The sequence below is a fragment of the Mus musculus genome, chromosome 13, assembly GCF_000001635.26.
Source record: "Mus musculus strain C57BL/6J chromosome 13, GRCm38.p6 C57BL/6J".
Classification (NCBI taxonomy): domain Eukaryota; kingdom Metazoa; phylum Chordata; class Mammalia; order Rodentia; family Muridae; genus Mus; species Mus musculus.
Genome location: NC_000079.6, coordinates 7,426,054 through 7,498,142, shown reverse-complemented (window position 1 = coordinate 7,498,142; position 72,089 = coordinate 7,426,054). Strand labels below are relative to the sequence as shown.

Genomic DNA, 72,089 nt, shown 5'->3' with positions numbered 1-72,089 from the left:
AATGACTACCACAAAGTAGCTAGCCTTTAAATATGTAAGAAATAACTGTGACACCTCTGATCATATTGTACAAGTAAGAGGCATTACCAAAGCAGCAGGGGCAGAACCTGGAAATAATGTTGTGGCATTCAAAATTTATTGCTTTTAAATCTATTTACGAGTGAAGACCATTTGAGGGATTATTTAGACTGCCCTTTGGTAATAGTTCCTGTCTGTTTCTGTCATTTTTGAGGCCATCTTAAATCCCACTAATTTCAGCTTCCTCTGGTCATAAGGAGCTGCAGGTATGTGACATTATTGTTCTGTGGCTTAATCTGGTATTTTGTGATAAATCTGTGCGAAGAATACAAGAATCCAGGCAGAAGAGAACAACACAGGATGCTTTTAGTAGGTAACCAGTTAAGGGGCCATGCTTCAGAGGAACTTTGTCACCTCGGGTCCTGCTAGCCCATTTTCAATAATAGTTTCAATAATAGATTTTTTTTCTCTTTAACCAGGTGCAGTAGCGAATGCTTGTAATCTCAGAGTTTGGAAATCTATGGCAGGAGGATCACCTCAAAGTCTAGGTCAAATGAAACCCTCACTCATTTATATGAGCAAGCAAGAGAGGAAGACAGGCAGCAAGAGAGGGGGACAAGAAGAAAGTGGATCTGATCCCATCTTTGCGTTCCTCCGTAGTAAGTGTGAAAGTCTGCTTTAGCATCTGAAGTTCTGCCACTGTTGAGGTTGTCCACCTCCACAATTTCATTTTGACAAGGTCAAGTGTCTCCTACCCATTAGTTCAGCTAGATTAGAGCTTTTGAACAGTCTGTAAGGAAAAGAGGCTAATGGATATGAAGTAGGGCAGCTGTGTGAAGATTTGGAGGGAGGAAAGAGAAGGGAGCAATGTAATTAAATTATAATCACAAAAATAAACACCTAGAATAGAAAAGGAGCAGGATCCAGGATGAATAACAAGAGAATCCGACTTCAGATCAACTGGGATGTGCTGGCGGGACAGAGAGAGTGCGCAATGGTCAAGGGTACTTGCTACGCTTACATAAGCTCAGGACTTGGTTCTCAATATCTACAAGATGGCTTACAACTGTCTCTACCTCTAATTACATGGAGTGGATCCCTCATTTCTTATCCCATGGATGTAGTGTGCTTACACGTACACAAAACAATTATATATATATATATATAAATATATATATATATATATACACATATATATAAAATAAAAAAAATGAATATTTTTCTAAAATAATTGACTGTGGTAATTGTTTTGCACAATCATTATTTTAGAAAATGTGTTAATTTTAATCTGTTCTTTGATCTAAGATGATTCTGAGGGGAAAATGGAATGTTCATTTGGTCTTCTAATTATTTGACTTTCACCCCAGGCTGTGGGGTCTCTCTCTTTAACTTGAATGTGCTTTTAAGTTCATAGTATTGATTATAAATGACACTGATAAGAGTCTCACAGAAATGTGAATGTAAGCCATATGGATTTTGGCCATATTAATAAACTTCTTTATTAGATATCGTCGACAAGATCGTTTACACAAACCCTCAGTGGTGAAATCTCATCTATCACATGAGGGAGCAAATTGATTACTGTTCCCCATACGGCATTGACAGTATTATTAATTTTCTTATTGAGAGAGAGAGAGAGAGAGAGAGAGAGAGAGAGAGAGAGAGAGAGAGTGAGTCTGTACCTGTGGGGTATGCAGAGGGACAGCCCCTTATTTGGCTTTCACTTTCATTCAATCTCTGTCCTTTTCTGCTCCCTTGCTCTTTGCCTTTCCCCAGGTTGACCTAAAGGTTCAAGGCTGAATAAGTTCTCCAGGTGGTATTAAATCTCCTCCTCTTTCCTTTATTTTTATAGTGAGACTGTCAAATCCTTTGTTACTGTGAGCTCTTTGGATAAGTTCTTATTTGTAACTTGATGAATGATTAGTCCTTTCCACAGAGGCAATCAATAAATGACATTTTCATTGCTCAGAGGAAAAGGAAAAATTGCAAAGGAAGCCATGCTAGGGTTAATATCTGCCTGTTTGGAAAGAGGAATGAAAAGAAGAGTCCCCGAGGGCTAGGGCTTCACCTCACTGTGTATTGAAATGTGAGGCACAACCAACGGTCTGGTTAATAACAATTCATGGATCTGCCAATCTTTTTGACCAATGTCATCAATATTTTACACTGCAAAATAACAACAATTAAGAATCAGGACCTGGAGAGGCACTTTGGGCAAAAGTGTTTCTAACATGATAATGAAATCGACGATATAGAGCCCGTATTTCCAATAGGTGTTCTGGGAAAGAAGCAAGTGGGATTTGCTTTTCTAAAGCATCCTTTGTAACAAGGGAACACAAACACACCAGACTTGTACTAGGATTTCTTTCCATAAAACTCAGACAGCAGTGATTTAGGACTGAGCAATAGGCTCACAGTCCTGTTTACTCCTGATTTACCATGGTCTAGATAACACTGGGGATATTGGATAAGTAAAAAACTAAACAACAACCTGGATTAAATCTTGGCAATACTATACTTGATATGCAATGTCAAAGCATACAAAAACACCCATTTCCCCTAATTCAATTTGTACAAGCTTTAAGAAAAGTAAAATTCACCTGAGTTTTATTTATCATAGTTATTAGTGAGAGTGAAAATCAGTAGGGCATTAAATTTAATTTTTAAATTTTTATATTTCTTCTTTTTATTTAATCTTTTTTTTTCACACCAGATTTTGTTCCTTTTTTGGTCCATTGTTCCACATCCCATATCTCTTCTCCGATTCCCTCTCTCCATGAGAATTTCCCTACCCCTCCACATACCTCTCCACCAGACCTCTAAACACACTGGGGCCTCCAGTCTCTTGAGGGTTACTGTATCTTCTCTGACTGAACCCAGACCTGGAAGTCCTCTGCTGTATGTGTGTTGGGAGCCTCATATCAGCTGGTGTATGCTGCCTGGTTGGTGATTCAATGTCTGAGAGATCTCAAGGGTTCAGGCTAATTGAGACTTCTGGTCCTCCTACAGGGTCAACCTCCTCCTTAGCTTCTTTCAGCTTTTTCCTCATTCAACCACAGGGGTCAGCTGCTTCTTTCCATTGGTTGGGTATTAATATCTGCATCTGACTCTTTCACCTTCTTGTTGGGTCTTTCAGAGTGCGGTCATGATAGGTCCCTTTTAGTGAGCACCCCATAGCCTCAGTAATAGTGTCAGGCCTTGAGTCCTCCCCTTGAGCTGCATCCCACTTTGGGCCTGTCACTGGACCTTTTTTTTCCTCAGGGTCCTATCCATTCCATCCCTACAGGTCTTTCAGACAGGAAAAATTATGGGTCAGAGTTTTAACTGTGGGATGGCAATCCCATCCCTTGCTCGATGCCCTGTCTTTCTGCTGGAGGTGGGCCCTACAAGTTCCCTCTCTCCACTGTAGGGCATTTCATCTAAGGTCCCTCCCTTTGAGTTCTGAGAGTTTCTTACCTCCCATGTCAAATTTATTTAGGATGTAAACTTGAGTTGAATTTTTGCCTATTATCAGATTATTTTAGATTCATACTTTAAGTATACATTTGCATTTACATTTGGCAACCTAGGATAGCTAAAAACATATCCTCATGTGTATTCCACACCTGTATAGGCTGTGATTGGAAGTCACAGATGAAGTACATGCATCTGCTGAGGAACACTGCTATCATAGATATTAGTGAACATAATCATTCCCACCCTGGGCTATTCATTATGATAAAGATATCGCTTATATTCTAAGAGGCTGAAACTTATCCTGGACTTTACAGACAAAGAATACCATACCTTGAGGTCACTTCAGACTTAAGACTGCTATTGTACTGGGTACTTACTCTGTTAAACCTACATTTAGGAAAACAATGTAACAATCAACCTTACTTGGCTTGTATTCCTCTCATAATCAACTCTCAGAACCTAAAATAAAGCATAGCTGTAATCTTAAATTATCCACTCTTTCATGCCTCTGACACATAATAATCGCATATGTTTTTATAATCATTTTCTGGGAATAGCAAGTATACTGAAAGCACTGTTATAAAATGAATGTCCACCATACATCTTGTACACAGCATTCAAATATTGTTTGATAAACAGTGTTGATATTTGTAATACTGTTTGTTATCTGGATTAGTTAGGGGTCAGTTAAAGTCAGTGACTTAATCCTTTGTAAAACGCTGTTTAAGATTTCTATACATTTCTTCCCCATGTGATACTTTCTCTTCTATGCAATAATAGGGAGAGAAAAAGCCCTTTGTTAGGGACACACTCACACAGACAGACACGGACACAGACACAGACACGGATTTTATTTAGGATGTAAACTTGAGTTGATTTTTTGCTTATGATCAGATTATTTTAGATTCATACTTTAAGTATACATTTGATTTTGCATTTGGCAACCTAGGATAACTAAAAACATATCCTCATGTATATTCCATACCTGTATAGGCTGTGATACAGACACAGTCACAGACATAGCCGTCAGGCAGGCACAGATCCATACAACAGACAGACAGGATGGAAGGAAGACCCAGGAAGAGTGAAGTAGAGAACTGAAATCTGAACCTACTCTCGGATAAATGACATCAAGGGGAATGCTTTGATTTCTTTCCTTACTGTGGACACCAGCACATCACTGATGACTGGGACCTTATTATTAATGTTTCAAACTGGCCATATCCCACATTGAGAAGTACAGTCAGCAATAGCTCTGTGACACATAGCCCTCAACTTGTTTCACTATATAGTTTACAATGTTTATTGGGGAAAAATGGCTGACCAGTTCTCCTGGTCTGATGCCTCATACTGATTCTGCAAGCTACAGCTTTAGCTTCCGTGATTCACTGAAGTAAAAGAATGCCTTTCCAGATTCTGCTACTGATAGTTGTGGCAGCTAAACAATTAAAAATTGGCCAATAAAATAGAAGAGAAAATGCTTTTTGGAATGTTCAGAAACTATTCTTTAAGTGAGGAAAGCAGAAGCACACGGTGTGCCTTTCTAACATCCTTAAGCCTACATAGGAATGTGGTCTGAGCCAGGCATGGAAGGCGGGGTGGAAAGTGGGCATTGTGGCTTTGTAAGGACTGCAGCCTTGTGTTCTGAGAAGTCCGACAGAGTGTCGAAGGTGTCATTGATATAGCAGTTACTGGTTTTAGCAGCCATAGCAGGAACTCTCTTAAACTGCTTATTTGAGAAAAGTAAAAGCCTGATACTTGGAGTTTTCTATAACAGCTAACTGAATGCATAATGCATGTTCTGAGAAATTCCTCTTTTGTTTTATATTCTATAAATATACATCTTTTATACTCTCTTTCTTTCTATTTGTGTGTGTGTGTGTGTGTGTGTGTGTGTGTGTGTGTGTGTGCTGGTTACTATATGAAAATTCTTAAGATGGGCAGTTTTCATTATCAAGGTATCAACCTAGTATAGATCTTCTCTTTACCCTTCTCAATAGGAAAAAATGGAAATGTCAAATATATTTCTCCATTCTTTGAAAAGTAGATGTTCATTTTCTATGGAAATCTGTTGAAGGTAATAAGAAAGGCCAAGTAAAACGTTTTATTGAATTTTGAAAGATATCTCAGGTAGAACTATTTCAAATTTTCCGATGACCATCATACTGAGCATGGGGACCCCATGGAAGAGTTAGAGAAAGGACTGAAGGAGCTGAAGGGGATTATAACCCCATACGAAGAACAATATCAACTAACCTGAGACACCCCCCCCCCGAGCTCCCAAGGACTAAACCACCAACAAAAGAGTACACATGGAGGGACCCATGGCTCCAGATACATATGTAGCAGAGAATAGCCTTATCTGGCATCAGTGGGAGGGGAGACCCTTGGTCTTGTGGAGGTTTGTAGAGGGAAACTCTGGAAGCGGAACAACCTTTGAAATATAAACAAACAACAAAAAATAACCAATAAAGAAAAGAAAGAAAGAAAGGAAGGAAGGAAGGAAGGAAGGAAGGAAGGAAGAAAGAAAGAGACAGAGAGAGAGAGATCTCATTTATCTATAGAAATCTGACGTGCACAAATTTTTTCTTCACCAATCCTTTTAAGCACAACCAATCCCAATAGATTCTCACAAACATTCGTTAAGGTTAAAGCTATTATTTCTATTAAAAATAAATGAACATGGTAGACAGCTGGTCATGGTGCAGTGAATAAGGGACTGTAGATTGCTGACTATTAAATGGTTTATTTATATTGTAACTCCTTTTCTAGTCTCTGCAATCATTGCAGAAGAGTGCACATAGGGAGTATAAGAGCCTGAGGTGGGTGATGACTGCAAAGAAACAGTGATTTCCCAAAGCAGAGGGCAGGTGCATACATGCACTCAGAGCCGTTGGGACAGTATGCACAAGTCCTGTACAAGCCCAAGCTAGACTAAATCTCATTGTCAAGAGTACCAGTGAGCATGAAGACCCATCCCTAGTAAAGGAGCTGTTAGCAACTGATTGCTGACAAGAGAATTATATTTGTTTTCTTTTCTTTTTCTTTTTGCTCTATCATTTATCTCTTTTTTTAACTGTTATTGAAAATATATTTTTCCTTTACATAATACATCCTGATTATGGTTTACTTTTTTTCTGCTTCTCCAAGTTCCTTCTCTCTTCCTCTCTCATCTAGATCTACACCTGTTCTGTCTCTTATTAGAAAACAAATGGGTTTCTAAGGGATAATAATAAAATATAGTAAGATAAAACAAAAGTGAACACATTGGAATTGGACAAAACAAACAGAAGGAAAATAGCTCAAGAATAGGTACAAGAATAGACTCACTCATCTATGCACTCAGAAATCCCACAAAAACACCAAATTAGAAGTTATAACATTGGTACAGAGGATCTGGTGTAGACATATCCAGGCCTGTGTATGCTACCTCAGTCCCTGTGAGTTCATATGAGGGTTGCTCATGTTGATTTACAAGGTCTTGTTTTCTTGTGTTCTCCATCTCCTCCATTGAGGGCTGAGTGTTCCAAGGTCTCCCACTCTCTGCAAAATGTATGGCAGTGAATCACTGTATTGGTTCCCTTCTGCTGCAGGAGGAAGCTTCTTACTTGCTGGCTGAGCAAGGCACTGATCCGAGTATAGTAAAACATCATCAGGAGTCATTTTATCACCGTGGGAAGCCATTCCGGACTCCCTGGCCAGCCCGGACGGAAATCTGTGCCAGGCAGTAAACAAGCCCATATTTGGTGGATGGCCCGCCCTTAATCCCTGATTGGGTGAGCAAGCCTGCCTGGTGAGGTGATGTGACCTGTGGTGATTGGTTGAGGCGTGGTTGTGGTTTGAGTGCATAAAAATGCTTGTACCCTGAGGCTCGGGGGAGTGGAAGAGAGAAGCTGCCTGAGTAAACTGCATTAAGAAGAACTGGTGGTTGCATTTTCCTTGCTGGTCGAGTTGGACGCAACATATCACTACATTTTTAAAAGAACAGTATATATGGTTTAACCCTAAGTCCTTGAGCTATCTATTCTTAGACTATAGATCACTAGTGCAGTAACAAGTATGGGGTTCCATCTCATGGAATCGGCCTTAAATAAAATCAGACATTGGTTAGTCCAACAAGCATTGTGCCACCACTGTCCTAGTGTAGGCAAGACAGCTTTGTAAATCAAAGAATTTTTGGGTATGTTGGCATATACATTTCTCTTTTGGTCACATGCAGTATACCTCCCTATACCAAAGACTACAGATAGCATGAAGGAGTGAAGGATTTATATAGGCACCATCTCAAATTCTCCATGTTCAATGATCTATGTAGCTGTTGTCCTCAGCAATAGTGCCTTGCGGTCAGTTTATGAAAAGCAACATATATTATCTGCAACAGAGAACTAGTCATACCTTATTACCAAATGAAGATGACAGTACTGGGATTGCCTTATATCTAATTGAGTTGCTGTCCAATAGAGTCCCATTGGAATTCCCAAACCATCCAGGCTGTTGCCCACTCATTTTTCCTCAAAAGAGTAGCTGTGGTTGATATCCTTGGGAAATTTGGTTTTGCTGAGGAGAAATGGAGGAAAAGTGGATGGGGGGGGGGCGTGGGAGAAGGGAGGTGGGGTGGAAGAACTAGGAATAGAGAAGAAATGGTACACTGCAGTCAGGATATGTATGTATGTGTGGGGAGAGGGTGTGGCAGTAGTCCCAAGATAGCACCCGGGACTGCAGCCAAGACTTATGACTTGCACCAGACTTCCTCATACACCCAAAAATAAGCCACGTCCATCATGAGAGCTGCGCAGGCACACCATGATGCAAGATCAGGCCATTTGATGAAGTCCAATGAACTGAGATTACGCGGACTGGGCTGATGGGGCATGGCTGAGGGGTTATATAAGGAATTGCGATTGGGGGTTAGAGAGATTCCTGCTTGCATGTTGAAAGGTTCCTGAATAAACTGCTTTGAGAAGAACGCTGTGTTGTCACTATTTTCTGCTGGTCAGAGACAGAAGCGACAAGTGGTGGCCCATACGGGGAACCTTCTCTTCATTCAGAACTCAGCGCAGTCAGGGCAGCTAGCTGGTAAGGTTCCCAGTTTTGTGATGAGTTAAGTTCTCAGATTGAGACTATAAGGTTCCTGGTTTTGGGACAAGTTGCACCAAGCACTGTGGGAAGCCAATAAACGCCATTACAAGATGGCGCTGGTTTCAATAAGCCGACGCCCATGAATATGGGTAAACAACCAATGTGCACATGTGCAGTAGAGTTTTTTGCTGAGTCACTGCCTGGCCTGAGGCATGTAAATGAGGTACTAAAAGCATAACCAATTGGGTGTAGACACGCCTATCCTAGGCCTATATAAGCAGCACTGGTTTTTGGGCTCCGGGTCCTTTGCTTTCGCTATCAAGATCTCCCAATAAACGTGTGCAGATGATACCTGTTGTGGCATCCTTCTTGCTGGCGAGTCGGGCATCTACAAAGCACCATGGGAACTTGAGGTTTGCAGAGGAACAGGGGGTTTTACCAAAAGAGGTTTTGCTGGTTTGGAAGTTAGTGAGAAATTGCATAGAAGATAGAGAAAGATGTGGCACAGAACTCCAGAGAGGTAATGAGGTGCTGAATCAGGTAAGAGAGGGGCGCTCTCAATTGGTTTGGGCAAAAGGGTCTGTTTGTGTGTTTCCTCAGGATCATCAACAACCACTGTGGGTCCCGGAGCGGTTGGCCAGAGCAGTCCAAAAGGAGAGGAGTGGGGACAGCGTGGATGTTCCTGGTGTTGAGGATACTTCCCGTGGTGATGATTGAAGATTCACGTTGGAGAATCTTATCTGTGTTTCCCAAAGCCATGCCGTTGACGCATTCGGCACAAGTGTCCCCTCGATTTTTCACATCTAATGCTTTGCTGCAGTTACCCTTTTTACCATGCGATGGGGAAATAGCGCCTGTGCAGGAACTGATGCAGCTTCAGTTGAGGGGATTGCTGTGCTTTCAAATGATTCAAAATATTTTTCAGAAATGTGTGGTTGTTGTGTGGTGTGAATAGTAGTTGCACAGATCTTTCTCCTCTGAGTGTGCTAGTGGGAGGGGCATGGGGTAATGCAAGTTTTTATTGGAATGGGTCTAGTGTGTTTGAAACCTCTGTATCTCAACTTGCTGGATGGCTCAATGCTTCCTTTAAGGCTATGCCTGTTTGTTTGTGGCCTCCTTTTGTGTTTATTGTTTATAGTGGTAGTTATGAGAATAATGTTGTTAATTGTAGTAGTGATATTTGTTATTATAGTATGTGCTGGAATGCATCTAAATATCATTTAGCTATTGTGGCTAGGATGCCTCACTTTGTACCTTGGCCTGTTCAAGCTCCTTCTGTTATGACTTTGTTTAGACCTAAGAGGGATTTTTGGCATTACTGCAGCCATTGTCACTGCTATAGCAATTTCTGCCACCGCAGCCACGGCTGTGACTATATCCCTTACCTCTGTGGTACAAACTGCCATGGCTGTGAGTAATTTATCCACGGGTGTTGCAGATATCTCAGTACCTTAAGGACTGGCCAGCTGGATCTACAGCTGTCTCCCGCTTGAAAGAGTGGGCTGGAATTGGTGGATTTGCCCTGTGTCTGATATTAATCAGCATTCTGGCCTTTTGGTGCATTTGCCATATACAGTTTCATCAGCGCAGAAACCAAGCCTTGATGATACAGGCTTTTGCAGTGGTGGAGACAGGGCAGTCTCCTCAAGTGTTGCTTGGCATGCTAGAGAAGTAGTCAATGATGAGTAAGACTCCCTGGGCATGCCACCAACCTAAGTCAGGGATCAAACCAAAGCTGTTTGTCTCCCAATGACGGGTAAGGGGCATTGCCGCAGGGGGCAACCTAAGACATGCATTCTCTCTGCCAAAAAAGAAAAAAGGGGGAGATGTGGGGAGTGGGTGTGGCGGTAGTCCCAAGATAGCACCTGGGACTGCAGCCAAGTCTTATGACTTGCACCTGACTTCCTCATACACCTGAAAATAAGCCACGTCCATCGTGAGAGCTGCGCAGGCCCACCATGATGCAAGATCAGGCCATTTGACAAAGGCCATTGAACTGAGATTATGTGGACTGGGCTGATGGGGCGTGGTTGAGGGGTTATATAAGGGATTGCGATTGGGGGCTAGAGAGATTCCTGCTTGCATGTTGAAAGGTTCCTGAATAAACTGCTTTGAGAAGAACGCTGTGTTGTAGCTCTTTTCTGCTGGTTGGAGACAGAAGCGACATGTATGTATGTGTGTGTCTGTATATATATTGTGTGTGTATATATATATATATAGTGTTATATATAGATAAAATATATTATATCTATATACTGTAGCCAGTATTAACTCAACCATTATCCAGTGGAAACCACACATTGAATAATACAATGCAGCAAAAAAGTTGACTATATAGAGAAAAAAATGACACAAAGTTGGGCACCTTAGAAGGGGTAAAGGTATGGACAAATCTGAGAGTAAACATGGTCATAATATGTTGTATGAAATTCTGACAGAACTAAAAATTTTTTCTCAAAAAAGAAACAAGGAAGAAGTAAAGCTCTGTTTCTTGTGCATTCTTTTGGACTGCCTTCCTTCTGTTTGTCTTGTCCAGTCCCAATGTGTTGATTTTTGTTTTATATTATTATTCTATATTACTGAGGCCATAACAATAGAACCAAATGTGTTTTGTGCCAACAACAACAATAACAGAAGAGAAACATGGAAAAATCTGAACATACTCTAGCAGAGGTCTCAAAAAGATGGCCTAACGTCAAAGACTCTTAATCTGAAATTTCTATACAAATTAGCACATATTTATGTTCAAACTCATAGAAGAGTGTGTCAAATGTAATGTGATATTTGAATTCTAAATTTTGACTCTTACCTAGAATCAGTGTGATTTCCAACTATGCTTTAAGACCTTTGTTAGCACATTAAAATTTATATGAGACACAATTTCCTAAGAAATGAATCACCTCTGCTTGTTCATGGGCAGAATTGACAGCTATATAATAATGACATCCACTGGACATCCGCACTTTGTCATACTGTAGCAGAGCAAGTAAAATTCAATTCTAACGCTTTGTGTTACTTACCCACTGTTCTGAATATCCTGACTTACTGGATCCCTTAGGCAAAATCTACAATATCCTGCAAGAATGAAATATTTTTCCCCCTATATCAAGCAGAATAATGCTAATAGGGATGAAAATTGAATACATCAGAATTCCTACTTTTCATGATTGAGGCTAAGGAAAAGCGAAGGACCAAATCAATTCCTTGACCTGGTAAAATGGCCTCATATCATCCCAGAAATTGAAGGCATTATAAATGTAATATATTTTAAACTTCTTTTTTACAGTAGCTATAAAGTCAATGATATAATTCCTTCATTGGTTGCTCTTTAAAAAGTACCATGTTTTTACTTGTTAACAAAAATTGCTTCATTTAAAGTGAAAGTATTATTTTAAAGTCTACTGGTTATGATATTTTTTCTTGCCTAGTCATAATATCAAGTTAGCTTTAATGTTTACATTTATGATGCTTTTTCATAGAAAATAAGGATGAAGTGTAGTTAGAAAAAAATAAAGACTTGAATTTAGAATGGATATAACTGAGAAATGGGAAACGTTTCCTATTATGTTAAAACTTTTTTTAACATAATATTTGGGAATTTCACATAATGTACCCAAATCACACTAATTTCTCATCCTGCCCACCCACCCCCCAAGAAAGAGAACAAAATCAAATTTGTTTTGTCTATATACTTGCTGGAGCTTGGTCACACTTTCCAACCCCTGCCAGAAACCATCAGTTATGGAGAGATACACTTCAGTATCTTTATCAAAGATTTTAAAGAGATCTTTTCAATGGCTTCTTGTCAAGGCTGTTTCCTTTGGTGGGAATTTTGCAGGAGGAGGGAGAGATTATTACAAACGCCTTTCATGTCTCTCTGTCTCAATAGTAAAACTAGTCATTGATAACACTGCAAAAGAAGCTTCCTTGACCTTACAGTCAATGGGAGCATGGATCACGGTGACAGTATGGACCACAGATATCCATATGGCTGCTGGCATTAGCATGCCCTTCAGACCTCAGCATGCCAGTATGGAGCATGGTCACTAGCATGGCCCCTGGTGCAGTCAAGACCTTAGACTGACTGGACCCCAGTGGACCTCTGGTGGTAGCACAAGCCACACACAACATGTCCCAGGCAGCAACAAATACAATAAATATGCATGGGCCATGGACATCATTTTGGCCGCCAGCTGCAGCAGAACCATAGACCCCAACATATTCCCGGACAGCAGGACAGACCAGGGGCTCTAACATGGCCTCCACTGGTAGCATATGCTAGGGACATCCATTTGGCTACTGGTGGTAACACAGGTCTTAGATATTGACATGGTTTCCATTGGTGGCCCAGACCATGGACAACCACATGAACCTAGAGATTCAACACATCCTGGGACAGCAGCATGGACCATGGATTCCAATTTTGTTTGTACACTTTTTATAAGCATCTTCTCATAGGTCCTGCATTTGTTATTATTGTTATTGTTCCAGGGATACTATGGGCTCTGCATATTCTCCTTCACCACTGATTCATCTCTACAACCTTCCATAGGTTACTCAGGCTTCTCAGAGTTGCTGCCATTTAGTGTCTGGCTCTGAGTAAACCTTTTTTTCTTTTTACTTTTTAGAGAATTCAATATATGAGCACACTACTGTATTCACATGATTCCCAGTCCTCCCTCTCCTACCTCCAACTTCTACCATGTACTACTCCAAATTGTTTAAAATTCATGATATCTTCTATAATTATTTTCACGCACACACACACACACACACACATGAATTATGAGGATGAAGACTTAGTATAGTCCTTAGCTTTGAGCTAACTACATGAGACCTTCAAAAACATTGTAATTTCACGTTTTATATGATGAAAATATATAGATAAAAATGATGAATAGATAGATAGATAGATAGATAGATAGATAGATAGATAGATAGATAATTTGTAGTATAGGTCTATAATTCTAGTACCCTGGATACAGAGACAGTGGGATATAAATTTAAGATTGTCTTTAGCCACATAGATAGATGGAGGATAGTTTATAAGATCTGTCTTTAAATGCAAAGAAAACAAAACAATGTCTTCCAAAATACTTTTATGTTAGATGCTTAAAAATATAATGATAATTGGGGACTATATTTCTTTGAAATACTGGCTTTCGTTTTAAGTGATAAAATACTGTGACAGATAAGAAAAGTCATTGACTTCAAGAAGCTAGTTATGGGTAGAATGTTCTGGAAAGTCCCATTTGTGACAGCACTTTTGTCTTATTGTCCATTTTCATATACTTTTGGCATCCTTAGGTGGGGCTCTTTTCATTCCCATCTATCTTGGATAAAGTATTAAATTTTCACAGGAATATCCTCTCAATTTGATTTCTCTTGTAAAATATCAGATACAGAAATGTTCTTCCCTTTAATCAGTTTCATGACTAGGGCAGCTGTCCTCACACCAGCACTTTGAGCTCTGAGTAAATAATAATTATAAATGAGAGCTCAAAATTGGCTGAACCAGGAACTCAGAAGCCATGACTTTTTACGCAAATTTTGCCCTTGATGTTTCAATTTGAAAGAGCTTATCAGCCCTCTGACATTCACATCTAAGGTTTCCTGTGTCCAGTGTGGACAAATTCTTACCATCCTTGATTGGTGTTAAGGATAAGCATCCCTCTTGTGACTGTCTGTCACTTCACAGGTCCCATTTCAGTGTCATTAGCTTTTTTGACTGTACTCACTGTAAGTAGGATGTCAGAATCATCACATGAAGTGAGTTAAAAGCATAAAAAAGATTGCCCTGTGTCAAATTGCCAGTCTCTGCACAAGCCGATGATTTAGTTCCTCCCCAAAACTGTAAGGGCCACAAATTTTGTTGCTTATACTGACATTTTTGCTTAGAAGATGTTATTGCCTGCAATCTTATTTCACTCCCTGGTAAATGGCTGTTTTTCATAGTAAGAATTTCAGACTATGTGCTGATTGGTGGGCTAATAGCACAGGAAGCTCACCCTCCGGGGCTATAAAGAGATGGTTGGATTCTAAGACCTAATAAAGCTGCTCTTTACTTCAAAATAGGCCTCTTTATATCAACAACAAAATTTCAACCCAACATGCCCCTTCCCACTGAGGCAGGGTTAGTGAGTAAAAATTCATATCATATATCTTTTCTTGTATCAAATATCAATTTTAATTGTTATGCCATGTACATAGTTCTGTTATATCTCCTTCATATCCAATGTTCTGTATTACTCCTTCATATCTTAAGAAAGACAATTTTGTTTACAGATTTTCATTTTCTTTATATCTTGAAGAAAATCTCCAACTTTTGTTGAGTAAGGACCATCCAAAATGAATGAGCTTGTGTAATCACAAATAATTCTTTTTATGTTTTTTGATAGTAAGATATTTAAACACACACACACAATCCCAGAAACACACTCACTATACATAGCATACCTAAAAATATGTGTGCTATATCACAGGAAAATACATCCTCTCCCTTTATAAAATTATATTTAACTTTAATACCCCAAAGTTTCTCTCCATATTTTATACTCCCATTCAGTAGAATTCTCTGAAAAACAATATTGGCCACACATTCTGGTCCTCGGTTCTTATTCTCTTGTTCCTTTTATACCTCTTCCTTTTAGTTACCTACTATCCTGGGATGCCCTTCCTTATCAAAGTAGTTAATTCTCTGTTGTCAAGTAGATACCAAAACCAAGATATTCTGACTTTTATAAATATGTTATATGTTTATAATCTAAAAACATATGAACATTTGAAGTTACAACTAGCTAGAGAGATAGCTCAGTGGTTAAGAACATTTACTACTCTTTCAAAGGTCCTGAGTTCAATTCCCAGAAAGCACATGGTGACTCATGATGCTCTCTTATGTCATGTAGGCAAACATACAAATAGAGCACTCAAATAAATAAATAAATAAATAAATAAATAAATAAATAAATAAATAAATAAAACTAATAAGTAATAACACACTATGACGTAATTTAAAATAAAAATAATTATCACAGCCAGGCATGGTGGCGCACACCTTTGATCCCAGCACTCGGGAGGCAGAGGCAGGCGGATTTCTGAGTTCGAGGCCAGCCTGTTCTACAAAGTGAGCTCCAGGACATCCAGGGCAACACAGAGAAACCCTGTCTCGAAACACCAAAAAATAAAAAAATAGAAAAATAAAAATTATCACGTTTTACCAGTGTGGTACAAAAAGATGAAGCAACTCTTCTAAAACAATACAGCTTATCCATTTTAAAGACAAGAGATCGTGAGGACTAGCCACACTGAAAGAGAAATGTAAACATCAGCCCACCCACAAATCCATTGATACACACTGCTCTTCTGCTTGCAGGATATACTAGGGCAATGGTGGCACAGTGTTAGTGGAAGTAGCCAACCAATATCTGATTTAACTTAGCACCTATTCCATGAGATGGAACCCATACTTGTTACTGCTTGAGTGACCAAGAATCTGCAACTAGGTAGCCCAAGGACTTAGGGTAAAACTCAATAGCACTGTTGGATAATAAAATGTAGCAATAAAATGAATCTTAATGACATTCTGTTATACTCATATCAGTGCCTTGCTCAGCCAGCAAGTGAGAAGCTTCCTCCTGCAGAAGAAGGGAACCAATACAGAGATTCACTGCCACACATTATGCAGAGAGTGGGAGGCCTTGGGACACTGGCCCTGAATGAAGGGAATAGAGGACACAACAACCTTCATGTGAATTCTTAGGGACTGAGGCAGCATATACAGGGCCTAAATGGACTTACACCAGATCCTCTGCACCTATGTTATAGCTTCTAGTTTGATGTTTTTGTGGGATTTCTGAGTTCCCAGATGAGTGAGTCTATTTCTTGTGCCTATTCTTGAGCATTCCCCCTTCTGTTTGCTTGTTTTGTTCAGTTCCAATGTGTTCATTTTGGTTTTATTTTACTATATTTTATTATTATCCCTTAGTAGTATATTTGTTTTTTAATGAGGGATAGAATGGGTATGGATCTATATGGAAGTGGATGGACAGGTATGAGTAGAGTCAGTTGAAACTATACTTGGGTTATATTATTTGGGAAAGAAATCTATTTCCAATAAAAGGGGAAAAAGAAGTCTAGGTATTAAATAGAGCCATTAACCTAGCCTGGCACATTTATTCTGTGTAAAATTCACATTCATTCTTAGCTTGCTCAAAAATTAAATGTGTAATATTGGGTATAACTTTTAAAGATGTAGTATCAAATTTAAAAAATGACTGCACTTTTGGACTTTTTGTAAATCATGGTTTAATTAAAACAACAAAGTTTTACTGAAGGTTTTCAATGATCTTTTGACATAACACACTCCTGAAAGAAACAAAATATCATCATAGACTGGAAGAGGTGAATTTTTAGAGTTCACAAGAGAGAAAAGCTCTCTTAAGATTTTTCTGTCAAATATATTTAAAAACTTATTCTCCTAAATATTTGAACCCTCATTAAACCAGCATATACAGTGACCCACAGAAAATTACATTTTCTAAAAAGAGGTAACTATGGGTCACCACAGTGATTTGTATGATGATCCTATTAGAAATGTTCGTGAATATTCTGTGAGAATTAAGTGTTCTGGTTAAGCTGATTAACCAGAAGGAATACTGTGTTAGTGTGCCTGATGCTGTTCCGAGAAAAATGTTTCCCAGTGGAAATACTGAATGTTAAAGGTTAGCAGATAAGCATCTAAAAGCATCTTGGAATATTCCAGATTATTTCAGTATCTTGATGTTGGAGATACAAGTACCCATTCCTTTTTTTTAATTAGGTATTTTCCTCGTTTACATTTTCAATGCTATCCCAAAGGTCCCCCATACCCACCCCCCCAATCCCCTACCCACCCACTCCCCCTTTTTGGCCCTGGCGTTCCCCTGTACTGGAGCATATAAAGTTTGCAAGTCCAATGGGCCTCTCTTTGCAGTGATGGCCGACTAGGCCATCTTTTGATACATTTGCAGTTAAAGACAAGAGCTCCCGGGTACTGATTAGTTCATATTGTTGCAGACCCCTTTAGCTCCTTGAGTACTTTCTCTAGCTCCTCCATTGGGGGCCCTGTGATCCATCCAACAGCTGACTGTGAGCATCCACTTCTGTGTTTGCTAGGCCCCGGCATAGTCTCACAAGAGTCAGCTATATCTGGGTCCTTTCAGCAAAATCTTGCTGAAGTATGCAATGGTGTCAGCATTTGGAAGCTGATTATGGGTTGGATCCCTGCATATGGCAATCACTAGATGGTCCATCCTTTCGTCACAGCTCCAAATTTTGTTTCTGTAACTCCTTCCATGGGTGTTTTGTTCCCATTTCTAAGAAAGGGTAAAGTGTCCACACTTTGGTCTTCGTTCTTCTTGAATTTCATGCATTTGGCAAGTTGTATCTTATATCTTGGGTATCCTAAGTTTCTGGGCTAATATCAACTTATCAGTGAGTACATATTGTGCGAGTTCCTTTGTGATTGGGTTACTTCACTCAGGATGATACCCTCCAGGTCCATCCATTTGCCTAGGAATTTCATAAATTCATTTTTTAATAGCTGAGTAGTATTCCATTGTGTAAATGTACCACATTTTCTGTATCCATTCCTCTGTTGAGGGGCATCTGGGTTCTTTCCAGCTTCTGGCTATTATAAACAAGGCTGATATGAACATAGTGGAGCATGTGTTCTTCTTACCGGTTGGGACATCTTCTGGATATATGCCCAGGAGAAGTATTGCTAGATCCTCTGGTAGTATTATGTCCAATTTTCTGAGGAACCGCCAGACTGATTTCCAGAGTGGTTGTACCAGCTTGCAATCCTACCAACAATGGAGGAGTGTTCCCCTTTCTCCGCATCCTTGCCAGCATCTGCTGTCACCTGAGTTTTTGATCTTAGCCATTCTGACTGGAGTGAAGTGGAATCTCAGGGTTGTTTTGATTTGCATTTCCCTGATGATTAAGGATGTTGAACATTTTTTCAGGTGCTTCTCTGCCATTCGGTATTCCTCAGGTGAGAATTCTTTGTTCAGCTCTGAGCCCCATTTTTTAATGGGGTTATTTGATTTTCTGGAGTCTACCTTCTTGAGTTCTTTATATATATTGGATATTAGTCCCCTATCCGATTTGGGATAGGTAAAGATCCTTTCCCAATCTGTTGGTGGCCTTTCTGTCTTATTGACGGTGTCTTTTGCTTTGCAGAAGCTTTGCAATTTTATGAGGTCCCATTTATTGATTCTTGATCTTACAGCACAAGCCATTGCTGTTCTATTCAGGAATTTTTCCCCTGTACCCATATCTTCGAGGCTTTTCCCTACTTTCTCCTCTATAAGTTTCAGTGTCTCTGGTTTTATGTGGAGTTCCTTAATCCACTTAGATTTGACCTTAGTACAAGGAGATAGAAATGGATCAATTTGCATTCTTCTACATGATAACCACCAGTTGTGCCAGCACCATTTGTTGAAAATGCAGTCTTTTTTCCACTGGATGGTTTTAGCTCCCTTGTCAAAGATCAAGTGACCATAGGTGTATGGATTCATCTAAGGGTCTTCAATGCTGTTGCATTGGTCTACTTGTCTGTCACTATACCAGTACCATGCAGTTTTGATCACAATTGCTCTGTAGTACAGTTTTAAGTCCGGCATGGTGATTCCACCAGAGGTTCTTTTATCCTTGAGAAGAGTTTTTGCTATCCTCGGTTTTTTGTTATTCCAGATGAATCTGCTGATTCATCTGAAAGGGTTCTAATTCGTTGAAGAATTGAGTTGGAATTTTGATGGGGATTGCATTGAATCTGTAGATTGCTTTTGGCAAGATAGCCATTTTTACAATGTTGATCCTGCCAATCCATGAGCATGGGAGATCTTTCCATCTTCTGAGATCTTCTTTAATTTCTTTCTTTAGAGACTTGAAGTCATCAAGTGAGGGATGGAGTTGCCATCCTACAGTCACAACTCTGACTCACAATTGTTCCTGTCTGAAAGAATTACAGGGATGGAAATGGAGAGAAGCCTGAGGAAAAGAAGGTCCAGCAACAGGCCCAAAGTGGGGTCCAACTCAAGGGGAGGTCCCAAGGCCTGAGGCTATGGGGTGCTCACAAAAAGGTACCTATCATGACTGTCCTCCGAAAGACCCAACAAGCCTCTGAAAAAATCATATATATATTTGCACCCAACCAATGTACAGAAGCAGCTGACCCCAATGGTTGAATGAGGGAAAAGCTGAAAGAAGCTAAGGAGGAGGGAGATCCTGTAGAAGGACCAGCAGTCTCAGTCAATCTGAACCCCTAAGATCTCTCAAACATTGGGCCACCAACCAGGCACCATATACCAGCTGATATGAGGCCCCCAACACACACAACAGTAGAAGACTCTGGGTCTGTGTTCATTCAGAGATACACCTAACCCTCACGATAGTGGAGGCCCCATGGAATTTAGAGAGATTATGTGGGGTTGGGTTTGGGGGACAAACATGGAGACAGGTGGGTGGGGAGGAGGAATGGGATATGGAACAGTCAGAGGGTGGATAGGGGGAGGATAAAGTATGGAGTATAAAAACATAAATTAATTAATAAGAAAGATTTAAAAATAAATAAGTGCATAAGTAAATATCAAAAAATAAAACTAAGAAATGGTTTAAAAAAAAAAAGTACAATCTACAGAGTGTTCAAGCCAGTCATGTTTTCTCAGCAGAAATTATTTATCTTTGTGTATTGTCTTACGTCCATTGACTGAGCCCAATGGTTGATGGGTGTTTAGTATTCCCTCAACCCCACCAAGGGAGCCTTTCTTTGCAAGTTACCAGTCTCTCATCTGCCTACAGTGTTGACTTCCTCCTTTTATTGTGTGGGCTAAGCCTGCTTTGAATATTTGACCTTTGAATTCTTTTGAAATTAGAATTAACTCTAGAGGCAGTTGTGCTGCTGAAATGATATATTAGGCAAGGTAGAGGGAACCATGTGCTTCATTGCCTAGTTAGACATTTGTCTGTGAAATGCAGGGACAAACTATACTCTTCCACATTTGACATTAAATTCAACAGAAAATCCAAGAAAGAGACAGTTCATGCTGCTGATTAATTGGCCATCACCAGCCCCTGGACAAACAGAAGGCAACAATAGTCTCAACTGCCTTGGCCTGTTTATCTGCTGTTGCTTCTCCGCCCTCACATCCTCCTCTTCCTGTAGCCCTGCACCTCTGGTTGTAGTGAGATGAGCAGTTTCCTCACTTTGTGCTACTCACCAAGATGGTTTGCCAAGCCACAGCAAGGCCAAATAGCACTGCATCAACACCTATGAAACTGTGAACTCAAATTCACCTCACCTGCTCCTTATGAGTTGATTTTATTACCTGATAAAATGTCCCCAAACTGACAGGCTTCCCTACCATTTAGGGCTCTTCCATTACCTTTCTCTCTCTCTGAATCATGTCCTTATTGTGGTTTTTGATAGATGCTCCATTTTGCTTCCCAGTGCTAACCACATCACAATCTTACCACAGACATCCTTTGTCACTAAGCCAGACTAGTACATGCCTTCAAGTTCCTTTCTTTACATCTATAGAAAAACTGCATCAATATCACAAAGAGTGTATATAGGTATGGCTAGCATTTTAATATACTGAGTATTATGTTGTCTGTCAGTTGCATATTCTAGGAGTGCCACTTGTAATTAAGTCTAAAACAGTAACACATACTTTAAAATTAGAACACATTCAGAGAACTTTCATTATTCCCATAACAAAGTGTCTTTCTGTTTCAGGCCTCTATTACCTGTGGTAACTGAGAACAGTTCTTGGAATGATTTCTTGACATGTATTCCTGGCAGTGAACTTGTGTGGATCAAGAGGTACTTTCTTCAACCTTCTGCTGTTAAGGAAATGATATACAATAATAGGAAATTTAAAACAGCTTAAAATTGATAATCTGGCCAAGCATTATTGCTGAGTATACGGGACATGAGGCCTTGGAAATTCCATTCATTAGATCCTAAATTTCTTGGGATTTATAGTGTCTCTGGGTCAGAATTTTCTGCCTCTGTGCAATGGCATGTAAGAATACTTCATATATGTATATGTATGTGTATGTGTATGTGTATGTGTATGTCTATATCTATATGTACATCTATATGTACATCTATATATACATCTGTATGTATATCTATATGTATATCTATATGTATATCTATATCTATATGTATATCTAAATGTATATCTAAATGTACATATATGTGCATGTGGAAAGACTTTAATTAATAGATGACTCAATGCGAAGAATAAAAGCATAGTTGTCCCTCTCCTCAGGACTGTGCTACTTGCAATCAAAGACGAATGAGATTACTTCCTAGTGGATTGTAGTTTCTTGTCTTTTCAGCGGGTGTAAGCACAAAATGAGGGGATTTTAAAAACACATGTAGTTTAGTCCTTAACTGTTTGTAAATCTCTCACAAACATATTGTCTTATTTGATCTTCACCATACCAGTGAAATGACAAATTACCGACACTCAGCATGTGACAATGCTGAGATGTAGGCCCATGTTCCAGCTTCCATGTGTGGCCCCCGATGAAAGCAGGCCTGCAGACTAGGCAAGCCTATGCGCAGTCATTTTCTTCTGCTAGGAACAGTCACACACTCAGTCAGATTGGAAATGACATGCAAAGTCACGTCAAGAATAAAATATGCCCCAAGCTAAATTCAATCGACTATAATCTGCTTAAGAGGATTAACATATCAGGAAGAGTGTGTGTCAATATGAATTAGCAGAAGCAAGTTCTGCTCATTCAAGTTGTGTGGATTCCATGCTGAAGAAAACCATGGGTGTGTGTCATCCATCTATAGGCAGATGTATAAACAAATGAACAAAACAACAAATAACCCCCCAATTTTAGCAATTAAATCTTCAAATTAAATAATAATAAGTCTGAAGACAATGTTCTTAATTCATAATTCTAAAAAATTCTAATGATTTTTATTATTTGTAGGTTTTTAAAATAGATTCTAAAAAAGATTTATTTATTATTATACATAATTACACTGTAGCTGTCTTCAGACACAGGTGTGTTATGAGCCACCATGTGTTTGCTGGGATTTGAACTCAGTACCTTCAGAAGAGTAGTCAGTGCTCTTACCTGCTGAGCCATTTGCCAGCCCATATATGTAGGCTTTTCTAAGCAAGTGATATGTACATAAGCTATCCAGCTTCACACTTAAATTAACAAATTGTTGCTGTGATCTTTACACTCTGGATCTCCAGGCTGTCTGTATGAACTCCACAGTGCTGGTCACTTCAGCTACCCGCCCTCCTCCTCCTTTCATCTCTTAGAGTTCTGTCTGAACATCAAAATCATTTAAAAAAAATGATTAGGCTACCTGAAGTTTAAATGTCTGGAGTAGAGGATAAAAATAAAAATGTTTAGCCACCTTATTTTGCAAGAAGTGTAAAGAGGCTCTTAAAGGCAATAGTGAGGAGGAAAGCCTGGCAAACATTCAAAACAGTATAGAGTGTATTTATAACTACTGCAGAGGGTAAAGAGAATTCAGTATAGAACTGCCTTCAATAACTAAGTTAATAGTTACAGCTAGAGATTTAGAACAAGGGAGCAGAGTGTAGGACATGTACTGCAACTTAGCAAAAGGAGACACGGTGCCATGAAGAATCCTGACAAACTCCTAAAGACAGACCAAGGGTTAAGACGTTATACTGACATTTGCTGTCTCTATAACAAAATATTCAAGAACCAACTCAAAAGGGCAAACATTTACTGAATCATAGTTTCAAAAGTTCAATCTATGATGTGTTGGAGTTGAAGACAAAACGAAACATCACATAGGACAAAGGTGGGAAAGAAGAGACACAATACTGGTGCTACTGGACAGCACAGCTCACACTCACAGGTGAATTGTCTCCTCTAGTTAATGCTCTCTGAAACCACATACACACACACACACACACACACACACACACACTTTATATTCTGCTATGGCTCTTCTCTAATCAGTAACCTTGCCCTTCAAAATCAATCATCACAGTCAGACAAGAAGGATAAAGAATGAAGAGCTTGACAAGGTATCAGAGATAAAAAATTCTTCGCAAATGATCTAAGCAGGATCTGTGAGCTGGACATGCTAAGGATAAAGATGAAGGTGGATGCCTCTCACTTACTTACCTCAGATATATGGTTGGGACCAAATTCCATACATAGCAATACTTAAGAGAAAAGAATTGATTTGGGTCTTGCTTTCTGAGGACCCAGTCAATCACAGGATGGAAAGAGTGGAGTAGGGGCATGCATCACAGTACTCCCCCTTTCTACTTTCCCCTTTTCTGTAGTGGGTTTGGCCTAATGCTGCTTGTGTAATAATGTTAATTTGGGTCCCCCAAACTGCTTACCTGAGTGTCTGCATTTAGCTTCTGAGATCCTGACCCTGGTTGGTTCAGATTAATAAATAAAAATGCTGGGAAGGACAGACAGAGGCAGGATTTGTGTGTGTGTGTGTGTGTGTGTGTGTGTGTTTTTGGGAGGGGGCGGTTCTAGGCTTGGGACCAGGAGAGAGACGGGAGGAGGAGATCCACAAGGCTGGGAGAGTGTAGAGGTGAGGAGAGACACCATGCCTGAAAGGAGTGCAGGACAGAGAGGCATGGGCACCATGTGAAGGAGCCAGGAGGCGTGGCCCAGTTGGGCAGCCTTCCAGGTCCAGAACAGCCAAGATAGAATAGAGAGTTTAGTAAGTAATAACTTGGGATTATAGGCCGGAAGTGGATTAACTGCGTGGAGGTAATATGTGGCCCAGCTATTGAGCTGCTTAAGACATATTCAAATCTAAAGGTTGTATGTGTGTGTGTGTGTGTGTGTGTGTGTGTGTGTCTGTGTGTCTGTGTGTCTGTGTGTGTGTCTGTGTCTGTCTGTCTGCCTGCCTGCCTGTCTGTCTGTCTTTAATTTGAGAATGTTAAGCATTGAGGCAAGTAGTGAACCCATTGCTAGATTGTCAGCTTGTAAGATGGTGCATACTTTCACTGAATTTGGACCTTTCTGTCTTATTTATTCTTTAGAATAAGCCCTCACAGATGTAACCTAGAGGTGTACTTCAATCTACTAGATGATTCCAAATACAGTTTAGCTGACAATGGAGATTAACTAACAGGGGTTCTCGAAGGAGCCTGTATCAAGTTTACCTTAAGGAAAACATCTGTCTGCAGCACACTGGAGATGATCACGTTGTTCAAGCAGTGTTACTTTTCAGGTTTATTTCAGTGCACAGCTATGACTGAACTTTCACTCCTTTTCAGTTTCAGTGTTTACAATGGTCAGGTTTTACATGTACAACATTTCATTAAATTGATACCATTGGCTGCTCCTTGCTTTCCAAGGCATGCTTTAGATCTCTCCTGGTGTTACTGGTCTTTAAAGAAGTCAATAGCACACTTTCACTTCTGCCCTTTCCTGGAGAGATGTCCCCAAAGGAGAGATTAACGTATTCAGAAAACTATATCTCTATAGTTCTCATATCATATATCTTTATAAAAGGATGGTACAAATTTAGATTGCAATCAAGTTTTATGAGTCCTCTTAACCTTGTCATATATGTATGTTACAATTTAAAATACTAATTTAGTGAGTACAAACATTTACCATGGGTTTATTTCATTTGCATTTCTTTAATTACTTTTGATGAATTAGTTTTTCATCTCATCTTTGGTGAATATTCTATAGCCTGAGAGTATTTTATTTATTGCTTCCATTAAATTCTTTTCAATTTTTAAAATTAAATGTATTTACATTGTGTGTGTGTGTGTGTGTGTGTGTGTGTGTGTGTGTATGATATACCATGTAAGTAGAGGTTGGCAGACAACATTCAGGTGAGTCTAGGTCCTCTCCTTCAAACATGTGGGCTCCAGAATCAAACTCAGGTCATCAGACTTAGTAGCAAATGCCTTTGCCTGCTGAGCCATCATTCATTAAAGTCTCCAGCATTATGTTCAAGCACGGCACTCTAGGGAGTAGCCCCCAAACAACCACATGAATAAAAAAAACCAACAAAGCCTTTAAACTTCTAATTTAAAGTCTATTGAGACAAATGAGCAGAAAAAAACTAATGATATGAAATAAAAACCTAATCCATAAATTGAAATGACTGGCTTAGAAATTTCTCAAACACATCTAAAAACCTTCTGATTGCAAGCTTAAACTTTCTGAAGATCTGGAGAAAATCCTCTCATATCAGTATTTAACAGTATCCCTGAAATGTTCAATACAAATATTCCTAGGGTTGTTAGGATGACACAGTTGTTAAGAGTACATAATTTTCTGTCAGAAGACATAGACCTAAGTTCAGGTTCCACACCCATGTTAACTACCACCGTACACAACACACAAACATACACACACACACACACACACACACACACACACACACGAATGAAAAACAAAAAATTCAACAAAGATTTAAAAATTCTAATTTAAAGTCTATTGAGATAGATAGCCCAAAAGCCTTTAAGATGAAATAAAAAGTGTTCAAATGCTTTTATGGACTTTGATCAATATATATTACATATTAAATACTTTTATTATTTTTCTATTTACTAATATGTATTAAGTTATTTTGTTTTCACACATTGTAAGTTATGTTCTTTGATAATATTAGCACATAACTATTCTTCAAACTCATGATACAATTTGAATTCATGAAATTCATTTATTAGCATTATTATTCCCATAATCAGTATCTAAGTACAGGGCAGTCTCTGTTTATTTTTATAACTCTAATGTCCTGCTCAATGTTGCAAGTCTGTTTGTTGGATAATTAGGACAATGACCAGGAAGAGAAAGTTTACACTCTAGAGACAGGGGAGCGGGGAGTGAGCACTTCTTGCTCTTAAGAGACAGGCTTGTTGTATCATAGCTTCAATTTAAAATCAGACCCCTTTAAAGTCTCGTGTAGCAGGACATGTCAGAACTGTAGTCCATGAATTGTGAATGGCATCTTCTGTAACCCATGTGTTCTTCACACTTCCCAAGCCATTTGCTCTGTGCTATCTCTGCCATCCCCTTCACAATGACCTTGCTTCCAACCAAATATAACCTTCATTCCCCTTGATAAGGCTTTTCTGAGACTCAGAGTGAATGATCTTTCTCAAGTACAAATGAATTGCACCTGTTGTTTCTCCCTGTCTAAGTATCCTGTCACTCCATTAGGGAAGGAAATTAAACTGGCTTGGCTCAGTGGGCGCCTTGCTGAGGGAAGGAGCCAATTGCACACCACAGTCTTGCCTTCTTTCAGGTGATTGCAAATTGATTACGTGACAGTCTGCTCCATTCCTTTCCAACTACTGACATTCAAAGCTGACTATTTAATGATTATGAAGATAAAGCTTGTCTGTTCTTTTCAGATATGAGTATCATCATCAGTCTCTCCCGTGATTTCAAGGATGCTTGGTGACTTCCTTTGGCTATCACAACAGTGGCTGATTACTCAAGAGCCCGCCATTAGTATCTGCCAGTCTGGCTTAGTCCTCATCATTTTTTTTCCTGAATTATAATCTCCCCACAGTACAGTAACTGATGCTAGGTTCATCATGTTTTCCTATCTTTACTGAATTTATTGATATCCGTACATAAAAATGAATGACTTATTTAATACAAAAATGTATAAGAAAGCAGTGACTTATGGAGTACGTCTAAACATAAAAGGTTTTAAGGCACTTCATTGAATATATTGATATTACAGTTGTGAATATTTTCAGAAGGTCTGGTGTTTTTTTATTGTGTTAGTTTTATTAGTTTTATTGTTGACTGGTAGGTATCTTCCCAGATGACCATTCATTTGACCAGAAAGATTCAAATAACCAAATAATTACAAATTGTCAGGAAATACTTTGAGACTTGATATTTTTGGTAATGAGTGATAAAGATACAGTTTTAATTGCATGAAATATTTAAATTCAAACACAAAGGAAGTAATTAATCACATTTTCTCTCTTTTATTCTTTTCTTTTTCATGAGACAAAATTCACCACATCTCACTTTAAACTTTCAATGCTCCTCCCACAGTCCTTAGAGTTTTGGGCTGTAAAAATGCAGCATAATACCCGATTAGCTATTTTTTCTTAGTAAGAAAACTCAGATTTTGGATTAGGAAACTTTAGATCTGACTTTTCTGGGCTTTGATTCATTAGTGACTGCACTAGTAATACTTCACTAATTTGTAGCCTCGTAATCTAAAAGATGTGAAACAGATTACAAATGTATACAGCATATTCTTGTGCATCCCAGAGATATCAGCTTGTTGGCATCCTCTAAAATCAGTATGCACTTCCAAGAAAGTCTGCAGAGCGGCAATTTCTTAGGCTCTTTGACCAATTTGAAGAAATGCTTGGCCATGCTGGGCAGGGTCTGTTTACATTAAGGGAAATAATATTTAAGCTCATACATCAAAACAGGCTTTGCCTAACTTAGGGAATACTTCTCAGAAATGGTGAGATTTTGTGTTGTGCCATGAAAATATTTTAAAGCTAAGGATATATATTTTTTAAAGATTTTTTAAAAATGTTTTCCCATCTGAAATAGAATTACATCACTTTCCCCCTCTTTGTCCTTATCCTAGCTCCTCCTAGCCATCTTCTCTTGAACCTTCCCCATATCACCCCCTCTCAAGTTGACAGCTTCTTTTTCTTCAGTTACATTGTTTACATACATACGTTGATATCTGTGTATATATATATATATATATATATATACATATATATATATATATATATATACACATACATATACATATATATGTGTGTGTATATATATGTATATAGGTGTGTGGCTACACAATACTACTGATATACATATTCCTGCATATGTCTATGCATATATGTATGTATGCACACACACACACACACACACACACACACACACACACACATCCCTAGGGGAGAATAATGATTTTTGTCTTTTGATTTATACTTCTCGCATATATTATGTCCGGAGTGCAGTTTCCTTTCTTTCCCCTAGCCCTACTCTCCCTCTGCCCTTTCCCTGGGAAACAACCCTGCCCTTCACCTTACTTCAGAGAAGAGCAGGCCTTTCAGTGACATCAATCAAATGTACTGACCAGGCACATATTCTCAGTTCAAGACTGAACAAGGCAACTCAGAGGAGGAAAAGGGTCCCAAAAGCAAGGAGAAGAGTCAGAGACAGCCTCTGCTTCCACTCTAAGGAATCCCACAAGAACACTGAGTTACATAACCAGAAAATATGCAGATGGCCTAGGTCAGCCCCATACAAGCTCACTGATCTCTGTGAGCCCGCCCACTTGAGTTCTGGTTAGTTGCTTCTGTGGGTCATGTTCTTGTGTCCTTGATCCTTCTGGTTCCTCCAATCCTTCTTCCCCCCACTCCTCAGGACTCTCTTAGCTCTGGAGAGGCCCATTCCTCCTCCTCCTCCTCCTCCTCCTCCTCTTCCTCCTCCTCCTCTTCCTCCTCCTCTTCCTCCTCCTCCTCCTCTTCCTCCTCCTCCTCTTCCTACTCCTCCTCTTCCTCCTCCTCCTCCTCTTCTTCCTCCTCCTCCTCCTCTTCCTCCTCCTCCTATCCTTCTCCTCCTTCTACCCTCCTATCCATCTCCTTCTACCTCCTCCTCCTCCCCTCTCCTCCTTTCCATCCTCCTCCTCTTCCTTTCCTAACAGCAAATCACTACCTATAGTTTTTGTCTGGGAGTAGGACCTAGCTAAATTTCTGTCTTTTACCTTAACAAGTCAGTCAATATTGCTATTGCTCTGTTATTTCTGGAGCCATCAGACTGCTTCACAGCATACTTCCTGGTATTCTGGCTCTTACAATTCTTCCTCTACCTCTTCTGAGTTGCTTCTTGAACTATATATGTAGGAACTATGATGTAAATGAATCCCTTGAGCTTGAGCTTGCCACATTTTTTTCATCTCAGCATTGTGTCCAGTTGTAGTGTTCTGTGATGGTCTCTACTTACTGTAAAGACAAGCATCTTTGATGAGGTGTGGTAATTACAATTAATTGTGGCTATAAAGAGAAAAAGATAACTTCACACATCTTAAAATTATGATGACTAGTTTTATGTCTCTGGACAATGCTCATATGCCTTTAAAAATAATGTAAATTCTCTTAATAGGTAAGTGAATATTTCTTTTCTAGAAGCACTAGGATTGCACACACTTTTGCTATAGATCCAGTTTTTACTTGTGTTCTAGAGATTCAAACTCAGGTTCTTACATTTACATTTCAAGTGCTTTTAATCAGTAAGCCATTTCCCAAGGCTCATTGTGACTCTTTTCTGCAGCCAATTATTTCCAATTATCTAGCCATCTTCTAAATGGTCTTACATCATGATGCCATCCCCTAAGGTAATTATTATGTCAACGTTTAAATATGAGGGTCGGAACTTTGTATCTCAGTCCTGTGGGCCTGGAATGGGAGCTTTAGTTGCTGCCAGGAGAAAGCCTTGACTTCAAAATTTGAATCTCTTGCGGTTCAGTCCCCTTTCTCATCCCTTTCTATCAATAGTCTCCATAATGTTACAGAGAAGGCTGATGATAGATCCTCTCTATGCTCTAGAGCTACGCCATACACTTTCCCCATCTCATCTCATTTATTGTTAAGACAATAAAACATGAAGAGTGCAGCATCATCCCTGCTTCACAGAAAAAGGAAAGAAAACGTCAGAGATTTTATAATAATGCTTTAAAAAGCTGACAGCAAAGTTTAGTCATGCCTCTGAAACTCCTGATTTTCTGACATATCCTTTCTGGATTCAGAGTTTGGGGATCATTTCTCAGATAATTCTACATTATCACAATAATAGTACTACTTAAATAGAAACTGCTATTTTCTTATTGTATTATACTTACTTTTATTTTCCTAAGACTCAGAATCCTTTCTCTCAGGTCAAAAATTGTGTTCTCTTTTAGAGTAATTTATGTATTTGTTAAGAAAACATCATAAAAAGAGAAAATAATTCTTTGTCAGTAAGGTGAAATTTTAAGTGCTGAATCTACTACATCTTGGCTTCTTATGTGATTCAGTAAATATATTTTTTCAATTTTCTTGTGTGTGACATGAACTTAGTGGTACAGAAATTTTCCATATTAGAGGAGAGTTAAATAGAAAAATCTATCATTTATGTAGCATCTTTCCTAGTTCTCAGCATTCAGTTTGCTTATTCCTTCTGAGGGCAAATTTTTGTATTTGTTATATCCCACTTGTTTTATTTCACTGCCTGTTCTGGGTCTGCTCTGTTCGGGGTATGGATACAGCAGCATGGATTGCATTTCCTCATCTCTGTCTGATTCTACTTTGTGCATCCACATGCATTCTCTCTTCTTCTCTTGCTTGGCTTCCCATATCCACAGATGTATAGGCTCTGGCAGCCCTTAATGTCATCCATAGTTAGGGCCAGATAAACTCCATGAACCCCAATCACACCACCACCAACACAGCCCAATAGTTACTTCAAACCTACACGAGAATTTCTGTTTTAAAAAGTAATTGGGGATAATTGCATATTATGATTTTTCAAATACTAAATATTGATGATCTGTGTTGAGCTCCTGATTTTTTTGTCTGATGCTTCAAAAGGTGCAGACACGGTGAGGATACAAACACTGATATCTATTCAGGGAGATGTGTGAGTATTAGATTCGTGTTCATTCAGCAGATTCATAGTCATATGAGTTATGGTACAAGTATAACCTCCAAGATTCTCAGGTTTGGAGCTACAGAAAGAAAAGATTTCAGGCTGTAGAAACGCATACGTTACAATTATGCTGGAATCTACATTAACCTAAGGAAAAAACAAGATGCACATGCATATGCACATATATGCACAAAACCCCTAAGTACAGGCATTGACAAGGTTCATATGTATACACATAAATGCAGGTTTACACATGGACAGGAGCATTTATACAAATGTGTACTTACTCTCAACACTGATGCACCCATGCTCTCTCACACAGAAACATACATATATGCATACATGCATGCATATACACAAAGGTAGGTTAGTACTAAAATTATCACTTCCAAGTGGCTAACAAAAAATACTAATGTATGTATTAATTAGTTCACTCATGTGTGTTGTATTTTTATGTTCAGTCAAGAGATCAAATATTCATATGATATTGTTATGTATAAATAGTACGTATGTATATATGGATGAATTCATATTTAATATGTGTATTGCCTCTTGTTAAAATTGAATATTTAAAAATAAGTTCATTCGACTTCCTTATTATTCTGAAAAAAAATGTGATTAATAACTAAGTCACCAAATATTCTTTGAGTTGTTGAATTTAACAAGATGTAGTTTATTATGTTTGTAATTAAATTATTTTTGTGGAAACTTAAAAAATATAGACATTTTCTCAGTGTGTTCCTAGATAGTAAACCCTTTTAACCTTTCATTTAAAATCATTTTATTACATACCAATTAGAAATGATGAGTTTCATTGTGACATTTTCATTCATATAGATAATATACTTGATCATATTCACTCCTGTGATTACTCTCTTTTAACCCCTTTGACTCCTACTGGCCCCTGTTATTTCCCCAACTAGTTCCAAAGAGCTTTAATGTCTATTTCTTTTACATTGTGAGTCACATTAGGACTGCTTACAGGAGCATGGGAGAGATGGTAACAGGAACAATGGCACCTTAGCATTGTCTGTCCCTCCCCTAGCTTCTATTAAGTCCCTGTAAGTCCTGTAAGTGTTGGAGCATGGAAACCTTCCTTACTCGATGACAGAATGCTTGTGGGTTGGTAGGCCAGCCTTGTACAGACATCCTTAGTTGCCTTGAGTTCAAAAGTTCTCTTTTATTAATGGGGTTTCTTTGTGTGTGTGTGTGTGTGTGTGTGTGTGTGTGTGTGTGTGTGTGAGTGTGTGTGTCTTTTGGATTTTTATTTGTTGATTTTTTGTTTTTTTATGGGGGTGGGTTGGTTTGTTTTAAATAGTTTGTATTTGATTTGTGTGTGTTTAGTTTGTTTGCTGCTTTGTTTTTTAAAGAGAGTGAGAGAAAGAAAGACCATGATGATGGGTGGGTGGGGAAATTGGGAATATCTAGGAAGATTTGTGTAAGGAGCAAAATGTGATCAGAATATATTGTATGAATTTATTTTTCAGGAAGAGTGCAAAATGATATTGTTTCCTATTAGTCCATGTTCCACATCATGTCTCACCTTTCTCCAACTCTTAGATTTTTCTCTCTCCTTTCTCCACAGTTCCTACTCTCTGTCCCTTCTTCTGGAGTGTTTCCTTCTGGTGGAGGGAGTTGGCAGAGTCAGGGGATATAGATGTCTACTCTGCAGGAAGAATTGTCATTTGCTACACTAACTTATTATAGTCACACATGTGGTGGACATACATGCAAGCAGAACACTGACACACATAAAATAAAAGTAAATACATTTTACAAAAAGTTGATTTTAGCAGTGAAAGTCATATTTCCTCTTATGGAAGCTTCTGCTGTTATTTTGCTAAATAGTGGTGATGAGCCCATCAAACTAACTTCTAAATAGCCATGCCTGTATTCCTGATGACAGCTTCAGTGAAAGACGTTTCTTTTTGCACTGTGTGATAGCTACAGATACTCGGGACTCATCAATATGATGACAATTAGTGACAGTCAAATGCTCAAGCATCTTCTAAAAATCTACTTTTGCAATCATGATCGACCTTTGAAATATTTTATGTTTCTAATTTTGTCTTTCATCTCTGTTTATTCTCAGAGTTCATATATGTCTTTGTCAGTATTCTATAGCTGTGAGGAGTCACCATGGCCATGTCAACTCTTATAAAAAAGAACATTTCACTAGGGGCTTGCTTACAGTTTCAGAGACTTAGTCCATTATATCCTGTCATGGACCATAGCAGCAAGAAGGCATGTTGCTGGAAAAGTATCTGAGAACTACAACCGGATTTGCAGGCTAAGAAAGAGACTGGCCCTAGCATAAGCTTTGGAAATACTTCCTCTAACAAGGCTACATTTACTCCAACAAGGCCACTGTCTTAATCCTTGTAATCCTTCCAAACAGTCCCATTCACTGTGACCAAACATTCACATAAAGTATATGAGGCTGATTTCCATGGAAACCCACAATTCATTTGCTGTTTTTGCTTGTGTGCTTTGGTGGTACTGAGATTTTCTTTGTAGACAGAATCTCTACTGTTGGCCATTCCTTTTGATACTTGAAGAGTACGTAAACAAATGTAAGTCAACAGATCTTCACTCATGTAAACCTAATTAAAACAGACAGACTCTCTCCTTTAGTGACACAGTGGTGTTAAGCAATCTCCTGCTACATTTTCATTAAAACATGTTATTTTCCTAAGTCTGTTCAATCTTCCACAAATCATTTCTAGAGATTTATAGACTTATAGTTCATTCCACTCTCACACTTATTGCCTGCATAATGCTTAGTTCATCTTATTGATGACGCCTCATGGGTTACCAATTAATAGGAAAGATCTTTAGACTGAAGGAACATCTCATAATTTTTACCCATAATTTTTGAAAGCTGCAAAAATACTACAGAGTCAAAAAACTTCTGCAAAGCACACACATACACACATGCTTAAACACGCCCATAGACACCAACATATAAATGCACACACATATACATTAATATACATATAGACACACAAGTAAACACACATATATACACATACAAACTCACATTTGCACATGGTTACAAACATACAAATACACACACACATGCATACATATATTGGCATGTATACAACTACACACAGATTATATACATATATATATGTGTGTGTGTGTGTGTGTGTGTGTGTACATATATAAACAAATAGGTTTATATATACAACTAAACATAAAATGAAGTGCTTAAAATTTTGTGTCTGTTTCAAATCTATATTTTACAGACTTCTGAATATTGATACATATGTTCTGTAAGCAATTTAAGTATAGCATTTTGAGAAGAATAAGATGTTTTAATGATTATAAATTTATAAAATATTGCAATGTTCTGAAATGTTCTCACACTGCATAATACATGTATTTATATTTAAATGTTTAGATTGTCATTTTGCAGCACATTGGTCAATGTAAATTTGTAGTACCAAGAAGTCTTTAGTAGAATATAATTCACTTTATTCTTTCAAGGAGTATTTTGTTCAAAAAGTCACCATTATGTCCCTGTGAAGTATTTTCTAAAAATTGTAATGATAGAAATTTAAAAAGCAACAAAACAGAAACTTGTCTTCTTTTGAAAAAGGACCCAAGGAACTTCTATACTGTATGGGAGGATATGTCCTAATTTACTTCCTGTTGCCATAGTAAAATATCCTGACAAAGGCAACTTCAGACAGAAAGGGTTTGTTCTACCTGCCAGTTCACAGTTCCAGGTTACAATCCATGGTGATGGGAAGTCACAGCAGCAGCTTGCAGCAATCAGATGCATTGCCCTATGTCAGAACAGAAAACATGAACACATGTATGCATGTGTGCTAGCCAAGCACCCTCTCTCCTTTCCCTTTAGTCTAGAGCCCTGCCCATAAAATGGCACTGCCTGCCTTCAGAGAAAGTCTGCCCACCTCAGCTAATATATTTCTCCACAGAAATGCCCAATTCCAACCTAATCTAGATAATTCCTAATTATAACTTCCTTTCCAGGTGATCCTAGACTGCGTGATAATTAAAAGTCATATACGAGCATCTGCTAGCCTTCCTAATGTGGCTTTAATAGATGCTCTTTCTTCTATACAATTCACCCACATGAACTATATAATCTACATGCATTTGACTATATTATGTAAATGTAAGCTGAGCCCCAGAAAACATGTAAAGGTTGATGCAATAGAACAACATTGTACTTCTGAAGTCACTCGTAATCAACATCTGTATGGAAACAGGAGAATCTCCAGAAGTACACCAGCCATCTCATGTGGGACATGAGGAACCAAAAAAAGATCTCATCACAGAAGAAGATGGAAAAAGGAACACCACCCAAAGCTGTCTTCTTACCTCTACACACAAAAGACAGCTTCTTCACTAACACAGACACTCACACACTCACTCACACGAGAGAGAAAGAGAGATTTAAAAAAAAATTGAAATGGCCATAATAGCTTTCCTCTAAAATCTGGAATACTTTTAATAATTTCCTTGGAGAAGGCAGCATTTGAATGGTTGCTTATTTATGTCATCTACTCTTTGTATAAATATGGTTTAAGATAGAAAACAATCCCAGCTCTTTGCTATTCAGTGATACAAGCAAACAAGGTTTCCTATATGTACTCAATGATACGTGGATATCAGCCCAGAAACTTAGAATACCCAAGATATAAGATAGAATTTGCTAAACACTTGACACTCAAGAAGAACGAAGACCAAAGTGTGGACACTTTGCCCCTTTTTAGAATTGGGAAAAAAACACTCATAGAAGGAGTTACAGAGACACAGTTTGGAGCTGAGACGAAAGGATGGACCATCTAGAAACTGCCATATCCAGGGATCCATCCCATAATCAGTCTCCAAACGCTGACACCATTGCATACACTAGCAAGATTTTGCTGAAAGGACCCAGATATAGCTGTCTCTTGTGATACTATGCCGGGGGCTAGCAAAAAAAGAAGTGAATGCTCACAGTCAGCTATTGGATGGATCACAGGGCCCCCAATGGAGGAACTAGAGAAAGTAACCAAGGAGCTAAAGGGATCTGCAAACCTATAAGTGGAACAACAATATGAACTACCCAGTATCCCCCAGAGCTCGTGTCTCTCGCTGCAACAGCAATGGCTTGTGCTGTAAGATCGAGAATCAACAAATGGGACCTCATAAAAGTGCAAAGCTTCTGCAAGGCAAAAGACACTGTAAATAAGGCAAAAAGGCCACCAACAGATTGGGAAAGGATCTTTACCTATCCTAAATCAGATAGGGGACTAATATCCAATATATATGAAGAACTCAAGAAGGTGGACTCCAGAAAACCAAATAACCCCAGGGATCAATCCCATAATTAGGTTCCAAACGCTGACACCATTGCATACACTAGCAAGATTTTGCTGAAAGGACCCAGATATAGCTGTCTCTTGTGAGACTATGCCGGGGCCTAGCAAACACAGAAGTGGATGCTCACAGTCAGCTATTGGATGGGTCACATGGCCCCCAATGGAGGAGCTAGAGAAAGTACCCAAAGAGCTAAAGGGAACTGCAACCTTATAGGTGGAACAACAATATGAACTAACCAGTACCCCAGAGCTCTTGTCTCTAGCTGCATATGTATCAAAAGATAGCCTAGTCAGCCATCACTGGAAAGAGAGACCCTTTGGACTTGCAAACTTTATATGCCCCTTACAGGGGAACGCCAGGGCCAAAAAGGGGAAGTTGGTAGGTAGGGAATTGGGGGAGTGGGTATGGGGGACTTTTGGGATAGCATTGGAAATGTAAACAAGGAAAATACCTAATAAAATAAAAGAGAAAAGAATGGGGCTCAGAGCTAAACAAAGAATTCTCACCTGAGGAATACCGAATGGCTGAGAAGCATCTGAAAAAATGTTCAACATCCTTAATAATCAGGAAAATGCAAATCAAAACAACCCTGAGATTCCACCTCACACCAGTCAGAATGGCTAAGATCAAAAACTCAGGTGACAGCAGATGCTGGTGAGGATGTGGAGAAAGAGGAACACTCCTCCACTGTTGGTGGGATTGCAAGCTTGTACAACCACTCTGGAAATCAGTCTGGCGGTTCCTCAGAAAATTGGACATAGTACTACCAGAGGATCCTGCAATACCTCTCCTGGGCATATATCCAGAAGATGTTCCAACCGGTAAGAAGGACACATGCTCCACTATGTTCACAGCAGCCTTATTTATAATAGCCAGAAGCTGGAAAGAACCCAGATGCCCCTCAACAGAGGAATGGATACAGAAAATGTGGTACATTTATACAATGGAGTACTACTCAGCTATTAAAAAGAATGAATTTATGAAATTCCTAGGCAAATGGATGGACCTGGAGGGCATCATCCTGAGTGAGGTGACCCAATCACAAAAGAACTCACACAATATGTACTCACTGAAAAGTGGATATTAGCCCAAAACTTAGTATACCTGAGATATAAGATACAATTTGCAAAACACATGAAACTCAAGAACAACGAAGACCAAAGTGTGGACACTGTGCCCCTTCTTAGAATTGGGAACAAAACACCCATGGAAGGAGTTACAGAGACAAGGTTTGGAGCTGTGACGAAAGGATGGACCATCTAGAGACTGCCATATCCGGGGATCCATCCCATAATCAGCTTCCAAACGCTGACACCATTGCATACACTAGCAAGATTTTGCTGAAAGGACCCAGATATAGCTCTCTCTTGTGAGACTATGCTGGGGCCTAGCAAACACAGAAGCGGATGCTCACAGTCAGCTATTGGATGGACCACAGGGCCCCCAGTGGAGGAGCTAGAGAAAGTAACCAAGGAGCTAAAGGGATCTGCAATCCTATAGGTGGAACAACAATATGAACTAACCAGTACCCCCTGAGCTCGTGTCTCTAGCTGCATATGTATCAGAAGATGGCCTAGTCAGCTATCAGTGGAAAGATAGGCCCATTGGTTGTGCAAACTTTATATGTCTCAGTACAGGGGAACACCAGGGCCAAGAAGTGAGAGTGGGTGGGTAGGGAAGTGGGTGGGTTACTTTTGGGATAGCATTGGAAATGTAAATGAAATAAGTACCTAAAAACAAAACAAAACAAAACAAAACAAAACAAAAACAAAAACAAAACAAAACAAAACAAGAAAAACAAAAAAAACAAGGTTTCCCAAAGAGAGACGGGTGATGGGTGTGGCATTTGCTGCCACAGTCAAAGGTGCTGTCACTTCTCTCCTTACTTCAGAGATCAGTTTGCAATGCTCTTTGGCTCTGGACAACACCCCAGCACCCCTACAGTTAGTTTTTGCCCAGTGGGCAGTGAAACGACCTTGGCTTTGTGCAATCAGCTCTGATTATTCTAGCTCCATTGACACTGCAGACCATTAGGGTGGAAGCCTCTCAGAAATTAAAGAAAAGCGGGAAATGCGGCCGGAGAATTTTGTAATGCATAGTAAATATTCGAACCGTTTATTTCTTTCTTATCACCCTGCCCAATTACCAGAGCAGATGGAAGGAGGAAAAATTAATTGAATGGAAATTCAGAATAAATGGAATGTTTTGAAAAACTTCAGTGAAGTAGCAATGATGAATATGTTGATTCAGTGGCAATACAGGGCCCTAGAGAGTAAGACACTGTGAGTTTTATGCAATTAATAATTTGAGTTCTGAGAGTTTGTAGCTTTTATCACTGACCTTTGACCTGCAGAGAACAATACCCCTATAGCAGAGATTCTACTTACATGAAGTCAAGTAGGCATCTTGCTTGGAGCAGAACATAGCTATATCCAAGCCATATACCTCTCCTCTTTTCTCCTCTCATCTCCTCTCCGCTCCTCTTCTCTTCTTTCCCATCTTTTCCCTCCCCTTTTTCTTTCCCTCCACTCCCCTCCTCTCCTCTCCCTGCCTCGTTGTCCTACCTTTCCACTTATGCCCCGCCTCTCCCCTCTCTTTTTGCCCTCCTCCTCTCCCACCTCCTCTACTGCTTTTCCCCTCCTCTTCATCTGTCTACTGTCTGTCATCTGTCTACTCTTTTTTTCTATTCATTTGTAGATAAATATATGCACCTTCAATTATATGCATTGACCTCTGTTGTTTGAAATGTAAACAGGAGTAGACATAAATTTATATCTATATTTATATACATGTGCATGCAAGGATATACATAATATGGTCTATTAAAATAGTTAGATGGTGAGTTTCCTAAACATGTATATACCAGAAAAGTGTGAACTCCAGCAAAATCAGACCCACTATTAGTATCAAAGAAAACTCACTATGTTACTACAACTCAACCAATAATAACTAAGTTGAGACTTGAGCCTGTATATTTGACGCAGGTTTCAGGTAGAGGGAGATATAGTGCTACATTATAATAGATCCACCTTTCATGCATAGCTCCATGGTTTTCTTGTCTGCCATTTGGTACAGATGCTTCTCTAGGGCAGACTATTCTCCCCTTAGTGTGAGGCTTGTACTCTCCTTAGCTTTCAACAGGCGAGCTGGGCCCCTTCCATCTCCAAATCCAGTAGCAAAGGAGCATAGCTATCAATGTGCTCCCAGCTTCTTAAGTGAGAGCTGGGCATACCAAAAACATTCTTTAAGAGAACCATATCTTGATTGTTTCTCTCTTTCCTTTCTCTCTAGTCCATTAGCTCTTTCTGTTTTCACCTTCACTTCAAGTGTCAGATCATCAAAACACACACACACACACACACACACACACACACACATACACATCTATGTATGTATGTATGTATGTATGTATGTATGTTTGTATGTATGTGTAAGTTCCAGGACCCTTCTGTGACAAAAATCTAGCATTTTTGATAATTGGAGTTTTGATATACAAGTGTCTTATTAATATACTTATTAAATACCTACTTTGGAAGGTTTCTTCTTATTGTCTTGAAGGTAAGAAAGAAGAATATACTTGATCTCTTGGACACATGAAGAGCTGTGATTCTTCCTATCAGGATACAGAGCATATCATGATTCATTTCTCGAATCACACTTTTATTTACACATATTATACTACTATTCAAACATCAATATGTTAATATATTAATAGCTAAAAATATAAATTATATTCATATCTCAGCTTTACTTAGGAGATATGTTTAGAATTTCCAGGCATCTGAGTTTTGTTCTTATGGGTCACTTTCTAGTGTTGAGCCACTCCTGGAGTCTTTTATAACTACCTGTGTGCCCATGTCTGTCCCCAGGCCATGGTCTTCTGTGTTTGCTTTTTACATGCTCATAAAATCTATTTCATTGTATCAAGAACAACATATCCACAAAGACACTTGGCCTAAACTGGACATTAGAAAGAGCTGGTACTGGAGTTATGGCTTGGTTATAGGCTAGCCTCACAACCAAAGAGAAAGAGTTGGATTCAACTATCACACAGAGACATATTTGGACGTCAGACTTCATTCCACTGGGTCTTCATTAGAAATGCAGAATTCTGGTGGTGTCTGAGAGAAACTCAAATGGATAAATAACATGCATAGCAAACATAGACTTTATCAGTTTCTAGAAACTCCTTTAGTTAAGTGTAGAAAACACTTTAAAATGTTTAGCCTACTGTACATTAAGGGTTTATACAAAATACACCACAATAATGTAATCTACTGAATGGACTGGATTAAAAGGTGATCCTTGATATACCATTGAAAATATTGTGAAAATATGACTTTCTTGCTCTTTTTCTCCACCCAGTTCCTAATTAAGTGTTCATTATACAAACTACCAAACTGTCTTACCTCTTTTAATTCTCCTACTTAATGTGCACTAATGACATACAAATTAGCACAGAAACACTAGACATTGCTTATCATTTCCGACATTTTTTATTTAATAATAGTTATAGAATTATCTTGTTATTTAGGTTTTGCTTTCTTCATGTATACATCCACATGCGCATGCACACACACACGCACACACACACGCACACACACACACACACACACACACACACTTCAAATAGAAACCATTACTCTCTCCATTGTTACAGTGATTCTAAAAGAAAGATATGGGAGGTGCAGCCTTGAAAACTTGTGTGTAAGGAGAAGGGGACATCTCTATATTATTTGGGTTTTCTGTCAGTGGAAGAGTTCCTTAATGAACAACTCACAAACAAAATGTATTTATTTGGGTTCCCAATTCCATAAATGTCATTCATAGTTAGTTGTACCCATGAAATTCAACCAAAACCTCATGCAGGGAAAGCATGAGGCAGAGGACATCCATTCACATTGTGGCAGTAAGGAAACAGAAGATAAGATTGGGACCAGGCTGGACCAAACTCCCGAAATGCTTCCATGTTTCTACTGCCCTATTTCTACCAGTTAGGCTCCACCCCCCCCCAATTGCTCCATAGTCTCCCCAAATTCCCAAACCAGTTACATATATTCAAGGCATGAACCTGTAGAGGAAATTTCAGACTATAGCAGTTTGTTTGTTTGATTGATTGATTGATTGATTGATTGATTGATTGATTGCAGTGCATCCAGGCACAAAGGAGGAATGAGACATGTCCTATGTTATTTAACATTGGTTTCAATATGGTTTTTAAATGTTTATTACTATTATAATGATAACAATGGTCATAACTAAGAGAAAGGTTTTCTCATAATCCACTAGAAAGCAGGAAAGTTAAAAGTTAAATCATCTATTGTAGGATAGAAGTGACAGCCAGAGAACTGAGGAAATGAAGATGGTCTCTCAGTCACTGGGAATCGGGATGGTGTTCTAAGCTGCATTCTCAGGCATGTGTATACATGTATACATGATGTGGTATACAACATCACTCTGCTATGGTCTCCTCTCTTATTTGGTCTTCCCATTTTAAGATGGTTTCTGGTTTTAAAGATGTTACAAAAAATATATTTCACAAAAGAACTTTGAAAATGAAACAAAGCTATGTCATTTGAGAAATACTCACAAATAGAATGAGCTATTTTGTTATTGGATATGTGAATATTTGAGGCCATATCTTACATATGAGACTAATTCATGCTACTAATCATATGTCTTCTAATCTTCCCACAGGTAAGCTTGCACCTGGATAGACCGCTCTTTCAGCTCATCAGTCAGACTAATTTTTAACTAGTCACGAGAATAAAATGAGCTTAACTCAAATTCTCTATAATATTAGATACAAAGTTAATTGTGTCTAGTATCTTTTGTGCTACAGTGTTAAAATCTTGCACTTACACAATGGAAAAAATATTTTTCTTCCATGATATAAAAAAGGGGCCATGGAACCATAAATACTGGAAAATAAAATCAGCACATTTCTCTATTTGGAAATACAAATTTCAATGGACATCTTGTTATGTAATTTGTCAGCATGAGATTTACTTTACTATGAAGAGAAAAGTAGGCTATGTTCAAATAATGAGACTTCTTAAAATAAAGAGTTGAATCATTCTGCAAGACTTAGAATACATTTCCTTTCTTGTTTATGATAAGAACATTGGCTCTATATTACACATTTTTCACTTTCTTCTATTTTATGACCCTAAACTAACTTAGCAAAACATATTTTCTTTCATTTAGTACAACTATATTTTAAGTATCATCCTCTTTATTTTGACTAATTTAGGCATGCTAAAGGACTTTATAAAGAATGAAAAGCTTAAGCGACTTTGGAATGGATTGCTCAATGCCTACAGTTTGGTCCCTATGTGTAGTTATCTGATACAACAGTAACTCCCTATAGTCTCCAGGGGAACAGAATGAGGTCATCCTCTTAATCCATCTCTGTACCTTTGTAACTATTAAAGAATTTCCTCAAAGATGGTATCATTAAAAATACAAAAATCAGTACCAACTGCATGAACTGCATACATTGATGCAGACACCAGGTTGAGTTTGTGACTTAAGAGATATGTGAAAGTTTGTCTAGTTGTGCTGGAGGCTTCTGGTATCTGCTCAGCAGAATTTCTGGGAACTTTGCTTACTTTTCATCAGTGAGGATCTTTCTATACTTAAGAAGACACCCTTTTTGTCATACAGCTCCAATGTGTTTTTGAGGTTCTGATACTTTTATTATGTTCTTTATATCAGATTAAACGTAGGAAATTAGTATTAGAAGAATTTTTCACACAATTCCCAGCAAAATCTTAACAAATTCATGGCCAGACCCCATTGAACTAAGGCCATTCCTATAGGCAAAGCCACTCATAAACAATAGAAGAATAAATAAGTAAAGTCATGATTTCTTGAACACAGAATGAGCAAGTCTATAGAACTGCGATGCAAGGTTATGATACTTTCTTTCAATATGATGTTAAGTGCAAACTTTCCATTAACTAAAGTTTCAAAATGCTTAGTTACTATAGCATGCTTAGGAATGAATGAAATGTCATAATGCTTCTCTTATTTGGGTAAAAGGCAAAAAATGTTTTAGAGCAGAGATATTTAAGGTGTTGAATTGGTAAAGATTGCTAAGATAATCTACCATTATATTAAGGTCTATTAAAATACAATTAAAATAATCCATCACATAGATCAACAGCTTTAAAATATTTCATTGATCTATTAAATTCTTTGAAAAACACATTCAAGTAAATGAAAGATATTTCTAATTTATATCAATGAGAAATGGAGTGGCAGCAGACCTTTGTGAAAAGAACAGAGTTAAGGCAAAACAAAAACAAAAATCCAAAAAAACAAAAGGAAACAGAGCAAAAGCAAAACTTTCAAAATCCTGTGGCATTTTAAGCATTTTTAATCCAGAAATCCTGAATTGAAAAAAATTAAATGAGTGTTTAAAACTTTAGCCATGATGCTGACTGACAGCTGCTCCATATATATCTTTATAAAGTGCTTTATAAAAGCACTTTATAATTGCTAAAGTGTTTCCCTCAAATTCATGTATAACGTTTGCATTTTTTGTTTGTATGATTCTTTGAAAACTGAATACCATGCCCAAGTATAAAAACCTGAAAGCAATAAACCATCTGAATAATTCCACAATTGGATTAGGAAAATGATAACAAAATATAACTATGATTATAACAAAATATGAGTTTATTATTTTTCATGCACTTTGATTCTATTTGGTATTCTATTGCTAAGGATCAGAAAATCAGCCAATGTCCTGTGCTGAATATTATGTTCTATCAGAAAATACTATGATTATCTTCTATCCTGTCAGTACTTTTCTCTCACTGTTCATGGGAATTCACTTACTGTGCTTTTCCAAATAAAATGCTCTCCTTACTGATATTACTGTTGGAAATTCATTAGCCCCTCCTTTCCCCTCCTTTTTGAAAGCAATTCCTAGGATCTGAATTATTCTTAGCCAATAATTCATGAGCTCCTGTGACATGAGTAAAAGGCTGTGGACATAGATGTTTCTGCTTCCATTACTGATCACACAGACTCTAAACATTTAGACCAAGGGTGCCTTTTGTGGGATTCAAAATATTCATTTTTAATTTCTTGTTTTTCAAAACTTACTTGATCCTGTCTGTGAGAAGCCAAATGAAGAAAACAAATTAATCAGGGCTGAAAGATAACTCAGTTGGTTTGTTTGATTGCTCTAGAAGGCCTGTGATGGGTTGCATAAACCAAATACCGAAAACCAGGGGTGGTGATGCATGCAATCTGAGTACTGGGAAGCAGAGACAAGCTGATCCTTGGGATTAATTAGCCAGTGACCAGTGACCATAGCTGAACCTCCTAGCTTCAGGTCTCAGTCAGAGACACTCTCAGAAGAGAAAGTGGTTGATGTATTGAGGGATGAGGCTCTAAGTGGGACTCTAGACTCCATATGGTCCATGTATATACATGTACAAGTGCACACCTACATGGATATAGATTATGCACCACACCGATACATACACATACACATACACATACACTCCCCATGCAAATACACATGAGCATACACATACTAATACAAACATAACACACAAACACACATGTATACACATATACACACACATACTAACATATATACTCTAACACACTTTCCACACCCCAGCCAAACACACAGGTACATACTACATGTACAGCACATGTACAGACACCACATATTCTCCCCCATACACATCATAATCATACAAGCACATAAGCACAGACAAGTACCATGTATTACACAACACACACATACACAAACACATGCACACACACACACACATACACACACACACCCACACACCACATATAAACATATGCACTAACAGCTGAACCTTCATGAAGCCATTTTTCTGAAACTCTTCTGGTCTACACACAAGTGATTAGTCAACAGAAACTAACCCTTCCCAATCATTTGTTTTTTCTTTTCCCTAAAAATAAAATTAGATACATGTTTATGAGCTTCTGAACAGGATTATTTTATGACAGTTTTGGCCTCGTTAACATATTGATCCAGCTTATGTGTTCAGTTTATTTTGAAAATTGTCATTGATCAGATAGTTTATTCAGCAGTTCAAATAACTTTTAGAGAAAAGAATCCTGATTATTTCCTAAGATGTGTTGTTCATTCTTTTTCATATAAGTGCTCTGAGTCTGTGTCCATCGACTACCCAATCAGGTGAGAAATATAGGTTTACATCTTACATGGATATTCCAGCACCTTTTAGTATTAGAGATTTAGATAAGAAACACTTACTCTGTGGAATGTACTTTCTAATTCTGTCCTAACACACTCAGTGATGGTCCTTAAGGTGTGAATGTAATAATATCACAACACTTACTATTGATCTGTAAATGAGCAACATAATATGCATTAATGATTTTCCCATTTCCATTCTCTGTTAAAACAATGCTGCTATATTAGAAAGTCTCTTGAATGGATGGTAGGTGAGGACATAAATTGAATCCATTTGCATTTACATATTTATCTAGTCCAGATTTTTCTTTTTTTTTTTTTCCATGCAAATCCAAGAGGAATTTATTGTTCCAGTGCACTGGGGTCATCCCAGACCTGAAGGAGAGGCAGTGACCCTGTGCAGCTCCTTCAATGAGCTTTTTGTACAGTCTTCAGAGCAGCAGCCATTAGGCACAAAGTGATTGGCAGAAGAGTGTGACTTTTTAAACTGATTGGTCTTTAGGGAGTGAGGTGGCGAGGATTTCCTTTGTCTGAAGGTGGACAATGGTCTGTCCTTTGGAATGTGTCCCCACCTGCAGGTCAGTTCCTGCCCTGTGATCTGAGGAATGTTAATTAGCCTCTCCCTTCCGGAGGGGCAAGTGTTCCATGACTTTCCTAAAGTTCCTGAGCTGACCTTTTCACCCTCCCCCCTTTCCTTTGTATATGCTTCAATCTTGAAGCTATTGTGGATAGTTATGAGCTCATATCCCTGGTCCTCTATACTTAGCTCTTGATATCTTTGTCTGAGGGCCATCAACTGTACTGCATCTGTGCAAGTTTTAATAAAAGCAACTAAGCAATTTAGGATGTAAGGGCCAAAGGTCAGAAGCAGGAGCAAAATGAACAGGGGTCCTAACAATGCAGAAATCAAGGTAGTAAACCAGGGAGAACTGTTAAACCAAGACTCAAACCACCCCTGACTCGGTTCCCTCGCTCTCTTCCACTTGGCTAACCCTTCTCTCACCTTAGCCATTGAATCTTTAACTACACCTAGAATGGTCTCCAGTATGTGCTTCTCAATGTTTCACACCCTCAGGCAGCATAGAAAAAAAATGGTTGGCCCCCTAACACTGATGGGCCTGCTACTGCCTTCTCCCATCTCAGGGACACATATATATGGGGGTTGTCTCAGGACCCTTTTCAGTTTGGGTGTCCGGACCCTAAGGCCACCCTCCAAGGCCACTTCTGGGACACAGTTTAGGTTTACAAGTCCCTCATCCCCCACATTCAGGCAATCCCTCTCCCTGTGTCTCCAGGGCAGTGACACCTACTCCAGAAGTCAAGGCCCACTGCTAAATCACAGAGATCAAAGACAGGGTCCAGCCACCAGATACAATGAGGGTAGTGGACCAAGCCACATCAACAGTGGCTGAGAGCTCCTGCCAAGTCACCCTGGTAGGGTTGTGTGGGCTGCTGAGGCTCAGCACCAGAAGATACAGTATAGATGTCTCGTGGTTTCTCTGACCTTGCAGAAGCGGGTTGTTTGGGTGTCTGGCTACTATCTAGTTCGCATCAAGTATAGGTGCTGATGTGATATAAACCCAAGCACTTATTCTATCTGCCCTAATGGAGGTTGGGGTGGTCAGCAACACCAGGAATGGCCCTCTCTACTCTGCTTCCAAGTGTTCAGCACAATGTCTCTTAACATATATCCAATCTCCAACTTGGAACTTGGATGGAAACTCTGGGGTACCTGCATAATACAGGACACTAAGTTTAGGTCTCAATTCCAGGTGGCTGATCTGGAAAGCCTGCAATCAAGCCATAAGATCCTTGTCAGCCAGAAAAGTCACTTTGAAGGGGATCAAGAGCCGGGGTCAAGGGAGTGGGTGTCACATGTACTATTTCAAAAGGGGTTAGGTTAAAATGGTAGGGGGTGTTCAGGGCCAAGGGGAAAGGAACCAACCATTCTGAGCCAGTCTCCAAGGTTAATTTATTCAAGGTCTCTTGTAGGGATTCTGTTTATTTACTTTGCCTGCCCTGAGCTCTGGGGACAGTACCATGGAGCTTCCAATTAGCTCCCAAATATCTCTGCCAATCCCTGACTTACCTTAAGAGACAAAAGCAAGACCATTGTCCAATCCAATTACCTTGGGCACTCCAAAGCTCTGGATAACTTTCTTCTAATATCTTCTTAGCTACCATGATAGCTGTTTCCTGCTTAGTGGGTAATGTCTCAACCCATCCAGGGAAAACATCTACAAACACTAGAAGGTATTTGTAACCATATTTTCCTGGTGTAACTTCTGTAAAATCGACCTACCAATAAACTCCAGGTTCTTCTCTCCTAGCTCTTTTGCCCTGTTTACTCTTGGCTGGATAAGTATTTACTTGCCTGCATTCCTTACACTATTCTACTATCTTTCTGGACCAGAACCCAAGGTCTATTACAGATACTTTAGGTCCCTTAACTGCTTAGACAAGCTTTTTATCCCCTAAATGAGTCCATCCATGCCTTTGGCCTAGTAAGCCTTTTGCTTGCTTTCTGGGAAGTATAATTCTCCCTTCTTGTGTGTGCCATTGTCCAACCTTCTCTTTGTAATAGTTGGTAGGGTGGCTAGCAATCTGAGTCCTTTCTTCTTCTATATATTTTAAGTGAAGCTATCCCTTAGCCCAGTCCCATTCCCCAGCAGGTGTTTCTTGCAGGCTAGTAATTGGGGTAGGCTCCTGTAGAGTCACTTGATCTGTCTGGTTATTGTCCAGGGCCACTGACTCTCTTCTGACCTCCTGGACAGTGAATAATACTCACAGTTGCCAGCTTCATTAAGGCATCCAAAGGGTCCAAGATTTCCTGTTTGTTTCTTCTGATGTAAGCAGTCCTCTCTCTTGGCATATAGCCCTGTGGATGGGGGCTATGGCAAAGGCATACCTGCTATCCACCTGCATGGTTTATTTTGGTGGCTCCAAGTCCCAGTGGGTAGAGGTGCCAGGGGTAGAGATTCATCCCAGATGACATTTGTGTCATCCACCACTAGCCTCTGAAGCTTTTTCCCAATATTTCTACTAGCTTGGTCAATAAAAGTCATAGTTACAATAGCTTTGTGCTCCTTGCTGCTGGGATCATAGGGTGTATACTGACAGAATATCTCCATGAGTCACTATAGAAAGGCAACAGACAACTCTGATCCTTGTCTAACCTCATGTACCTTGGTCAAATTTGTGAGTTGTCATGTGGCCCACTTGAGACCTGCCAATGGAGCCTGGCAGTAGACATTCAGGTGCCCCTTACCTTCTGCCTTATTAAAGTCCCAGTCAAGTCTAGTCAGGGGAAGTCCACTGTCAACGACAGCCTGGTCAGTTTGTGGCACCCTATGTCTGAGGGGGCCTTTTTTCTGGCTTCCTGCATTATCCTCTCTCACTCTTTGGTCATGAAGGGCACTCTCTTGAGTTATTGGATATCATCTCAGATAGACTGATGAGTAAATAAAGGTCTCACGGATATTAATTGGCCCCCTGGGTTATCCAAAGTGGGTTAGGAGTTGGGCTTTCCAATTGTTCAAGTCAGCCAAAGAGAAAGACCAATACTGCATAGCCCAATTGCCCTTTTCTAGAGGCTCATATGCCCTCTATGGGAGATCCACCATGGTATCAGAGGAGGTGACTCTTAGACTTTGGGTCCCCATGGTGGGACCAGGAAGTTCGGGATCTCCTGTGGCTTCTCTCCCCAGTAAATGGGGGTGCAATGGTCCTGGCCCCATATAGGCTGAGGATGTCAGAGCCAGTGCTGGCACTGGCAGGGCCATGGGGGCAAGGATATGGGAAAATGTAGGTAGACGGTCTTAGAGCAATGTGCCCACTGTTGAAGGATCATGAAGGATTGACTTCTTCTCAGGTCCAAATTCCTCCTCCCGTGTTTCCTATTTCCTGATGGCCAGAACCTGTGCAATGGGTCTTGGGGAAAGAAAGGCTTTTATCATGAACGAGGTGAGCTCCTCCACAAGATTCTTCCAGGTAACTATATAGGGCACTTGTTCTAGATGCCCGAGGAATCCTGCTCTAAAGACTTTTTCTTCTATTGCTTTGATCATCTCCACGTTGAAGGTCCCTATTATTGGCAACTCTCCTTTGAAGGTGGGCTATTTGGAGAAACAGAGAGTAACTAACTCGTTTTTCAGTCTGTCCAATATTCAAAAAATGTCGTCAGTCTAAGTCCAAGAACATAGAATGAGATACCAACAAACACAGAGAAAACCAATCACCACACAGACAGCTCAACCCTGCCATGGGCAGGCATCCAGGTCTGAGAACACAGAGAAAGACAATAAACACAGTTCGCCCCTTCCATGGACCCAGTTATAGACACCAGGTGCCTCTGCTCATATGGCAGGAGCCAGATAAACCAGGTTATAACAAGACTTGGCTCCAGTCGATATTGTCTTGCCATTTCTAGAAGGAGTAGACCCTTCCCAGCTCCCTCCAGGGGGTGCTGAAGTGTCCTTCAGTCCCGCCCCCCCACCCGCGTGCCCTCTCCCCCCCCCCCACCCCCAGTCACTACATTAAGGCATGTCTGCCCATTGTCCTTAACCAAACTGCACCAGACACCATAGGCTCTCTGAGCCTCTCAAAGCTTGCAAACAAAAGTTCAAAAAGATTTACAGACTCAGACTTTGATGAACAGCAAGACAAACAGGAACCACAGTAAAGGCCCAAGACCTCGGATTCACCACTCCAGTGTGTTCCCACAAAGATTCCTGGCCAATGCACCAAAAGAATCCGAGGAGCCTTAGCTTACCAGGGACCCATTGAGTAAATCATGTGTAGCCAGAATCGATGCAAAAAGCAAGAGGAATTTATTGTTCCTGTGCACTGGGGTCATCCTAGACAGACCCAAAGGAGAGGCAGCGACCCAGATTTTTCAATGAAGCATCCAACCCTGAAGGTACCCAGAGGTTTGTGTCTTTCTGAGTGTCAAAAATTTAGAAAACATACCTCAACAGCTAAGTGAAACTTGGATACTTCCCTCACTAGAAATATTAAAAAGTTAAGTATGTTTTACAGTGATACTATAATCTGTAAGTGATGTGTATCAAATCATGATCCTAAATAGATATATGCCTTTGCCCTGACACTCAGCCACAGTATATGTGAGTTTATTGTAAGTATTTTGAGACTCGAAGGCCTATGGCATCATCCTGATTACTCAGATGACAGCGAGCCACAAGTGTATTTACAGGAAACACTAAACGAAACAAAAACATGAATACCAAAGGGGAAGGAAAATAGCCATGGTAGCTGATAGAAGTTAAAAACCAAAGCCATGGGGCTACCTAAGACTAGAAGAAGAAAGAGTCTTTTTTTGTTTCCCCTAGGAGATCCTTGGGAGTATGGAATCTAAGAGTGAGGATGTGATATTGTGCCTCTCCAGCAAGGCTACATATGTGAAATGCCTCCCTTTCCAATAAGGATGAGAAACATTGTCCTTCCAGTTTGTGCTGGCTTACCTTGGGCTCAAACTCTGCAGCCAGTCTCACAGCTCCCATAGGAGGCTCCTCTCCCAGGTGCTCTAGCACACCCAGGATATTAGGTTCAGGGGTGAGTAGGACACAACAACATCTGTTCCAACACCACTGGGAGTAACTAGGACCAGCAGACTCCAGGGACACAGGAATTCCACCCGATCAGTGGCTCGGGTTCCTTCTGGTCTGCACTGGATTAACTTGGCCACAAACTCTGCAGCCAGTCCCACAGAACCCAGAGGAGGCTCCACTCCCAGGCACTCTAACACAGCCAGGATCCTGGGATCCCAGGATCCCAGGAGCTTGGTTACACCAGGATATTAGGGGCCCAGAGGCATCTTTACTCCAGGAGCTCTGACACACCCAGAATCTCAGGATCACAGGATTCTGGAATCACAGGATCACAGAGACAGCTAGATTATGAGGAATTCTGACACAACCAGGATTAGAGGAAGGACAGACTCCAGTTAGATAGCAAGGGAAGGGAGCACTGGAGATATTTAGATGGCAGGAGGCAAGCATAAGAACATAAGCAACAGAAACCGAGGTTACTTGGCATCACCAGAACCCAATTTTCCCACCATAACAAGTCCTAGATACACCATCACACTGGAATAGCAAGACTTGTATCTAAAATAATTTCTCATGATGATGATAGAGGATTTTAAGGAGGAAATAGATAACTCCCTTAAAGAAATACAGGAGAACACAGGTAAAAAGGTAGAAGCCCTTAAAGAGAGCCACAAAATCCCTTAAAGAATTACAGGAAAACACATCAAACAGACAAAGAAAATGAATAAAACCATCCAAGATCTTACAAATGTAAATAGAAACAATAAAGAAATCACAAAGGGAGACAACCCTGGTGTTAGAAAATATAGGAAAGTGATCAGGAGTCATAGGTGCAAGCATCAACAACAGAATATAAGAGATAGAAGAGAGAATCTTGGGAACAGAAGATACCATAGAAAACATTGAAACAACTGTCACAGAAAATGCAAAATGCAAAAAGCTCCTAAACCAAAACATTCAGGAAACTTAGGACACAATGAGAAGACTAAGACTAAGGATAATAGGTTTAGAAGAAAGTTAGGATTCTCAACTTAAAGGACCAGTAAATATCTTCAACAAAATTATAGACTTCCCTAACCTAAATAAAGAGATGCCCATGAACATACAAGAAGCCTATAGAACTCCAAAGAGAGTATACTGGAAAAGAAATTCCTCCTGTCACATAATAATCAAAACACCAAGTGATTGAACAAAAAAGAATATTAAAAGCAGTAAGGGAAAAAGGTCAAGTAACATATAAAGGCACTCCTATCAGAATTACACCAGACTTCTCACCAGAGATTATGAAAGCTAGATGATCCTGGGCAGATGTCATACATAAACTTAGAGAACATAAATGCCAGCCCAGGCTACTATACCCAGCAAAACTCTCAATTACCATAGACAGAGAAAACAAGATATTCCTCATGACATAACCAAATTTGTACAATATCTTCTACAAATCCAGCCACATGAAGGATAATAGATGGAAACACCAACACAAGGAGGGAAACTACACCATAGAAAAAAAGAAGAAAGTAATCTTTCAACAAACTGAAAAGAAGATAGCCACATAAACATAATTCCAACTCTAACAACAAAAATAACAGGAAGTAACAATCACTTTCCCTTAATATCTCTTAACATCAATGGACTCAATTGGCCAATAAAAAGACATAGACTAACAGACTGGATATAGAAACAGGACCCAACATTTTGCTGTATACAAGAAACATACCTCGGTGACAAAGACAGACACTACCACAGAGTAAAAGGCTAGAAAACAATTTCCCAAGGAAATGGTCTGAAGAAACAAGCTGGAATAGGCATTCTAATATCGAATAAAATCGACTTTCAACCAAAAGTTATCAAAAAGGATAAGGAAGGACACTTCATACAGGGCAAAGGAAAAATCTGCCAAGATGAACTCTCAATTCTGAACATCTACATTCTAAATTCAAGGGCACCCACATTCATAATAGGAACCTTACTAAAGCTCAAAGCACACATTATACCCCACACAATAATAATGGGAGACTTCAACATCCCACTCTCAGCAATGGACAAATCATGGAAACAGAAACTAAACAGAAGCACAGTGAAACTAACAGAAGCTATGAAGCAAATGGATCTAACAGATATTTATAGAACATTTCTTCCTAAAGAAAAAGAATATACCTTCTTCTCAGCACCATGTGGTACCTTCTCCAAAATTGACCATATAACTGGTCACAAAACAGGTATCAACAGATACAAGAAGATTGAAATAATTACATGCACCCTATCATATTGTCACAGACTAAGGCTGGTCGTCAATAACAACAAAAGCTACAAAAACTCCACATATACATGGAAGCTGAACAACTGTCTACTCAGTGATAACTTGGTTAATGAAGAAATAAAGAAAGAAATTAAAGACTGTTTAGAATTTAATGAAAATGAAGGCACATCATACCAAAACCTATGGGGCACAATGAAAGCAGTGGTAAGAAGAAATACATTGCTCTAAGTGCCTCCAAAAAGATACTGGAGAGAGCATAAACAAGCAGGTTGACAGCACATCTGAAATCTCTAGAACAAAAAGAAACAAATACACCCAAGAGGAGTAGACATCAGGAAATAATCAAACTCAGCACTGAAATCAACCAATTAGAAACAAAAAGAACTATACAAAGAATCAATAAAACCAGGAGCTGGTTCTTTTAGAAAATCACAAGATAGATCAACCCTTAGCCAGACTAACCAGAGGGTACAGAGACAGTATCCAAATTAATAAAATCAGAAATGAAAAGGGAGACATAACAATGGAAACTATGGAAATCCAAAAAAAATCATCAGATCCTACTACAAAAGTTTATATTCAACTAAATTGGAAAATATGAATGAAATTGACAATTTTCTCGACACTTACCAGGTGTCAAAGTTTTAACAGAATCAGATAAACCATGTAAACAGACCCAAAACTCCTAAACAAATAAAAGCAGTCATTAATAGGCTCCCAACCAAAAAAGGCCATGGCCAGATGGGTTTAGTGGAGAATTCTATCATCCATTCAAGAAGACCTAAAACCAATACTCTTCAAACTGTTCCACAAAATAGAAACAGAAGGAACATTATCCAATTTCTGAAGCCACAATTACTCTTATACCTAAACCACACAAAGACCCAACAAAGAAAGAGAATTTCAGACCAATCTCACTTATAAACATTGATGCAAAAATACTCAATAAAATTCTTGCAAACCAAATCCAAGAACACACCAAAATGATCATTCACCGCGATCAAGTAGGTTCCAGGGATTCAGGGATGGTTCAATATACAGAAATCATTCAACATAATCCACTATATAAACAAAGTCAAAGAAATAATCCACATGATCATTTCACTAGATGCTGAAAAAGCATTTGAAAAAATTCAGCATCCCTTCATGGTTAAAGTCTTGGAAAGATCAGGAATTCAAGGCCCATACCTAAACATAGTAAAAGCAACATACAGCAAACCAGTAGCCAACATCAAACTAAATGGACAGAAACTTGAAGCAATGCCACTAAAATTAGAGACTAGACAAGGCTGCCCACTCTCTCCCTATCTATTCAATATAGTACTCGACATTTTAACTAGAGCAATTAGACAAAAAAAGCAGTCAAAGGGATACAAATTGGAAAGGAAGAAGTCAAAATATCACTACTTGCAGATGATATGATAGTATACTTAAGTGACCCCAAAAATTCCACCAGAGAACACTTAAACCTGATAAACAACTTCAGCGAAGTGGCTGGATATAAAATTAACTCAAAGAAATCAGTAGCCTTCCTCTAATCAAAGGATAAACAGGCTGAGAAAGAAATTAGGGAAACAACACCCTTCACAATAGTCACAAATAATATTATATATCTTGGTGTGACTCTAATCAAAGAAGTGAAAGAGAGATCTGTATGACATGAACTTTAAGTCTCTGAAGAAAGAAATCAAAGATCTCAGCAGATGGAAAATATCTCCCATGCTTCCTGATTGGCGGGTTTAATATAGTAAAAATAGCCATCCTGCTGAAAGCAATCCCCAGATTCAATTAAATCCCCATCAAAATTCCAAAGCAATTCTTCAGAGTTAGAAAGAACAATTTGCAGATTATTTGGAATAACAAAAAACCCAGGATAGAGAAAACTATTCTCAACAATAGAAGAATTTCTGGAAGAATCATCATCCCTGACCTCAAGCTGTATTACAGAGAAATGGTGAAATTGGTACAGAGAGAGGCAGGAAGTTCAATGGAATAGAATTGAAGACCCAGACACTACCTCAGGGTGAAAGGCTGGAAAACAATTTTTCAAGCAAATGGTCTGGGAGACTTCAACACACCACTTTCTTCAAAGGACAGATCGTGGAAACAGAAACTAAACAGGGACACAGTGAAACTAACAGAAGTTATGAAACAAATGGACCTGACAGATATCTACAGAATATTTTATCCTAAAACAAAAGGATATACCTTCTTCTCAGCACCTCACGGGACCTTCTCCAAAATTGACCATATAATTGGTCACAAAATAGGCCTCAACAGATACAAAAATATTGAAATTGTCCCATGTATCCTATCAGACCACCATGGCCTAAGACTGATCTTCAATAACAACATTAAGAATGGAAAGCCAACATTCACGTGGAAACTGAACAACACTCTTCTCAATGATACCTTGGTCAAGGAAGGAATAAAGAAAGAAATTAAAGACTTTTTAGAGTTTAATGAAAATGAAGCCACAACGTACCCAAACCTTTGGGACACAATGAAAGCATTTCTAAGAGGGAAACTCATAGCTCTGAGTACCTCCAAGAAGAAACGGGAGAGAGCACATACTAGCAGCTTGACAACACATCTAAAAGCTCTAGAAAAAAAGGAAGCAAATTCACCCAAGAGGAGTAGACGGCAGGAAATAATCAAACTCAGGGGTGAAATTAACCAAGTGGAAACAAGAAGAACTATTCAAAGAATTAACCAAACGAAGAGTTGGTTCTTTGAGAAAATCAACAAGATAGATAAGCCCTTAGCTAGACTCACTAGAGGGCAAAGGGACAAAATCCTAATCAACAAAATCAGAAATGAAAAGGGAGACATAACAACAGATCCTGAAGAAATCCAAAACACCATCAGATCCTTCTACAAAAGCTTATACTCAACAAAACTGGAAAACCTGGACGAAATGGACAAATTTCTGGACAGATACCAGGTACCAAAGTTGAATCAGGATCAAGTTGACCTTCTAAACAGTCCCATATCCCCTAAAGAAATAGAAGCAGTTATTAATAGTCTCCCAGCCAAAAAAAGCCCAGGACCAGATGGGTTTAGTGCAGAGATCTATCAGACCTTCAAAGAAGATCTAATTCCAGTTCTGCACAAACTATTTCACAAGATAGAAGTAGAAGGTACTCTACCCAACTCATTTTATGAAGCCACTATTACTCTGATACCTAAACCACAGAAAGATCCAACAAAGATAGAGAACTTCAGACCAATTTCTCTTATGAATATCGATGCAAAAATCCTTAATAAAATTCTCGCTAACCGAATCCAAGAACACATTAAAGAAATCATCCATCCTGACCAAGTAGGTTTTATTCCAGGGATGCAGGGATGGTTTAATATACGAAAATCCATCAATGTAATCCATTATATAAACAAACTCAAAGACAAAAACCACATGATCATCTCGTTAGATGCAGAAAAAGCATTTGACAAGATCCAACACCCATTCATGATAAAAGTTTTGGAAAGATCAGGAATTCAAGGCCCATACCTAAACATAATAAAAGCAATCTACAGCAAACCAGTAGCCAACATCAAAGTAAATGGAGAGAAGCTGGAAGCAATCCCACTAAAATCAGGGACTAGACAAGGTTGCCCACTTTCTCCCTACCTTTTCAACATAGTACTTGAAGTATTAGCCAGAGCAATTCGACAACAAAAGGAGATCAAGGGGATACAAATTGGAAAAGAGGAAGTCAAAATATCACTTTTTGCAGATGATATGATAGTATATATAAGTGACCCTAAAAATTCCACCAGAGAACTCCTAAACCTGATAAACAGCTTTGGTGAAGTAGCTGGATATAAAATTAACTCAAACAAGTCAATGGCCTTTCTCTACACAAAGAATAAACAGGCTGAGAAAGAAATTAGGGAAACAACACCCTTCTCAATAGTCACAAATAATATAAAATATCTCGGCGTGACTCTAACTAAGGAAGTAAAAGATCTGTATGATAAAAACTTCAAGTCTCTGAAGAAAGAAATTAAAGAAGATCTCAGAAGATAGAAAGATCTCCCATGCTCATGGATTGGCAGGATCAACATTGTAAAAATGGCTATCTTGCCAAAAGCAATCTACAGATTCAATGCAATCCCCATCAAAATTCCAACTCAATTCTTCAACGAATTAGAAGGAGCAATTTGCAAATTCATCTGGAATAACAAAAAACCTAGGATAGCAAAAACTCTTCTCAAGGATAAAAGAACCTCTGGTGGAATCACCATGCCTGACCTAAAGCTTTACTACAGGGCAATTGTGATAAAAACTGCATGGTACTGGTATAGAGACAGACAAGTAGACCAATGGAATAGAATTGAAGACCCAGAAATGAACCCACACACCTATGGTCACTTGATCTTCGACAAGGGAGCTAAAACCATCCAGTGGAAGAAAGACAGCATTTTCAACAATTGGTGCTGGCACAACTGGTTGTTATCATGTAGAAGAATGCGAATCGATCCATACTTATCTCCTTGTACTAAGGTCAAATCTAAGTGGATCAAGGAACTTCACATAAAACCAGAGACACTGAAACTTATAGAGGAGAAAGTGGGGAAAAGCCTTGAAGATATGGGTACAGGGGAAAAATTCCTGAACAGAACAGCAATGGCTTGCTCTGTAAGATCGAGAATTGACAAATGGGACCTAATGAAACTCCAAAGTTTCTGCAAGGCAAAAGACACCGTCAATAAGACAAAAAGACCACCAACAGATTGGGAAAGGATCTTTACCTATCCTAAATCAGATAGGGGACTAATATCCAACATATATAAAGAACTCAAGAAGGTGGACTTCAGAAAATCAAATAACCCCTTTAAAAAATGGGGCTCAGAATTGAACAAAGAATTCTCACCTGAGGAATACCGAATGGCAGAGAAGCACCTGAAAAAATGCTCAACATCCTTAATCATCAGGGAAATGCAAATCAAAACAACCCTGAGATTCCACCTCACACCAGTCAGAATGGCTAAGATCAAAAATTCAGGTGACAGCAGATGCTGGCGTGGATGTGGAGAAAGAGGAACACTCCTCCATTGTTGGTGGGATTGCAGGCTTGTACAACCACTATGGAAATCAGTCTGGCGGTTCCTCAGAAAACTGGATATAGTACTACCGGAGGATCCAGCAATACCTCTCCTGGGCATATATCCAGAAGATGCCCCAACTGGTAAGAAGGACACATGCTCCACTATGTTCATAGCAGCCTTATTTATAATAGCCAGAAACTGGAAAGAACCCAGATGCCCCTCAACAGAGGAATGGATACAGAAAATGTGGTACATCTACACAATGGAGTACTACTCAGCTATTAAAAAGAATGAATTTATGAAATTCCTAGCCAAATGGATGGACCTGGAGGGCATCATCCTGAGTGAGGTAACACATTCACAAAGGAACTCACACAATATGTACTCACTGATAAGTGGATATTAGCCCAAAACCTAAGATACCCAAGATATAAGATACAATTTCCTAAACACATGAAACTCAAGAAAAATGAAGACTGAAGTGTGAACACTATGCCCCTCCTTAGAAGTGGGAACAAAACACCCTTGGAAGGAGTTACAGAGACAAAGTTTGGAGCTGAGATAAAAGGATGGACCATGTAGACACTAGCATATCCGGGGATCCATCCCATAATCAGCTTCCAAATGCTGACACCATTGCATACACTAGCAAGATTATGCTGAAAGGACCCTGATATAGCTGTCTCTTGTCAGAGTATGCCTGGGCCTAGAAAACATAGAAGTGGATGCTCACAGTCGGCTATTGGATGGATCACATGGCCCCCAATGAAGGAGCTAGAGAAAGTACCAAAGAAGCTAAAGGGATCTGCAACCCTATAGGTGGAACAACATTATGAACTAACCAGTACCCCGGAGCTCTTGACTCTAGCTGCATATGCATCAAAAGATGGCCTAGTCGGCCATCACTGGAAAGAGAGGCCCATTGGACACGCAAACTTTATATGCCCCAGTACAGGGGAACGCCAGGGCCATAAAAGGGGAGTGGGTGGGTAGGGGAGAGGGGGTGGGTGGCTATGGGGGACTTTTGGTATAGCATTGCAAATGTAAATGAGCGAAATACCTAATAAAAATGGAAAAAAAAATGGGGTGTAGAGAACTATACAAAGAATTTTCAACTGAGGAATATCAAATGGTCGAGAAGCCCCTAAAGAAATATTCAACATTGTTAGTCATTAGGGAAATGCAAATTAAAACAACCCTGAGATTTCACCTCACATCAGTCAGAATTGTTAAAATAAAAAACTTAGGTGACAGCAGATGCTGGTGAGGATGTGGAGAAAGAGCAACACTCCTCTATTGCTGGTGGGATTACAAGTTGGTACAACCACTCTGGAAATTAGTTTGGTGGTTCCTCAGAAAACTGGGCATAGTACTACCTGAGGACCCAGCTATACCACCCCTGGGCATATACCTAGCGGATGCTGCAACATGTAATAAGGATACATGTTCCACTATTCTTATAGCAGCCTTATTTATAGTAGTGAGAAGCTGGAAAGAATCCAGATGTCCTTCAACAGTAGAATGTATACAGGAAATGTGGTACATTTACTCAATGGAGTACTACTCAGCTATTAAAAATGATGAATTCATGAAGTTCTTAGGCAAATGGATGGAACTAGAAAATATCATCCTGAGTGAGGTAACCTAAGGACAAACACACACACACACACACACACACACACACACACACACACACACACACACACACACAGTATGTACTCACTGTTAAGTGGATATTAGCCCAAAAGCTCCAAATCACCAAGATACAATTCACAGACCACATGAAGCTCAAGAAGAAGGAAGGCCAAAGTGTGGGTGTTTTGTCCTTCTTAGAAGGAGAACAAAAATACTCACAGGAGCAAAAATGGTAATAAAGTGTAGAGCAGAGACTGAAGGAAATGCCACCCAGAGACTGTCCTACCTGGGAATTCATTCCATATACAGTTACCAAACCCAGTCCCGACTGTAGATGCCAAGAAATGCATGCTGAAAGGAGCCTGATCTGGCTGTCTCCTGAGAGGCCCTGCCTTACAAATACAGAGATGGATGCTCGCAGCCAACCATTGGACTCAGTGTGGGGCCCCCAAGAGAGGAGTTAGAGAAAGAACTGAAGGGGGTGATGGGAATTTCTACCTCACAGTAAGAACAACAATATCAGACAACCAGTCCCCCAAGAGCTCCCAGAGACTAAGCCATCAACAAAGGAGTACACATGGCTCCAGCTGCATATGTTGCAGAGGATGACCTTGTCATGCATCAATGGGAGGAAAGGTCCTTGGTCCTATGAAGGTTCAATAGATGCCCCTGTGTAGGGGAACTGAGGGAGGGGAGGGGGGAGTGGGTGGGAGATGGAGGGATACCCTCACAGAAGCAGGGTGTGGGAGGATGGGATAGGGGGTTTCTGGTAGGGGAGACAACAGGAAAGGGGATAACATTTGAAATGTAAATAAAGGAAATATCCAATAAAAAATAAATAGAAAGGAGAAGAAAAGAAAAGAAAAAAAGAACTAGAGACATTTAAAAATACATCTATTTTTTAAAGAAGACTTTTAATGTCTTCTCATGTCACTACCAATATTGGCTTCTCTGTCTTTCCCTTGATTTTTATCCCCTCCCCCAATACAAACAACCCCTCCCCCATGAACATATCTATTATTTTCACTTTCTTATCTTTTTGTCATAACTATGATAAATCTTGCATCTAGGCGCCTATGAAGTTTTTTAAAATGTCTTTACACTTTTCCATTCTGATCTATTAAAAACTAACTGTCGAGGTTAATAGCTAGAAGGCCTTTTCTTCTTGATGAGTCTTCTCGTGCTTGCTCACAGTAAATCCTTGTTGGTTCACAGGTTGTATTTTTCTGACCTTTGAGGTGGGGATGCTTGTGCCATTACCGTTATCTTTAACTATCGCTAATCCAAACCCAAAGCTACAAAATTTTGTTGATAACTTAAATTGGATGGAAAAGGTACCTGACCTATAGGTAAAGTCATTCGAAAGAATTTCAGCTAGATGTGACAAGATAAATAAATAAAAATAAGGCCTCTCCACTGGGAGAGCTGATAATCAACAGAAAGACACTTCTTCCTCTACATTCATTCAGTTTATTATCTAAAGACAAATTATCACGTTAAGCCCAGTGTGCTCTCTATGTGCTTCCTCCTTTGGAAGATAAACTATACTACACCAGGAGCTGGGGAGGGGGCAGCTGCTGTAAACTTCATGCCATTCCCTGGAGATGTTGAAGTTTTTATTCATAAAACGCTAAATATTAACTATGTGATAAGAACTAAAAATTAAGATTTTGTTTCAAAGGTCTTCTTTGGCAGTTGTATTTACTAGATCCTGGATCAGTAATTATTCTACATTTATCATATAAAAGACTTTCAATGATAGTTTTCGAATGAAATGACTGCTTAGTGTACATACAAATTGAAAATCTCAGGTCCCTGTACTCCAATGCAGTTTACCATAAAATGTATCTTTTAGTTTTAGATTTGGAGAGATGGAAGCTTCAGTGAAAAACACTGCTAGGCTGTGCTCACTGTTCCTCTTAGATGAGACGACACCACACTTACTCTTCTGGGGAGTCTGTTTTACAAGTGGATGTGTCAGCCTGCAGATGATTGCTCCTCTTTTTTTCTCCATGAATATGATCTGCTTTTTTAGTACTTTCAATCAGTGGTCAGGCACAAGGAGCGAGAGATGTGCTAAGTGGATTGAGTAATGTTAATCCCAGACATCTTTGGACATCTTTGAATTCCTTTCCTTCCAAACCACTGCTCTAGATAAAGTGTCCTGGATGTCTAGACAGTATATGACCCTGTAGTCCTACTTGCAATCTCACTTATATTCCAGCATCATACTGAAACAGAGAGAGAGAGAGAAAGCACTTTAGCCTGGATTATAGTGTCCATTTTGAGTCTTTTTATTTTTATTTTGGTCTTCCAGTCCTCAAAATATGCTTAAAAGAAGTTTTGTAAGGTGCCTCTGTCATAAAATTATATTTACATTATTTCTTTTTTTAATTTTTAATATTTTTACTACGTATTTTCCTCAATTACATTTCCAATGCTATCCCAAAAGTCCCCCATACCCTCCTCACCACTTCCCTACCCACCCATTCCCATTTTTTTTTTCTTATCAGCTCTATCTGGGTTGTTTTGCCTAAAGTGCTGGATATCTGTCTCTATCATATCTATCTTCCATTCCCCAACTAGAACCAATGAATATGCTCTGGCCTATCTTGCTTTTAATAATGAGTGCTGTCAAAAGCAAAAGAAAATACGATTGCACAGACACTTTGTATTTCAATCATAACTGAACAGCCAAGCCTGTCCTACAAGTGAGGCCAAATTCAAAGAGAGAAATCACTAGGATGAGTCACAGCAAAAGACAAGGATTTGTAGTTGGGAAGTAGAATTTTATTTTTCTGTGAATCTTCAGTTATTGAGTTTCTGCTGGGAACATTTATTTCCTGCTTGGAAAATTTGCTCAGAGCATAAGGGAGCTGAGGAGGTAGAGCGTTTGCCATGGAAGCTTGAGCATTGAAATCCTAACTGCCAGTACTGAGAGAAATGCTGATACAGCAGCTGGAGCACAAAGGGTTCCAAGTGATTCTCTGCAGAATTGGAGGCAGGGATTAAAGAATTCCCAGGAGCTCCCTAGGGTGATTATGCAGTGAGAAATGACTAGGATATTTTGTTTTGAAACAGATTGGAGCATATCATAGTTAGGGTTTCCATCTCGGTGATAAAACACCATGATCACAACCAACTGAGGGAGAAAAGGGTTCCTTTCTTCTTACAGAAATTCAAAGCAGGAACCTCAAGGCAGGAGCTGAAGCAGAGTGCTAGCTTACTGGTTTGCTCCTCATTGCTTGCTCGGTTCGCTTTCACAGTCTGCTTAGAGTTTCCCACAGTTAGTTTATCTATGATAAAGATGTGTTGATCACCTTCCTTGGCATTTTGATTTGAAGGCAAAATTAGTCTGTACTAGTATGAAGTTCTTTTCTTTTTTTTTTTTTTTAAAGAGGAATAGATTCACCAAGTCATTCTGTGGTATGATTTGTATTTGTACATTTCTATGAGTGGCTTCTATGTATCATGTAATATATCCAAAGAAAAGCAAGTTGTCATGTCCCAATTTCTCTTTTTCCCCTTCCTATCCATCACCTTCAGTGGTCTCAGGGTTCTTTCCCAAGAAGATTCAGACACAATTTTTGACAGCTTAGATTAGATTTCATTTCTTTCTATCATTTTCATTTCTATATAGAAATATAGAATATTTCACATTTTATCAAGGTTACTATTTAGTGAGTGTTTACTTCTCGTCAGGATTTAATGATTCAGGGTATTTGTGATAGGTATCCATGTTCTTGCATGTTTCAATTACCTTTGTCTACAGAGCTGTCTACCACACTTTTGGGTATGTCTTTTACAAAAGGGACACAGATATGGATGTAATATTTTATGCCTGTAATTCTAGTTTCTAAGGCAGGAAGATCAGGAACTCAAGTTCAACAAGAAGGTCTGGGACTGATGACTTAACAGCTACGAACATTAACTGATCTTCCAGAAGGCCAAGTTCAAGTTCTAGCACCCATCTGGCAGCTCACAGATGTAACTTCATTCCCAAGATGAGCCCTTTAGCCTCCATGGGAACTAAGTAAATAGGAAGTAGTGCACAACTCTAGGCAACACACTCTTAGGCATAAAATGATAAAAATAAATAAACTTTAAAAGTGTTGGAAGTTTTATCCAAAAGGTTTAGCAGCCAACTAAGAAAGTAATCTGGATACAGTGGGATGGATTTATAACTTTAGTACACAGAAGGGTGAGGTAGTAAGATTTGAATTGTTTGAAATCAGGCTGGGCTACAGTGTCAGACACTGTCTCAAAAGGAGAGAGAGTGAAGAAGGAAGTGGCATAAAATTAAGGGGGACTAAGGGAAGAAAACCACAGTGAAGTAGAGAAAATATTTTCAGTGGCATGGGGAACTGCAAGAAATTTCATGATTTAAAAAAAAAATCCAGCACAATGAGTGAGTAGACAGAAAGGCACACAACTGAATTTAAGAACATCTGGAATACATACTTACACTTCAACATTTATTTTATCCTTGAATTTATTAACTAACATTTGTCTTATAATTTTGAATATTATAAAAAAAGAAAGATACTAAGTGTGCACAAACTGTGATTGGATGAATGTTTACCATATTTTTCTACAGAGGTAATTTTTTTAAAATTTATTAGGTATTTTCTTCATTTACATTTCCAATGCTATCCCAAAAGTCCCCCATACCCTCCCCCCCACACCCCTACCCACCCACTCCCACTTCTTGGCCCTGGCCTTCCCATGTACTGAGGCATATAAAGTTTGAAAGACCAATGGGCCTCTCTTCCCAATGATGGCCAACTAGGCCATCTGATGCTACATATGCAGCTAGAGTCAAGAGCTCTGGGAGGTACTGGTTAGTTCATAACATTGTTCCACCTATAGGGTTGCAGATCCCTTTAGCTCTTTGGGTACTTTCTTTAGCTCCTCCATCGCGGGCCCTGTGATCCATCCAATAGCTGACTGTGAGCATCCACTTCTGTGTTTGCCATGCCCTGGGATATCCTCACAAGAGACAGCTGTATCAGGGTCCTCTCAGCAAAATCTTGTTGCTGTATGCAATGGTGTCAATGTTTGGAGGTTGATTATAGGTTGGATCCGGGTATGGCAGTCTCTAGATGGTCCATCCTTTTGTCTCAGCTCCAAACTTTGTCTCTGTAACTCCTTCCATGGGTGTTTTGTTCCCAATTCTAAAAAAGGGCAAAGTGTCCACACTTTGGTCTTCGTTCTTCTTGAGTTTCATGTGGTTTGCAAATTGTATCTTGTATCTTAAATATTATAAGTTTCTGGGCTAATATCCACTTGTCAGTGAGTACATATCTCGTTAGTTCTTTTGTGATTGGGTTACCTCACTCAGGATGATGCCCTCTAGGTCCATCCATTTACCTAGGAATTACATAAATTCATTCTTTTTAATAGCTGAGTAGTACTCCATTGTGTAAATGTACCACATTTTCTGTATCCATTCCTCTGTTGAAGGGAATCTGGGTTCTTTCCAGCTTCTGGCTATTATAAATAAGGCTGCTATGAACATAGTGGAGCATGTGTTCTTCTTACCAGTTGGAACATCGTCTGGATATATGCCCAGGAGAGGTATTGTGGGATCCTCAGGTTGTACTATGTCCAATTTTCTGAGGAACTCCCAGACTGATTTCTAGAGTGGTTGTATAAGCCTGCAATCCCACCAACAATGGAGGAGGGTTCTGGAGGTAAATTTTTAATGGTTGGTTAATTATAGAAATGCAATTCTTTTGCAATGTAGTACTTGTTTAAGCATGTACACTGGAAAATGTAATGTACAGAGATTAAATTAAGACAGGCTAAACTGACTAAGCATTTAATTTTTAGATAAAGATCATAGCCACACTGTTAACATGTAATACTGTTATAATACAGTAGTTAAACCAGTGACTCTACCACAGAAGTTCTTCGCGGTTGACAGAAAACAAAGTTGACAAAGACCATGTATACTGGCTAGTTTTGTGTCAACTTGTCACAGCTGGAGTTATCACAGAGAAACGAGCTTCAGTTGAGGAAATGCCTCCATGAAATCCAACTGTAAGACATTTTCTCAACTAGTGATCAAGGGGAAAAGGCCCCTTGTGGCTGGGACCATCTCTGGGCTGGTAGTCTTGGTTCTATAAGAGAGCAGGCTGAGCAAGCCAGGGGAAGCAAGCCAGTAAAGAACATCCCTCCATGGCCTCTGCATTAGCTCCTGCTTCCTGACCTGTTTGAGTTCCAGTCCTGACTTCCTTGGTGATAAACAGCATTATGAAATTGTAAGCTGAATAAACCCTTTCCTCTCCAACTTGCTTCTTGGTCATGATGTTTGTGCAGGGATAGAAACTCTGACTAAGACACCATGTTAACAAAATGTTTAGACTAAGAGTTCAGGATTATAAGTAGCAACAAATATAGTCACTCAGCATCTGGGTAAAGATCTTTACCTAATCTGTTGGTTGCTGTTTTGTACTGTTGACTATGTCCTTTGCCTTAGAGAAGCTTTGTAGTCCTTCAACAGAGGAATGGATACAGAAAATGTGGTACATTTATACAATGGAGTGCTACTCAGCTATTAAAAACCATGAACACATGAAATTCTTAGGCAAATCAATGGAACTAGAATATATCATTCTGAGCGAGGTAACCCAATCACAAAAGAACACACATGGTATTCATTCACTGATAAGTGGATATTAGCCCAAATGCTGGGAATACCCGAGATATAATTCACAGATCTCATGAAGCCCAAGAAGAAAGAAGACCAAAGTGTGAATGTTTCAGTCCTTCTTAGAAAGGGGAACAAAAGACAAAAGACTCATGGGAGCAAACACAGAGACAAAATGTGGAACAGAGATTGAAGGAAAGGCCATCCAAAGACTACAGCACCTAGGGATCCATCCCATATACAGTCACCAAATGCAGACACTACTGTGGATACGAAGAACTTCATGCTGACAGGAGCCTGATATAGCTGTCTCCTGAGAGGCTCTGCCAGAGCCAGATAAATACAGAGGTAGATGCTTGGACTGAGCACTGGGTCCCCCAATGATGTCCTCAATGGAGGAGTTAGAGAAAGGACTGAAGGGGTTGAAGGGGTTTGCAACCCCATGGGAAGAACAATAATATCAACAAACCAGACACCCCCACCCAGAGCTCCCAGGGACTAAACTACCAATCAAAGAGTACACATGGTGGGACTCAAGGCTCCAGCTGCATATGTAGCAGAGGATGGCCTTGTTGGGTGTCAATGTGAGGAGAGGCACTTGGTTCTGTGAAGACTGGATGCCCCAGTATAGGGGAGTTCGAGAGCAAGGCAGGATGATGGGAGTGGGGGAACACCCTCATAGAAGCAGGAGACTGGTGATGGGATAGGGGTTTTTGGTGAGTGTCCAGGAAAGGGGATAATATTTGAAATGTAAATAAAGAATATAGCCAATAAAAGAAACTTAAAAAAAAATAGTTATCTTGGTCATGGTTTTTGTTCACAGCACAAAACCATTATGTGTTGATGTCGAAAGTTGCACAGGACTAAATTATCAGTACATTTGTACTTTCTCAGTTGGGGCAACCATGGATAAGACCAGCAAAACTGATTTGGGTTTTTACCCTTTCTTACTTATCAGCATCATTTTTGTGGCCTCTTTTCTGTTTTCTTTCCTTACAAATAACTGTATTATCTGTCTCTAGAGAACAAATAAGAAGAATCTGAGTAAGTGTATTATGAAAAAAAGCATGAAATTATATGCATATAAAAATATATATATACAAAAATATCTTACATTTACATGTATAGATATATGTAGTACATATATGTATATATGTATATGTGTGTTTGTGTGTTTATGTGTATGTGTGTGTGAAGTGTGTGAAGGCTAATGGTAGAAATGTAATATAAAGATGTCAAACTCATCCAATTGGAAATAAGAGACAATGACAAGGAGTCAAAAGAATTCAAAGCACCAGTGCCCCCCCCCCCCGCCCCTCCCCCAAGTGCCACAGGGAAGGAGTAAAATCACTAAGAAGCAGACACATGGTGATATGTGAGAAGACAACTCAAAGTGCATTTTTTACTTTTTAAAAACAAATTTAAAATGGGAATGTAAGCAGAAGTTAAAGTAATATGCAGCTCTAAAACTCTAAGTAGAAGAAAATATATTACCAATCTCCCCAATGAAAACAACAAAACAAACAAAAAACCCACTATGTCTTGCAAAGCTAAAATCTTAAAAGTCATATCCCCTATGTAGACAAAAAGTTGATTTTTTAAAAAACTGCTGCAGATGGTGTATGAAGTTGCAATGCAATTTTTTTAGAGACAGAGATTAAATATTGACACCCAATCAATAGACAAAGCAAGCACCTTCAGTGACACATTAAGTGATTGTAAATTGGACTTTAGACAATAACGCAAAGTCCTCTGAAAATCCTTGTTCAGTTGCCTCTAACTACAGCATTTGTTAAAATGGTTTTCATTTTGTAGTTTAGTGAAAAATCAAATACTGGATTCAGCTTTTAGAACGCCTTTCTTGGAACAGTTGAACTTTTTCATCATTAAAGATAAATCCCTGTCCCCTTTCTCCCTTGAAGCATCTGTTTTACGGGAGGGCTGCCCAGTGTGTTGCAGGCACCACCACCAAGGGCATATGCCAGAAATAAACAAAAAAGGCATGCATTTGTAATTAACACTGGGGTTCTATACCATCTCGAAATGAGCACAACACATTAAGAAACAGAAGCATCTTGTATCTCTGAAAATAATCATTTTATAAAAGACTAGGAAATAAAAAGTCAGTTATCTATCATTTTATTTCTTCCAAACCCACAGGGGGTCTGAAAGTGATTCTTTTGTGCATGTATATGTGGATTTTTTTCCATTATATGCAGTGCCCTAGATCCTTAGTTGGTACTGCCATTTAAATATTCACCCATCTGTGTGAAAACAGAAGGACTGTGGATTATATCCTAGAGGTAACCTCAAATTGTCACTGTCATAGAAGGAAAGGCTGCTGTTTGGCACTGACTGTGTCCATGGGACCAAAATTTAGGACAACAACAATAAAAATCTTGAAAATCTTTTCTGTGAACAAAAGGGGATCAGTTTTATGGCTTATTTGTTAAGAAGGGGTTCCTGTATAGCCTTAATAACCATAGTTTATTAGCCCGGTAAATATGTATTTTATGAAAGAAATCAACAATTGACAATTTCATTCCAAGAAGCACAATTTTAGAAAAATTGTATGTGAACTAGTGTATGTGTGTGTGTGTGTGTGTGTGTGTGTGTGTGTGTGTACAATTTTAGTATGTCAATCTCTGATATGTTGTAATGTATTGATAGTGCCACACAATATTCATAATTAAGTGAAATACTACATTATATTCTAGTGTAATTGCAATAAATAACTAAGTTTCCAGAGTTACCAAGGAACTGTTTTTAAGCTACTGAAAAAAAAAAAAACATTCTTTTATTTCTCTTATTTGCAAAGAGCTGTCTTCTCACTGGTGCATTTGCTAGTCTGTTTTGCCACCTGATACAAAGAGAAATACCTGGGAAAAGTGAATCTCAGGCTAGAAAATGACCTTCATATAATTACCTGTAGATTGTCCCTGGGGCATCTTCTTAATGACTAATGTGAGAAGACCCAACCCACTGAGAGTCACGCTACCCCTGAACCTGTGGTCCTGGGTCTCTAAGACAGCAGCCTCTGAGAGCCATGTGACCAGGCTCCTGTCTTACTTGAGTTCCTGCCTGACTCTCCTCAGTAATAGACTATTTGCTGGAAGCATGAGCTCAAATAAACCCTTTCCTTTCTAATTTGCATAAACTCATGATGTTTTATCACAACAATAGAAACCATAGGATAGAGCCACACAATAGAAACCCCAAGGAAGAGAGGAAATGACTGAAAAGAGGATGACCTCCAAGGCTGATTGGAATGCATGCTACTCTTAGAAATTCATCAGAAAAGAAAAGGAAAAGAGAATCACAGCCTATCACAAATTACAGTCTAACTGTGGTGGTTTGAATGTTTGATCATAGGGAGTGGCACTATAAGGAAACAGCCTGGTTGGAATAGGAGAGGCCTTATTGAAAGAAGTGCTACTACCCAAGCTCTGCCCAGTGCAGAAGGGAGAGTCTTCTGACTGCCTTCATACCAAGATGTTGAACTTTCAACTCCTTCTCAAGCATCATGTCTACTTGCATCCTGCCATGCTTTCTACCCTCTAAGCCTGCCCCAGTTAAATATTGTCCTTCATAAGAGTTGCTTTGATCATGGTGTCTCTTCATAGCAATGGAAATTCTAAGTAACACACTAATCTTATTGTGTCCAACTCTTTACATTCTCCAGCTATGGTTTCCTGAGACTGAGGCATCCACTTGAGATCCCTATGAATACCATGCCCCACCTTCATCATAGCTGTGCATCTTACTTGCTCTGCCTCCACTTGACACTGCCTGAAAGTCTCAGTCAGGTTGCAAAGCTTTGGTGCTGTTAAGGTTCTAGAAGCTTGTCAGCTCTTTCAGCAGCTACAAAAATTTCAGCTGGCCATCACAAGCCAAATTCTCCTATGCAACCTTGGGGTGTAGTCTAGCCCTTGCTAGAGGAATGTTGGAACTGTAAGGACAACAACATTCTCTTTTCCCTTCTTCAGGCTCTGACATCAGCAAATACAACTCTATTGGGTACTTCACCTAAGTAAGACCCTTAATAGTTAATTGTCTTGAGTCCATGTTGCTCAATAAACATGGGTGTATGGAAGCTCTTTTGTAGATGAATTTATTCTTTCAGTCTTTCCATAAAATTGTCTTCTCTTGAAGTTCAAGGATCCTGACATAGTCTTTTATGATTTAAGAGTGGGAAGATGACTCAGGAAGTAAGAGAACTTGCTGAGTAAGGATGTGAAACTGCATTCAGGTCCTGGTTCTTATGATAAAGGCAAGGTGTGGCTGCCCAGGCCTGTAAGCATAACACTGTGGGCAAGAGACAGAATTGCAGAGAGTCCCTGCCTGCCTAGCTGCATGTTCAGTCATAGACCTTGACAAAAAGGAATAAGACAGAGAATAATAAATCAGGACATGTGTGTATACAGATACGTGCACCCAAATATACATGTGCACACTCTCTCTTTAAAACCCTCTTGAGCTTAATATTGAATTCATCCAACCAATTGTTCTCCCTAGTAGGTGTGGAAGAAATCTACCAGGTAAGAGGCACCACCAGCTTTTGTGCTGGTCTTTAGGGTCAGTTTTACTGTTCATACTTTACTCTTTTACGGTATTATGAATTGTTTCACAGGCCACACCTATTATTTTATATTTGAAAACTTTCTTAGACCATAAGACCCATAACATTTCTTTTCAAAGGCAGGGGTAGAATGAAGGAATGTGATAAAGACACATTTTACACCACTATGACATTTCCAAAGGATTATTAAAAACCAAAATAAAAAAGAATATCAAAAGTTGATAATAAGCAGCAATCAATAACATGAAAGTATACTATGTCTTAGGACAAAGGTGAGTTCCTTAAATAAAATGTAACTAACTACTCCCTTGTGAATTCTATAAACACAAAGCCAAGCAGAACTTTATTTATTGAATATCAATGAGCTTTAGAGGGCAAACTAATTAAAAAACACTGTGAAATCAAAAGAAAGATTTTGCAAATCAATTTGACATGATCTATAAATGATAGGATTCCCCTTTCTGATTAGTTTCCTCTAACAAAAGCATTTGTCTAAGCAGCTAAATTTAGTTCTCCTGGAGACAATGCTAAAGTTTAAGAAGTCTATCTCTATTGTCTATTCTCCTGTCTGTCTA

The 72,089-nt window shown here is 39.1% G+C and overlaps 1 long non-coding RNA gene across 1 annotated transcript; it reads right to left on the bottom strand.

The window, feature by feature from the left end:
• Positions 1 to 21,381: 21,381 nt before the first annotated feature.
• Gm36074 lies at positions 21,382 to 51,475 on the bottom strand. The gene is made up of 4 exons (XR_382036.2): positions 51,250 to 51,475; positions 40,087 to 40,171; positions 34,933 to 35,012; positions 21,382 to 21,438 (listed from the first exon to the last, which is right to left on the bottom strand). It is a non-coding gene; the product is annotated as a predicted gene, 36074 (long non-coding RNA).
• Between the last annotated feature and the right edge of the window lie 20,614 nt (positions 51,476 to 72,089).